Source organism: Cryptomeria japonica, chromosome 5 (assembly GCF_030272615.1).
Source record: "Cryptomeria japonica chromosome 5, Sugi_1.0, whole genome shotgun sequence".
Taxonomy (NCBI): Eukaryota; Viridiplantae; Streptophyta; class Pinopsida; order Cupressales; family Cupressaceae; genus Cryptomeria; species Cryptomeria japonica.
In genome coordinates, this window is record NC_081409.1 from 762,525,016 (window position 1) to 762,597,104 (window position 72,089).

The 72,089-nt window shown below is 36.3% G+C and overlaps 1 pseudogene; it reads right to left on the reverse strand.

Moving 5' to 3' along the window:
• Window positions 1-21,297: 21,297 nt before the first annotated feature.
• Window positions 21,298-37,896, reverse strand: LOC131036534 (auxin response factor 4-like; annotated as a pseudogene).
• Window positions 37,897-72,089: the final 34,193 nt, after the last annotated feature.

Below are 72,089 nucleotides of genomic sequence, written 5' to 3' on the forward strand. Positions count from 1 at the left end.
GCACCTGGCTCTTCCTACGGAGGAGGTGGACACATCCTCTGTGGCTCATCTTCCTCCACGTAAACCTTGCCCGACCATTCCCCTTGTTGTGAACTCATCCCATTCCTTCCAGTCTTGTCCTAATGTCTTTTCGGCCCCCCCACCCCCCGCCTTGGATCTCGGCACTCGTCCTAGGTCAGCTCCTATCCTTAACCCCATTAGTAATTGGGAGTCCAAACTTGTTGTCAACCTCTCTCCCGCCCCCATTGATCCTCTTGCTTTTAACTTCCTCAAGCAAGGTCTTAACTTTGCCTTGACTCCCCGCAACATTCCGCACATCGACTTCCTCATCGAGATCGAAAATGCAGTGCGTACCCTCACCCTTGATATTGCTGAAGAGGTTAGACAAGATTGTGCTGTAGCGCTTCGTTATGCTAAACCTCCTAAATTCAACATCCCTAAAGCTGAGCTGTTGGCCTTTAATAATCTAATGCATAATAATGACCTTATCATCTCAAGAGCTGACAAAGGTAATGCCACGGTCATTATGAGCAAACCAGATTACTTGGCCAAAATGGAAATCCTCCTCTCGGATTCCAGCAGTTACAAAATTTTGTCTCGTAACCCGTGCCCGAAGATTTTGAAGGCAGTTAGATCTGCTATTTCCAACTCCTCATTGGATGATTCTACCAAACTTCGTCTTCTTCCATCTAAGGAAGTGACCCCTCGTATATATGGGGTCCCAAAAATTCACAAAGCCAACATTCCTTTAAGACCCATTGTCGATACCATTGGGTCTCCGACTTACAAGTTAGCCGCTTTTCTTGCCAAATTAATCTCTCCGCTTGTTGGTAACTCCAACTCCTTCATCAAAGATTCCAACCAATTTGTCCAGTTTATCAAGGACACCAAGTTGGACCCTCAAGACACTCTTGTGAGCTTCGATGTGTTGTCCCTCTTCACCAAGGTCCCTATTCTAGACTCCATAGAGATTGTCAAGCATAAGGTCAATGAGGAAATCGCCTCTTTGGTGGAACTTTGCTTAAGGTAAACCTTCTTCGCCTTCCAAGGCGTTATCTATGAATAGGTTGACGGGGTAGCCATGGGCTCCCCTCTCTCGCCGGTCATTGCCAACATATTCATGGAACATTTTTAAGAGGTGGCCTTACATTCTTTCCCCCTCAAGCCAAAATGGTGGAAACGTGTGTAGGGGAAAAAGGGAGATTAGGTTAATCATGCCCTAATCCTACCTTTTGACACACATTACGGAATACGAAAGAGCCTAGAGATATCGCACAATTGGCTACTTCTTTTGTTGAAAGAGAGAGCCATGGGATATCTATTAGGATTTCTATTCCCTTGTTGAAATTGTAAGATCAAGTAATGCAAGTTCAAACCCTAATCTCAAAATACAAGTATGAACTAATAACAAGATTGCAGAATTGAGATTAAACACTGAACAGCTGTAAGTGTAAGGATTAAATAAGAATGCAGATATGTACCCGGAGTCGAAATCGGACTGAAAATGTTCGGGACGGGGGCGCGGGCGCCACTGTCCTGAAAACTACACCGGAAACCATTGTTCTGTACCCTGAAACACTATCGGAAAGTTGTCTGTCCGGAGGACCAGGGCGCCCAGCGCCTCTGTCCCAAGGACCAGGGTGCCCAGCGCCCCTGTCCTGGCAGGACCAGGGCGCCCAGTGCCCCTGTCCTAGTAGGACCAGGGCACCCAGCGCCCCTGTCCCGGTCTTTTGAGCTGCAATTTCACACAGGGTTCTACCTCAACCTTCTCTCTCCGGATCTGTGTCCCGCGGCATCGTCCGAATCCCGAAACCTGCAATAATATCTGAAAAGGGGGAGGGGCGGCTATATAGGGTTTTGCCTTAGTCAAACCCTCGCTTCGGTGATTTCCACCTCCACGAATAGCCAAGTTGTTTTGTAAAATGTATTGTGTGTGCAGACCTAGTGTGTGTGCAAGGTCCAAAATGCAAGAAAGCAAACTAGAGCAACCTAGGAAGTAAACCCTAATTGCTTGTAAATGATAATGTAAATGCTCTAAATCAAGATGCAATGTGATCTAAAGCATGAATAAATGATGTATCAAAGCTTATGCAAAGACATGAAAACAATACGAAATCATACCCAACCCTCAAGGGAGGAGTACAAGCCAATCTTCAGTCGGTAATCTCCTATTGTTCTTCAATGTCTTCCAAGCCCTAAGTGGACGAATGAATTTGATAGATGCTTGATAAAATGATGTTGAGTGTTGTTGAAGTCCTCAAAGATCTGCTCTTTCGCTGCATATGAAGTTCCTGAAAACAAAAATCTGATCCTTCCAAATGAAGAAAGAGAGCTCTTATGTATGAAACCCTAGGTCGTAAATTCGTATTTTGGCCGACCTAGAGATTGAATATCCCACCAATTTCTTGGGGTTAAGCTTTATTTTATGATTGGATCGTGCTCCCAAAATTTCGGGAAAAATGTCCGGGACCATGTTGCACGGGCGCCATGGTCCCGACAACTTTTCACCAAATTTTCAGGGCCGTCGGATATGATGATTTTAGAGAGAATCCCGAAGTTACAGGTGATTTCGAGATGTTTAGACCCCGAAACCAAGCCCCCAAGTTTGAAATAGGACTTAATTAGGGTTTTTGATTAAGTGGTGTATTGGAAGAATAAAATGCGAAGGGCACGCTTTAGTGAAAGGGCCCAACTTTATGATGTAGAAAATGATGAAATAGGGCCTTAGACCTAATTAATTTAATTAATTAAGTGCTTAAGGAGAAATGCAATGCAGAATGCAAAATGCACTAAGGTGGGTGCTAAACTAGGTGCGAAATTGTACCACCCTAGCGAGTGCATACAATTTATGATGCTACATTTAGCCCCCACTTTAGCGGTCATATGAGTACTACATGCATATGCAAGCTAAAGTACAGAAAAGTAAACATTATTTGAAAAAGGATATATCCATAAGTCATCGGACGAAGCCCCCAGCGGTATCTGCAGTACACAGTTAGGAACCGCACCCTACAAATCAAACGTTAGATCACAAAATCACCTAATGCTTACTAGGGAAAGTGATGAAATCTGTGAGTAGCTATATGCCCCCCCCTGTTTCGACTTGCTTATTTAGGGAGGTGAAACAGGGTAGCATGTTTACTTGTGACAAATTGTGTAATAGAGTATTGATGAGGAGTGTTCACTAAATAGGCTTCATCAGAGCACTTTTTTGGAACATCCCGAGAGTAGGAGAAGGAAAGTACGATTCCAATGCAACAAACAGCTCGAAAATCACATCTCCCAAACTCAAGTTATGATAAAATGAATGATAGAAGAAAAATTAGGGTTTCAAGAAGTAAGCATAAACAAACGAGAGTATATACTTCGAAAGTGACACTTGTATTCGTCACTTTGTCGATTTCAGGATACTATTCAGTACAGCGGAGCCCACCTAGCCATCACCATGCCTTCACGATGACCGGAGCGTCCCACGAGGATCAAGATCCTGCGCCAAGCCGTGATCGACGACGAGCCACTGGACGAGGTGAGTTGACTGAACGTTTGACTTTTGATTTTTCGCATGTTTGACTTTTCCGTGATTGAATGCGGACCTTGAATGCCGACCGGGGCCCACCTAGGGCGCCATGGTCCCTGAGGGGCGAGATTTTTCCAATAAGATCCAAACCCCATGCGGAGAAGGGCCAAGAAGCTACTTGAGAGCGGAGTTCTTAGGTAGGAGCATGAATCAGGTTATTGTGTTGTTGACATTGATGACATTTTTTAACAAATGAAAAGGAATCCTTCTGCATAGTTTGCCAATAGTATCCCATACGAAGCAGCCTATGAACCAAGGATTTACCCCCAAAGTGCCCCCCACAGGCACCCGAATGTGCCTCTTCAAGGGCAATAGGGATTTTCGACTTGTTAAGACAACGAAGGAGAAGACCATCATAACCCCTTCGATAAAGGACATTAGAAAGGATGATATATCTAGCAGACAACTTGCGGATTCTAGCCCTAGTGTTCCTATTAGCAGAATCAGGGAAGGTACCATCGGTCAAATATCTTACAATATGCGAGAACGATTCATCTGAGTCTACAAAGTCACAACATGTTACCAAGCTAGAATCATCTTCAATAGCTAGAGAAATAAGATTGTGAATAACGAAGTTAAGATCGACCATAGGGTCCTCTAAAGATACTAACGAAGCCACACATGCCATCGCATCCGCATATCGATTATCTTTTCGAGGAACAGGTTCCATGGTATAAGAATCAAAATTTTGTAATAAAGAGATAGCTAGGTCTTTATATTGTGATAATTTATCCTGTTTTGCTTGATATATTCCTGTTACTTGTCTTATAATCAATTGCGAATCTCCATAGATATGTATGTGTTTTATATTAAGAGCTAAGGCTGCTTTTATTCCTGCTATAAGAGCCTCATACTCAGCAATGTTATTAGTACATAGGAAATTTAGACGATATGACAAGGGAATAGGTTTCTTTGTAGGAGAAACCAGAACAACACCTGCCCCCGATCCCATACGACACTTAGAGCCATCAAAGTATAACTCCCAAGTTTCATCTTTCTCTATAGAAAGAATGAAGTCATCAGGAAAGGATTCAGGGTTAGGGAATGAAAAAGGTGAAGGGGCCTCAACTAAGTGATCGGTCAACGCTTGCCCTTTAATTGCTCTTTGTGAAACAAATTTAAGGTCAAATTCAGTTAACATCATAACCCACTTAGCGAGACGTCCTGATAAATCAGTTTTAGAGAAAAGATGCTTCAACGGATCAAACTTAACCATGACGTGGACTTCTGAATTTAAAAGATAATGTCTCAATTTCTGAGTCACAAACACCACGGCCAAGCATTGTCTTTCTATCGCAGAATATCGGGTCTCATAATCGAGTAAAGTATGACTTATGTAATACACCAGACACTCCTTACCATCTTTATCATGTTGTGCTAACAATGCTGCGAGAGCATGAGAAGAAGCAGCTGTATACAGGATAAAGGGTTTAGAAGGTTCAGCAGGTTGAAGAATAGGAGGACTAGCCAAATACACTTTTAAATCTTCAAATGCTTGCTGACAATCCTCATTCCACTGAAAAGTGATATCCTTTTTAAGAAGTTGAGTAAAAGGAAAGGTACGATCCGCAAGCTGAGACACAAACCTACGAATAGCTTGAATCTTTCCTTGTAAGCTTTTAAGTTGAGATACATTTCGAGGAGGTGGCATGTTAACAATAGCATCTATTTTCTTAGTATCCACCTCAATCCCATGATACGAAACTATAAATCCTAATAGTTTTCCACTATCCACACCAAAAACACATTTTTGGGGATTCAAGCGCATGTGATATTTACGAATTCTTTCAAAAATTTGTTGAAGAATTTTAACATGATCCATGCGAAGAAAAGATTTGGCCAGAATATCATCAACATAATCCTCTAAAATATTATGCATATAATCGTGAAAGATAAGGGTCATCGCTCGCTGATAAGTTGCATCGGCGTTTTTAAGTCCAAAAGGCATCATTATCCAACAAAATGTACCCCAAGGAGTGGTAAAAGCGGTTTTGAATTGATCTTGAGGGTTAATGAAAATTTGATTGTAGCCTGAAAAACCATCCATGAAGGATAAGAGGGCATGTCCTGCCGTAGAATCAACTATCATGTCAATGTTTGGAAGAGGGAAATCATCTTTTAAAGAAGCCTTATTTAGATCCTGAAAGTCTGTACACATTCTTATTTTGTTATCTGGTTTAGCCACAGCGACAATGTTTGAAATCCATGGGGAATAGTCAATAGGGCGGATAAATCCAGCCTCCAATAATTTTTCAATCTCAGCTTTAACAAGCAGAGCTATCTTAGGATTCATTTTTCAAATCTTTTGTTTCACGGGCTTAGCATCAGGAACTAAGACAATATTATGAGTAACGATCTTAGGATCTATACCAGGCATGTCAGAATATGCCCAAGAAAAGATCTCAGGGAATTCATGCAATAGTTCTTCATATTGTTTCTGTTCCTCTTCATCCAAACATTTTCCAATTTTAATGACTTTCTCTTTATTGCAAGGATCCATATTAATATCAGTGGTGTCACTTATGAGGAGATTACTTTGTTGAGGAGTATCCTTTAACTAAGGGAATTCTTTCACAATCTCGTCATTATCAATCTCTTTTCCAAAATAGGCTTCAGTGTTCAAACAATAAGGGAGTCCCCTATTGTGATGATAACGAGGAAGAGTGTCATAGGCTCCCAAGAACTCAGCTAAAGCATCGTCGGTAGGGAAGATATCTAGAGCACAATCACCCGAAGAATCCTCATCAATATACTCAGGGTGTTGTATTGATAAAGATGTAGAGATAGCATTAACACTAATGCATGGTCTTTTAGAGGCTTTAGTACGTCTGCAGGGATTATAACCAAGTCCAAAGGCATAATGTTGAAAATTAGTCTCTAGAGGAACTCTTATCCCTTGTTCATTAGCACCACAACCTTTTCCATGATACCCATGCTTAGCAAAAATGCGAAAACCACGACCATAACGATCAGCCATTTCAGGAAGAGAAGGTGGTTTTTCATAAGACAAAGAATCAAACTCTTCATAATTATAGATGTGAGGAGAAGAAGTTTGAGAAGCGGCCACAAAATTATTACTCATAGCTTCAGGCAGGGTTGATTGTTTTTTAGTTTCTTCTTTCTTTTCAATTTTGTGATTTTCAGCTTCTTCCTTCTTTTCAACTTTAAGTTCTCTAGAAGGAATCTTATACTCACCCACAAAGGTAGGATTAAAATCAAGAGATCCCCAATCATCTTCTGTGAGATCCTTCTCAGGATCAAAATCCTTTTTATGTGTAGTTTCAAGTCGAGAAGGATTTTCTTCAGGAGATCCGAATTCATCCAAAGGATTTTGATCATCGGAAAGCGAAGACTCATCGATAGGTTTCTTGTTTAAAGATTCATCACTAGACGAGGATGGCTTAGAAGAATCTCCTCTAGAATTAGATGTTTGTAGACAATCTTGAAAATTAGTATCTCCCATCAAAGTATATGTCTTATTGTTATAAATGAATTTAACTTGTCTATGCAATGTAGAGGGGACAGCTTGCATGCTGTGAATCCAAGGCCTCCCTAATAACAAGTTGCATGTTAAATTTCCTGGCATAACATGAATAGGAGTAGGCAAAGTAACAGGTCCTACTGTGAGAGGTAAGGTGATGATACCCAATGAAGTCTTAGCCACATTATCAAAGCCACGAATGGAACGAGAGTCAGGCTCCATAAGAGAAGTATCCACATTCATCTTATGCAATAGATTGATGCTACATACATTAAGGCCAGAGCCATTATCTACTAGTGTTCATCTTATAGCAGTGTCTTTCATGACAACCACAATCATCAAGGGATCATATTGTTGTTGGACTTCACCAGTAGGCAACTCATCTTGCGAAAACACAATTTGAGGTTTAGGATTCATCACTGAGTTAACAAAAGATGCTATATTACTAGATGTATTCAGTGGAGGAACATTCAAATCTTTCAAGGCATCTTGTAACATTCCATGATAAGCAGAAGAAGTTTGAATCAAATCGCAAAGGGATATCTTAGTAGGGGTAGCTTTGAGTTGTTCTATGAGATCATATTCCTTACCCATAACTTGCGAAATACGGGGAGCTTGAGGGAGAATTGGTTGAGGATTAGGAAGAGAGACTGGAATAACAGGAGGAGGATTAGGTTGCCTATTATTTCTGGTATGATAAGTATGGGCAACCGCATGATAACTCTCTCTAGTTATTTGCTTAGCATAATTGTAAGGACTTATAGGTTTTCTTCCTTGTACGGTGATGATTGGTTTATTCGGAGTACAAAAGGAATCATGATCATACCTTCCTTGGACAGTAAGGAGAGGAGTTTTAGGAATTTGAAAGGTGGGGGAAGGATAAGCACCTTGGACTTCAAAGAGAGGCTTGTTATATTCATTCAAATTTATCATGTTAACCAATTTAGAAGTCTTGTTTTTGTTTAAAGGTTTCGACAAAGCCACAAAGTCATCAAGAGCATCATCCAACAAAGCATGATCATATCGATTAAAAGGTTTGTCTTTTGATTCAAAAGGAGACATCTCCTCATAGAGGGGATTATTGAAAACAACCATGTTACTAGATTCAGGGGAAGAGTGGATAGGAATGTATCCTTGAGAGGAATCATTCGACTTATCTTTCTCATCACACCTAAATGGCGTAGTAACAAGGTTTATGAGCTTTTGGTAAAATGAAGGTTTAGCATCCTTAGGGTTTAAAAACTCATCTAAAGCTTCATCTAATTCATCTTGGCTATACTCATAATAATCATCAAATGCATGAACATTTTGCAAATAGAAATCTGACATTTTGAAAAGATTGCATAAAATTTAAACACACAATGCAAAGAAACACACTCTTTTTTTTTTTTCTTTTTCTCTTTTAATGAAATGAAATGAAAACACACTAAATCTAGATCTAGATCTAGCAAATGCAATACAAGAGGAAGCAATGATAGATTCATGACGGGTTCACCAAAATGTGTAGGGGAAAAAGCGAGATTAGGTTAATCATGCCCTAATCCTACCTTTTGACACACATTACGGAATACGAAAGAGCCTAGAGATATCGCACAATTGGCTACTTCTTTTGGTGAAAGAGAGAGCCACGGAATATCTATTAGGATTTCTATTCCCTTGTTGAAATTGTAAGATCAAGTAATGCAAGTTCAAACCCTAATCTCAAAATACAAGTATGAACTAATAACAAGATTGCAGAATTGAGATTAAACACTGAACAGCTGTAAGTGTAAGGATAAAATAAGAATGCAGATATGTATCTGAAGTCGAAATCGGACTGAAAATGTTCGGGACGGGGGCGCGAGCGCCACTATCCTGAAAACTGCACCAGAAACCACTGTTCTGTACCCTGAAACACTGTCGGAAAGTTGTCTATCCGGAGGACCAGGGCGCCCAGCGCCTCTGTCCCAGGGACCAGGGCACCCAGCGCCCCTGTCCTGGCAGGACCAGGGCGCCCAGCGCCCCTGTCCTGGTCTTCTGAGCTGCAATTTCACACAGGGTTCTGCCTCAACCTTCTCTCTCCAGATCTGTGTCCCGCGGCGTCGTCCGAATCCCGAAACCTGCAATAATATCTGAAAAGGGGGAGGGGCAGCTATATAGGGTTTTGCCTTAGTCAAACCCCCGCTTTGGTGATTTCCACCTCCACGAATAGCCAAGTTGTTTTGTAAAATGTATTGTGTGTGCAAACCTAGTGTGTGTGCAAGGTCCAAAATGCAAGAAAGAAAACTAGAGCAACCTAGGAAGTAAACCCTAATTGCTTGTAAATGATAATGTAAATGCTCTAAATCAAGATGCAATGTGATCTAAAGCATGAATAAATGATGTATCAAAGCTTATGCAAAGACATGAAAACAATACGAAATCATACCCAACCCTCAAGGGAGGAGTACAAGCCAATCTTCAGTCGGTAATCTCCTATTGTTCTTCAATGTCTTCCAAGCCCTAAGTGGATGAATGAATTTGATAGATGCTTGATAAAATGATGTTGAGTGTTGTTGAAGTCCTCAAAGATCTGCTCTTTCACTGCATATGAAGTTCCTGAAAACAAAAATCCGATCCTTCCAAATGAAGAAAGAGAGCTCTTATGTATGAAACCCTAGGTCATAAATTCGTATTTTGGCCGACCTAGAGATTGAATATCCCGCCAATTTCTTGGGGTTAAGCTTTATTTTATGATTGGATCGTGCTCCCAAAATTTCAGGAAAAATGTCTGGGACCATGTTGCACGGGCGCCATGGTCCTGACAACTTTTCACCAAATTTTTAGGGCCGTCGGATATGATGATTTTAGAGAGAATCCCGAAGTTACAGGTGATTTCGAGATGTTTAGACCCTGAAACCAAGCCCCCAAGTTCGAAATAGGACTTAATTAGGGTTTTTGATTAAGTGGTGTATTGGAAGAATAAAATGCGAAGGGCACGCTTTAGTGAAAGGGCCCAACTTTATGATGTAGAAAATGATGAAATAGGGCCTTAGACCTAATTAATTTAATTAATTAAGTGCTTAAGGAGAAATGCAATGCAGAATGCAAAATGCACTAAGGCGGGTGCTAAACTAGGTGTGAAATTGTACCACCCTAGCGAGTGCGTACAATTTACGACGCTACAAAACGATATATGGATGACACCAATGTATGTTGGCCCCACGGCTTGGACATGTTAGAGGAATTTCATACTCACCTCAACAACATTTCTCCGTCTATTACCTTCACCAAAGAACTTGAATCCAACAACCTTTTATCTTTTCTCGATGTCTTAATCTATAAAAAGCCTGATGGATCCCTTGGTCGTCAGGTGTTTCACAAAACTACCCACACTGACTTATATCTTCATTCGTCTTCTCATCACCACCAGAGCCAGAAAGTTGGGATCCTCAAAACCTTGGCTTTAAGAGCCCACCGGATTTGTGATAAGGATAACTTAGACCAAGAGCTCTCCCATCTTCGTCAAGTCTTCCTTTGGAATGGCTACTCGAACAAGCAGATCACTAGGGCCTTCCTCCAAGCCAAATCTCTTTTCCTTTCCATCTCAAATCCCGTACCCTATCCATCTCAAGCCACGTATGTCTCTCTCCCTTATGTTGAAGGCATTTCTCACAAAATCTCAAAAATCCTTGGGAAAAAAGGTCTCCGTTGTGGCTTCAAACCTGTTTCCACCATCAAGAGGCATGCCCCATCGCTTAAGGACACTAGGGATGCCTTTTCAGAGTCAGGTGTATACAAGATTGTATGCTCTTGTGGAACTCCATACATTGGAGAAACAGGTCATTCGTTCATTACTCGAATAAAAGAGCATAGTGCCGACATTAAGCATGAACGTGCCCTCAAATCAGCCTTAGCTGAGCATTCATCAACTACCAAGCATCATATCTATTTGGAGGACACTCAGGTATTGTGTAGGGAGAACAACTTTTTCAAGAGGAAAGTTAAAGAGGCCATTGCTATCATTCAGCACCCATCCAATCTTAATCGAGACGATGGGTTAAACCTTAGCATCTCGTGGCACCCTCTTCTTCTTGCCCTCCAGTGTCATCCCCGCCCCCCTCCTTGACTTCTCCCCCTCTTTCTTCTTCATTTGTGCGTCTCCCTCTCCCCCTTTGGTCTATTTACCTATTTGTTTATTTTCTAGTTTATATTTGCTTTTAGCCCTCAGCTTGTGTTTCTTTTTATATGCTCATATCTTTTGGAATTGTAAATATCTCTTTACTTTTTTGTTTCTGGGTTTTTGTCTTTTGGTTTATGCCTTTGCGTATATTCCGTTATGTATTTATAATCATTTATTTATTCTTTTAGTTTTTAATTTTTGTCCCTAATTCTTTTTTTCTTTTTTGTTTTTTAGTGGTTTTGAAGGTGGTTCTTGGCTTTCCTTTTTTCTTTTCTGTGGGTGGTTTATTCCTTGGAATTTTTTAGGTCTCCCATCCTTCAAGTGGTCCTTTCATTTTCTCTTTCCTCTATCCTTGTTTCGTGTGCCTTCCCCCACCCCTCTCCTCTTTATATTTTGCCTCAAATCTGCAACTCAACATCTTTCATGTCTTGGGAATTCTTTTCATCCTGATGATGAATCACGGAGTGTGATTCGAAACTTTGATGGAAAAATATACACACAATCGAATCCAGAAAAAAATACACTAGAAATGCAAAATGGATTGTGGAAATCTCATAGCTGAAATCAAGATACCAAGAATCTCCAATCCTATCCAAATTTTGACCAAGATACCATTGTCTTATAGTCTCATGATGATCCTAGGCCCCTTTCATTCTATCCAAGAATATCATCTTCCATCTCAAGAGAAAAGTATCCTTCCATGTCACATTCATAATTCACTTCCTGAGAATTATCATGATATCCCTTCCATCATATCCAATGATCCCATTACAAAAAAAAAAATGTACCCTTCTAATCCATACAATTCTCCATCCTCCAAATCCATTTGGGGTCCTTATATCCTAAAACCAAAGCCTTCATCCCTTCCATCCATATTAGGTGCTTATATAGGTCAATCTAATTCCAATATCACTCCTAGCTCACAATCCAGTTACCCTACCATAAATCAAGACGAGAAAATGTACACATCACTGAGAACCTTCCAACAATCCTTCTACATGAACCTATCCAAAACACCTTCTTATCATTCTGATCCATACATCAATCCAAGTTCTCTTGGAAGCAATCTGGATGCCAAGCATAAAATCTTTAAGTCCAAAATTCCACATAGATCTAAAGATCAAGATGTATCATCTAAAATAAATGTAAAAATAAGAAGAAAATGATCCAAAAGAAAAAAGAAAAATCCAAAAGGCTAGAAGGGCTCATTAAGAAAAAAAAACCAAGAAAAACCACATGGTTTCATAAGTTGCCCATAGAAGAAATGAATTCTTAAAAGCCACAATGGAAAGAAAAATTAAAAACCATATGAATTACCGAGCTTCTCATAGAAGCACCACATCCTAAAGAACAATCAAAATTGGCATCCAAAATTTATATCCCAATAGACTCCTTCATTCCTCCATGCAAACATTTCCCATCTTTCTAACCTCTTTTGGGTCACTATGACCTGAAATTCACTATCTTAGATGCCCCATAATATCTTCCATCCATTTTGGGTCATTATATTCCAAAATCTATATGAACTTCTCCATGAAAATCTCAAATCAAAATTGCACGTTTTACTCCATAACTCCACCACCCTTCAAGGTGTGTGAAAATGTTGATCTTTTGAACATTCCCACACACCCAAAAGTAATTGTTTTGATGCCCAATCCATTATCCTAAACCTATTTTCCATCATTTTATCCCTCCCATATAATGTTATAAGTTTGAGATGTGTTTCTTGTTTTCCATTGACATCAACATGCTTTGTGTTGTCATTGATGTTACTATGTGTGTTACTAAAGAGAAAGTTGTAGTTTTTTAGTTGTGTAGATATTGTAGATGGTCCAAAACTGAGTGTTTGTATGTTGTTATATTTTCTAGTGTTGATATTGAGTAAGTATGAGGTATTTTTAGAAGGCTATAGTATTGGAAGTTACAATATGCAAGAAAGAGTATTTACTGTCTTTATGGAAGAATGCTCTGCATTCCTCTAGTTCTTAATGATGACGACTTCCAATTTGGATATGTCTATGTTTTGTGAATGTTACAATATCATACTTTTAGATCTCGAGTTATTCATATGTTGAAGTTGATAGTAGTTGTTTGTAGACAATAAGTTTGTCTGTCAGGACTGGTCTGAAGAGTGCTCTACATTGCTCCACTATGGTGATTTAAGTGTTGTGGCTTAGTGGAAATTTTCATATGGTTTGTGTAGTGTTATAGTTCAGATATCTTGTTATGGTTTAATTAGCAATTGCTGATGTGTTGTTCTATGTTCAATGATGTCAGCTATGTTGGTCTTTGTCTGACTCGAGACATTTATCTTATTTGGACCATATCTTTTTGTCTAGATATGTATTGGAAGTTGATTTATAATATTTATATAGGTCTCACTATGGTGAGATCCACATTGAGTATTTTGTATTAGGTGATGTGTTTGGGCCAATTGGTTATTGTGCTTCATTGTCTCTCTACATGTTTAATTTAATATCAACTTTGGATGAAGTGTTAGTGTGTGTAGTTTGTTGGAACCAACTTAGGAAGATGTGTTGTGATATATTTGGGTCCTCTTTATCTCCTTGAGTGGACCACACTATGTGTTTTGGGTCCGAGTGGTCATTTTTTATGTAATTCATGTATATTTTGTCTATGGATGACCTAGTTGAGGGTTTCAATGTATAACCTTGTATAAATGGAAGCATGGATGTGTGAATTATTGTATGTAGATTGTTGTGAATTAGATGTGAATGATATGAAAGCACAAGTGAAGAACAAAAAATGTGAATTTCAGTTTGTGATAAGATTTGATGATCATATCTTCAATATGATTGTGTTTTGAGATAGAGAGTGATGTGAAATATGTTTTCCATGATATTATCCACTTGTAATAGTTGTTTAAGGACTATTTCATGATAAGGAGATCTTGTTCAGATTAATTCATTAATTCTTTACACCTACCGGAAGATAGTGGGTCCTTTAACAATTTGTCTAGTTCTTATGTCTTTCCCTAAGATTGTTCATCTTGGTAATAAATCTCATTTGCATCTTTCCTTAAGGATGTGCACCTTATTTTTACAAGTTCAATCAGGTGCAGTGAGCTCTTTGGCCTTCATCCTACAAATTTGTAATTAATTATTCATATTGTGAGTTTGAATCTCACTACGTTTTTTCCATTATTAGGTTTTCCATGTAAATCTACTGTTTTGGCGAGTGTTGTGCTTTGTGGTTTTATGCTTTATATTTGCAAAGTATAAATAATTAATAATAAGTTATTTTAAGGCTCTGATTCATTCAGTCCACCCTCTCAATCCTATGATGTGTTTAACATCTAATCATTTCAATAAATCCTTACCCTTAAATTCATCTTATCATCTATTTCATGCCCCTTTAGCATCACCCTGCCAACATATTTTAGCATACCTTCAATAGCCATGGTCCATTATAGCACATCTTATAGGGGTACCATCTAAGGAATGAGAGGCTTGATTCATTACTCCATTATCTATCATTCATCAATTATCTTCAAAAAAAGTTAAAAAATGATAAAAATAAAAAGAATAAAGTAGAGAGAAATAATCCACCCAATTTTTCAAAACCACTTCTTGTGGTGTCTTGGGAAAGTACCATGATGAAAACCTAGCAAATAGGTGTCATTCATAATCCATCATCCTTTTGCATACTATACTTGGGGGTAGGTTTCATCCACACTATCCTATCCATCATATCCTCCATCATGACTCATCTTCCACTATCCATCACCCTATCTATATCCATATTTCCTTTTCCACCCCTGACCTTAACAAGGATAAGGATATTTATAAGTATAATGTATCCCATTTGCTTCACCATATCCACACCTTAAATCCATATTCCTTATCCATTTATTATTCCAATCATCCATGATATTTCTTATCCTATTTACATCCAACCCCCATTCTATCAAAATTGTTGGTAAATAGGTTATTTACACCTTGCATAATATTTTTAATATTTTTTATTTTTATTATGTTTGTGTACAACCTATGTGGATGTGTATCATGTAGAAATTTCATTAGGAGTATTCTTAGGTCCACTTCATGAGTTGTATTGTAACATTGTAATATTAGATTGTAATTAATTAATATTGAGAAAGATATTTAATAAAGTGGAAACTTAGTACCCAATATTAAATGATGGGTCAATGGTATTGTGTTCACATGATTTTGCAGAGCGTGGTTTTACTTTACCTTTGTTGTATTTGTGTGAGATCAATTCTATAAAAGAAAGAACATGTTTAGTGGTTAAGGTTGGCTAGTTGGGTTTTAATTGTATTGAGTCCTTTGGTTTGTAGAAATAAATTGAGATGTCAATGATTGGTGAGTTGTCATTTTTACTTGGTCCTCAAGCAAGACAGTTAGAAGATATTATTTTCATTTCTTAGGCCAAGTATATCAAGAAGTTGTTGAAGAAATTTGGTATGGAGAATTGTAAGCTAGTTGGAACCCTTGTGGTTATTAGTTGTCATTTAACAAATGAATGATAAATCTTCAAAAGTGGATCAAAATATTGATAGATCTATGATTTGTGGATTGTTGCATCTGATTGCTTCAAGATGAGATATGATGCACATGATTTGTTTGGTTGTCATATATCAAGCTAATCCAAAGTAATCTCATGATCAAGTAGTGAAAATTCTATTCAGATATTTGAAAGGGACTTTGGATTTTGGTTTTTGGTATAAGAAGGATGATGATTTCTCTTTGAAAGATTACACATATGGTAATTAGGTCAGACGTAATGATGATAGAATAAGTACTAGTGTTGGTGCATTTTTCTTAGGAGACACAGTGATCTATTGGCTAAGCAAGAAGCAAAATCCACTGTAATTATTTATAGTAGAGATAAAATATTTTGTAGTAGCATTCTATTGCACTAAAGTCATGTTCATCAAGAAAACTCTAAGAGATATCAAGGTGATGTAGGATGAGGAAATTCTTCTTATGTGTGATAAGACAAGTGAAACTAACACTTCAAACATTCAAGGACTAAAAATATTTCTATCTGGTATCATTTCATAAGGGATAAGGTTGTAGTGAAGGGAGATGGATTGGAATATGTGCCTACAAAGGATCAAATTGTAGATGTTTCTACCAAGGTACAATCAAACAATACTATTAAGTATCTCTGACAAAAATTAGGGTTTATTTTGCCTCCAACTTCAAAATAGATGCATATAAATGGTGCATCTTTCTAAGGCAATTCAAGTCTATGTTTTTCCTTTTGGATTGATATGGTGGTTGCTTGCATGGGGAGAAATGAAGTTTGTGCTTTTCTGTTTGCAAAAAAATGTGTCCAATAGAGAGTTGTCCCTAACAAGGGGAGTGATGTAGATACCAAAGTTATACTCAAAAGGGGGAGAATTTTCTAAAGAGTTCTGGTGTGAAGTGTTGGGTCCTTTCTCGTTTATGTCAAAGATGGAGAGAGTTATACTTGCAGATTTTAGTTTTCATTGATTGTACATGTGTTGCCATCAATGACTAAAGGTGATATTGTTGGAAACATGAGTATGTGTTGTCATTGATGTCAAACTTGTTGCCATGGAGATTGTTTGAATTTTGCATGGTGTTGTCATTGATGTCACGCTTGTGTGTATTGATGGGAAAGGTGAAGATGATGTTGTAGTTGCTAAATTATGTTTTTTGTATAGTTGTCATCATTATTGTTAGTCTGGTTATTGTTCAGCATGTATGGTCTGAAAATGAGTGTTTAGATGTTGTTATGATGTTTGGTGATGATATTGAGTAAGTGTGTTGTGTTTCTAGAAAGTGACAATATTGGAAGATGAAATATGCAAGAAAGAGTATATTAAGTCTTAATGGGAGAATTATTTGTGTTCCTCTACCTTTTAAGATAACAAATTGCAATTTTGGATTTAATGTCTATATTCTATGGATGTTGCACTATTGTGTTTTTAGGTCCTCGATAGTTTAGGTGTTGAAGTTGGTTGTTGAAATTTGTTGACAGTGAAGTTGTCTAGATCAAGTCTAGTTTGGACAATGCTTTGCAATTTTAGTTCAAGTGTTACAACTTGGATATCATGTTCATATTGTTCATGTATTGTTCTAGTTAAAAACTCAAGTGTTGGTTTTCTCCACAAGTGAAGTTACATTGTTCTCATATTTAGCACTATCTTTTATGTAATCTCTAGCTAAATCAATTAGTTCATCTCATTTAAATCATACTCTTTTTGTCTAGATATGAGAGGTTGAGTTAAGATTTTTTTATGGATCTTACCATGATATGTGAAGAACTACATTAAGTTATTTGTATTGGATAATGTTTTTAGGTTTACTGGTTAATGCACTTTATTGTTTATCTACACGTTATGTTTGATGCCAAATTCGAGGGATGTGTTGGTGTGTTTGGTTCATTGGAATTGACTTAGGAAGACATTTTTTTATGTATTTATGTCTACTTATCTCTTACATTAGACCACATTTAGTGTAGTTGTTCATGGTGGCTAGCTTCTTGTAATTTATGTTTATCCTATCTGTGTATGACCTAGTTGAGTACTTTAGTAAATAAGTTGATATAAATAGATGTGTTGAAGTGTGATTTTTGGTGTGGGTTTAATGAGGATGATGTAGAAGTACATTTGTGGAAGCAAAAATTTGAATATCAATTTGTGGTGTGTTTATTATCAAGCGATCCTACTCAATTTAACTCTACGCCTACTAGAAGACATAGATTCCTTTTGGCAGCTTGTGCAAATCTACATCTTGCCTTGGGATCACATTTTTCAATAATCCAAGTCCATTGTATCTTTCTGAAAGGTTGTGTGACTTAGCCTACAAATCCAATTTAGGAGGAGTGAGCTTCCTTATTATGAGTGTGATTCTCATCATGGTTTTTCCCATATTGGATTTTTCACTTAAAAATCTAGTGTTCATGTGTTTGGTGTTTATTGTTTTATCTTTCATTGGTGCTTATTTGATTAAAGATAATAAGTGTTCATGATTGAAAAAATTTAAAGGATTTACTCAAGGCTAATTCAACCCCCTCTCAGTTTTGTGGTGTGTTCAATAAAGCTCTCTTATCTAAGTAGTGACAAAAAATCTTCTTTAAACATGCACCATTTATTGGAGTCCTCCAGATCTTCCTTCAAAAGTTATCTTTGCCTATCTCAATATTGAATTACAAAACCTCAACTTCATCTTCCAACTACTACAAGCATCTTACAAACCTCTCTTCTCCAAGATCATCTTTCAATCAAAATACCGGCGGCTCCGATAGTTGATGACTTTGGCTTTATTTGCTAACTCCCAATAAAACTTAAAATGTTGCTCAAGCACTTAATAATTTTTTTCTAAAAATATACTCCACAAATAATTAGAAAATCTTGTATGCAATCTCTTGTATTCAAGTAACACTAACCACCAACTCTTGATCCCACCTTTTATTTTTGTAGAAATCACACAATAAATCTATAAACTGGTGATCTTAGAGGCATGCAACACCAAATGTACTTTTTACAGGTTTTATCTGTGTAGAATCTGAAAAAACACAAACAATGCTGCTACAACACATATAAACAATATGAATTATAAAAACAGTGGACAAATAGAGGCAAATACATAAAATGGAGAATTGCTTAAACACATACAAAAAAATTTATTCAATCATTTAGAATTGATTGTATCTCAGAGGTCTATTTTAGACCTACTCTCAACTAAAGATATTGTTTTTTTATAGAACTCGTGCAACCCCTTACAATAAACTATAGCATGTAGCTAAAAATAGGAGAGAAAAGGACTCTCAACATGCATTATCATGAGTTATTCACACCTTTTAACTAACAGTTATAAAAATAAATAAATCCAAAATAAATCTAAACTAACTGTTAAACTATGCATGGCAATCAAAATGAAGTGCATGATAGCGAGGCTTGTGAATCACCTCTCAACATACTCCCCCTTGATGTTGAGACTCACAATCTAATCTCCAAGCTTTGAAAAATTAGATATTTGCAACTCGATGTGACCTTGTTAGTACAAGATAGCTCAATGTGGCAAATTCTAAACTCTTGCAACTCATTGTGCAACGTATTTCTTACATTTTTGAGAGATCACAATGTCTTCTCTTCCTTTCTCTATAGAAGGCCAATGACACTTCAATGTGTCAATCACAACAAGTAGTCATCAACTAGTTGACTAGAACATTCAAACTTTGATTCACAATTGCCTTTGTTCACATGCGAACACTTAGGCTTATACAACCTTTTGAACATGTTTGTAATTTTTTTCCAAATAGATCCATCTATCCATCGATAATCAAATTGCATACAACCTTTGTTAGATTGTCCATTCATCTCTTTGTTCGAACATGACTTTTCACAATTATTTTTCAACCTACAAATTGAACAAGGGTGAAGACCCCAATAATTCTATACTTTATATCCTTCTCTATGACAATGTGAACACTAGATTCTTTTGATTGATTTTTTCAAACTTGTAACACTTACAGAATTAGATCAATCTTTCTTAAAATATCCAAAACCTTAATACTATAGTCTCATAACTGGCTGAATGGGCTCTTCAATTCCTTGCCTATGTTTTCTAGTCCTCTTCATAACCCATTTTTCACATGATCTCCAAACCAAAATTATTTTCAGAACAACTTTAGTTTTTAACATCACAACTTGTGCTTGCAATATTTGAAGATTCACACATATCCTTAACTTCATCATGACCATGTTCACCTAAATAAGGTTTAGCTTCATTATCCATATAAACTGATTGCACAAGGGAATGCAACAAATCTTCTATATCACATGTTATATCACATGAGACATCACAAACTAATCGTTGTGATTTCAAAAGCTCATTTTCCTTTTCTAATAATTTTAACTTCTTTTCCAAATCTTCATTCGTCTTATTGGTCTTCTCCAATTCCTTTTCAAGAATATCATTGATCGACCTGAAAGGAAAGGATTTGGATAGGCATCGGGTATTTGCTGGAGTTGGCCTTGGTTACCTAAAATGGCGGTTTCTGGGAGAAAACTCAGAAGACTAGGGCAGAGAGGATGACCAAATTCAATTTGCAAGACTCAATGACATACTGCCTATGAAAGCAAAAGATGAGAACCCTTAAGTGGAGCAGGCATGCAAGGGTGGTGCTAGCAGGGGTTGTAGCGGGTCTAGACGTGGCCATGGCAGGGGCCGCCCTCCGAGAAGAGGTCGTGGGAGAGTGAGGAATGCGAACCTGCAATCTGAAACCAACAAGGAAATTGCAAGCTAGGTTCCCCTTGAGTTCTGTTTAAAGTTTAATGTTTTAAACTATTGAGCAAGTAATTTTGGTTTCAATTAGCATAATTTCTGTTAATAGGGCAGCAAAGCATCTTCCATTCAGACTTTTATAATTTTTAAAGGAAAAATCTTTAGACTTCATATGCTATATTCGGAAGGACACTATATGTCTTCCATGGTCTACTTGTTTGGTTGCATTCCTTCTTGACTTCTCAGAAGGCATACAGATGCTTCGAGTATGAATTTTGTTAAATATCTACTAGCTATATATAATCAATATAATTCTGACTCTGCCTTTAGGTACCAAAAAAAAAAAAGATATATTTTCTCAACTGCTTTATCTTTTCTTTGTTTTCATCGATTCTTTTTTCAATAGATCTTTCTCACTTTATTTTTTCACCTTTTTCCATGTCTTTCTCATTGAAACAAACAATGTGAATTTACCTGATACTCTTCTTCTCTGATATTTCAAATTTTCTTCCTTCTTTGTCTCTCCTTTTCAAAATTAACAGACATCAATCTCCTTCGACAGTTCTTCAATGTCTGTAAACTTTTTACAAACAGTGATACCTGTTACCTTTGCAACCTTCGTTTCAACCATTCTGCACTATTGATTGGGCTATTTTCTTTGCTTTCACAAAAAAACAGCGATATCCTCGTCTTTGGGCTCCCTTTGTGTGTATAATAACAACAATCTCTCTTTTCTATCAGACTGTGAAAACAATAATCTCAGTTTGTAATTGGTGGTAATTGCTACGCGATTCCACTAAATTGGGCACAATTTCTTTAAAACAAAAGAGGGGCATATTTACAACTGCGACATCTATTACGTAGCATATGGGCAGTGGCATTTTTTCTTCCTCTCATCTGCAGCTAAAAAAGCAACGATTAAAATCTTCTCGCACGCAGCGGTAGTCTCAATCCTCAATGATTTATCTTTTTTTGCAGCTGTCAAACCTGACATTCCTCGGATCAGCCTGCTCTGATACCGTGTGTTGAATCTGTAAAACACAGACAATGCTGCTACAGCACATATAAACTTAAAATGAATTCTGAAAACAGGGGATAAACAGAGGCCAATACATAAAATAGAACATTGCTTAAACACACACTAAAAAACCTGTATTCAATCATTCAGAATTGATTACATCTCAGAGGTCTTTCTCAAACTTGATCTCAAATAGCAATAATATTGTCTTTTTATAGAGCTTGCAGCTAAAATAGAAGAAAAAAAAGACTCTCTCAACATGCATTATCACTTTTAACTGACAGTTATTAAATAAATAAATCCAAACTAAATCTAAACTGACTGTTCAAATACTCATGGGAGTCAAAATTAAGTGCATGGCGGTGAGGCTCATGCATCACCTGTCAACAGTCTACAGCTTCACTTTCTTTGACAGGCATCTTCTTTGATAATCATAAAAGAAGCTAAACCGATTCCTTCTACAACCGTGCTTCGTGTCTTTCTACCTGTTTTCCTAACCCTCCCATACAAAGTCAACAATCTCCTTCTCGTGCCTCTCCTCTCCTCTCTGCAGCGGCTTTTGGTAACTAGACTTTTTTTTATCTGCATGTCTTTCTCATTCCCCTTTGATGAACACGACTTTCCTTAGAATGATGGTGTCAAACATGCTTTTCGGCAACAGTCTTACACTTGGGGCAGCTCTATATAACAAATAATCTTCAGAAACTTCTGTGTACCCTACACCTGTGACTTTAGTTGAGTGAACAACTTCACATGATTTGCTTCTTCCAAATAGCTTCAGCCTCAGAACTCCAGGACTCCCTGAACATTCGTGCTCTGATACCAGTTTGTTGGAGTGGATGGAGTGAAAATAAACACACATACTCAAAAAATAAACACAATATATATTTAAGATTTATCAAATTGTCCTCAGTGCTCCAGCACTCATCTTCATTAATCAATTGAAGACAAATCATTACATTGGCTGAGAATGCTACTGCATTCAGCATGTATGATCAGCTACACATCTGATGATCAAACCATTGCAAATGCCTCCGTATTCATAACCATAGCGAGGCGGTTAACATTCCTGTTTTGTATTACCCGGTAGTTGTGAAGATAAGACAATAATATATATCACAGAAATATCCAGAGTGGCGGCTGGGGAATAGATAAGATAAACACTGCAATAAATGATAGAAATCAGATTTGATAATGAAGAGTTAGTGGATTTTGTCTGTGCAGTGAATGTGGTACAACAATTCGATATGGGGGTAATTAATTCCAACAAAACCAGTGCTTAACAAAACTGAAATCAATATTCAATCGGATTCAAAAGGATGTTTATACAATGATGTATATAGTCATTATTTGCTATGGGAATAATTAACAGCGAATTAACATTTATTTATTAATCTAACTATGCTAGAACTAACCATTAATTTCATATTCTCCAACAGATTAAATTGTAACAAAAATCTCATAAGTACTCCACTAGCTGAGCATGTCTTCATAATGCATCAAACCTAAACTGAGTCATTTCCATCATGTGTTTACAATAAGAGAATGCTACCACATCCTAGGTATGGGCTTTTGAAGTTGGTTAACATAGAATATTAACCCTCATCCGGGCTAGTAAAGTCCTAAAAGGATTAACTTTGCACTGCATAGGGCACATATTCGAAGGTTATACCTATGGACACATGTCAACTTTATGCTATTCAAGAAAAATATCAAATTACAGTCACTATAATCTCTGTTTGGGAAATCAGTTCCGCCTGCTAATACGTCTAGATCTAATCCACAAAAGTCTGCTATCTAAATTACTTTAGAACTGTTAAACTAGAAACTCAGGTTCACGGGTCAATGACTCCCCAAGTAATTAAAATCAGAACAGAGCCACAAAAATTTAGATATTGCGTACAAAAGCACATTCTTACAATGTCATCCAAATTCTTTGCCAGTCTTGACAACACGCTGTAGAAGTATTCAGGAACCAATTAGAACCAACTCATATCAGAATTGACTAATTAAGTGACTCGAGCATCAGTGGCTGCAAGAGTAGAGAGTTCGCTAGTGATCGGTTCTTCTTCACACACTCTCCTGAGCTCCAAACTAGGGGCACGAGGGTTCACTTTCTCAACCTCCTCTCGGGTATATATAAAAATCTTGCGTACAACGCTGCAAAACTCTCTATTTTCAAATAACAATTCATAGAAAATAATTACAACATCGCCAGGTTATGACAGAATCACCTAGTGAGAAACGAGCTATTCTTTTTGGATGGAATATTGGACATTGATACTTACTGCCATGGATTATCTCCTAGAAGCATCATATCTCCCTTATTATCTGTGTAGACAACTTGCCAGCCTTTTCTTGGATCCTCCAGTTGTCCTTTAAAATTGAACATCAAATCGAGCTCTTTGTATCCTTCACATTTTTTAAGATCTAGAGCTCGCCCAAGAGCACTACTCTGCTTATGTACCTTCATTGCGATAAAAAATATGGTTCTGAACTGTCAGAATCTTTCCAACAATATATAAAATTTACAAAACTCTAATTTGTGTCCTATAGATATGTAGAATGATTACTACCTTGGTACAGCTCCTTGTAGTATTACTCTTAGCTCTGGACTGTGTTTCTTGTAATGGTCTCCAAGATGATGTTTCTTGCTCACAGCTCATAGCAGATGTATCAGACTTGATCAACCCTGTTGGCTCCAACTGTTGTCAAACTGTGGGAATTGTGAAAGAAATTCTTTTGGGGTATGAGCAGAAACTTGTAGGTCTTCCTCTATTTTTCAATGGAAATGGCTCAATGCCTGAGAAAATGTCAATCAATTCAAGACCGGATATTTTGCAATTATTGTCTGAAGGGAGTGAAATGACTTCAACTCCCTTATCTTTAGAAGTTTCCCTTGAAGCAAAACCAGGCTGATGCTTCTTCGTTACCTGTTTATTAGCTTGCATGTTTCTCAATAAATTTTTGCCCACACTATCATCTCCCCCTGAAACTTCTGAATGGCACGGCATCATATGCATTTTCCATTTTCCCAAAGCTTCCATTCCCATGTTTGATAAATTTGGGTTCCCATTGAAGCCATTCCACCTCATATTTCCACTGGGTTTGGGAGATGGTGCCATTGAGGTCAGATATTGTATCTGATAAGACCACTGAGTTCCTGAAGTGGGTTTCTGGGAAGCTTCATTCCTTGTGAATTTTCAAAAATACGATTAGTATATGGCACACACAGTTCTTGCATTTCACTAATGCCCTGAAAACTGGGAAACGATCCACTATATGCTGAGTCATGCCTTTGCAGTGAGATCCAACTTTCAGAAATCAATCTTCCCTGAGAGCATACGATTTTTGTTTTGACATCATCTAGTTTTGGCCCCCACGCAACTGTCCTTAGAGTATTGTCAACGTCATTTTCACCCAAAGATGCTCCCAAGGTTATAAGTTCTTGACCTTGCAAGACCCTTGTATTAGATCTTTGCAACTGAGTAAAATCAATTGATGCCTTATCTGAGACGAAAACCAGACAAAAGAAAAACTTTTGAGAATAAAAAGCAACAAAGTCACTTTAGTGACTCTTTGGTTAAGTGTGATAAAAAACATAATCCTTACCAAGAACTGACAAATCTTGATTTGAAGGCAGCATATTTGGCGGGGCCTTTTTTTTTTCTCTATTGGCAAAGGATTAATTTCTGACGGTGTCACAAGAGGTTCTATTTTCCATGGTGAGACCCTCTCTAGTGGTGGAATAGCTGATATCGTTACTGCATCCCGTTGCACCTGAAGTTCACAAAATTAGAAAAGTGAATTTAAGCAAGAAGCTGCACAGTTCTGTATAATTGCATATTGATGAAAATTAAAGCTAAAGAAAGACTTTCTTCTGTTCCATAAATACCTTAAGGCATCTTCACTTTGAACCCGGCCACCTCACCCGGCCACCTCACGGGATCAGAATCACCTATTTTAATGATAGTACCAGTAGATCTGTCCAACAGAAACACATATCAGGTATACATCATATTTGAAAAGTGTTGATATCTCTTCATGGGTTTAGTTTTATTTATTTGTATAAGAATTTTATATCTTGTTATATATGGTAAAGTTTGGCAAGAGATTTTGAGCAATCCTATAAATTTGCAAACTGTGCAAATTCTATATACATTTATTTTCAATTTACAATGCAGTCTATTGTTTCATTGATTGGGGAAATATTAACTGGAAAAGATACTTGGTTGGAATGGCATATAAAAGTGGAGATACCCAACCTAAAGAACCAACAGATGTTAAAGAAAAAGAAATTTGGAATTATAAAAATTCAAAAGCCTTGGCTTTGATAAGAGCTTCAGTTAATAGAGATGTATATCGTCATATACAAGGATGCAAATTTGCTTGGAAAGCCCTTGACAATTTAAAAAAATTATTTGATTCTCATTCAGAATTAGAATTTATTCAGTTACAATTAAAATTGTTCAATCTTGAATTAAAAAATGGTGATGTTATGAATTTGGCTTCTGAAATTAGAGCCATAAAACAAGATGTTAATGCTGTTGGTGGGAAAGTTGATATTTATCTCACTGCTTTTATTAAGGCACTCCTTCCAACACATTCTACTTATCTAGAGTCCCTTCAAGCAAGTAACCAATTGAAAACCATTACTTTTGATTTATTGGTTGAAAAGTTGGAAGAATGTGAAAAAGCTTTTAGAAGGAAAATAGATAATACTAATGAAAATGTTTGTTTTGCTCACCAAGAAAAACCTCTAAATAAGAGCTCTTCAAGAGGAGGTTATATCGATAGAGGCAAAGGTAGAGGTCAATGGAGAAAAAATGATAATCAAAATGATAGGCAACATTTATATTGTAAAAGTTGTGGTAGAAAAGGAAGTCATGAAGCATATGAATGCAAGTTGTCATGGGATAAGATCGAAAGTTTTAAAGAAAATACTTTTAAGCAAAAAGATAAAACAAAAGTTTATAATGATGATAAACATTCAGATGATAAAATTCCAAGAGCAACATAATTTGCTTGTGATAGTGATGGTGATCAATATGTGCTTTTTGTTTTTGACTTTGCATCTAATTCCTCTTGGTATGATTCTTCGATCTTAGATACTGGAGCCACACAACATATGACATTCCAGCATGATTACTTTGAGGAATTTCATGAAAGTGCATGTGGTCCAATTTATTTAGCTTCATGATGTATTGTTTATTCCTCAATTGCAATGTAATTTGTTATCACTAGTATTAATTTGACAACAAGGCTACTCTATTCTGTTAAAAGATGGGCAAGTTGTTGTTAGAAAACAATCAAATAATCAGGTTGTATTCACTGGATGTGAGGATGGGAGATTATTAAAACTAAATGGCACTTCTTTTTCTAAATTTTTTGCATATCTTACTGAAGAAGGTAGTCTATCTTCTGTTCTTTTATGACATGCAAGACTTGGGCATATTGGCTATGATAACATTCATATCTTGCAAAAGAATGGTGTTGATGGATTACCTGTTTTGCCTAAAACAATTGAAAAATGTGAAGCATGTATTCTTGCCAAGCAACATAGAAATTATTTTTCTCGCTCCACTTGGAGAGCACAAAGAAAATTGCAGCTTATTCATTCTGATTTATGTGGGCCTTTACCAGTAAATTCTATGGGAGGATCTAAGGATTTCATGTTGTTTATTGATGATTACAGTCGCATGACGGAGATTTATTTCTTGCAACAAAAATCAGAAGCTTTTGAAATTTTTAAAAGGTTTCGTGTTATGATTGAAAAACAAGCTCAATCTCAAATTGGTACTCTTCGAACAGATAATGGTGGAGAATTTACTTCTCTAATTTTTTAGGACTCTCTACATCAAAATGGGATCCAACATCATCTTACTGGTCCAGGTACTCCTCAACAAAATGGTGTTGTTGAACGAATGAATAGAACTATCATGAATATGGTTCGTGCAATGTTATATTTTAAAGGAATCAAATTACATTTTTGGGCTGAAACAACAAGAACTACAGTTTATCTTCGTAATAGATCTCCATCATCTGCATTACACCAATCTATTCCATATGAAGTGTGGTTTGGCTATCCTCCTTTTGTTCGACATCTTCATATTTTTGGTTCCCCTTGCTATGCTTTAATTCCCAAGGACAAAAGAAGTAAGTTACAACATCACAGTATTAAGTGTATTTTTCTTGGTTATTCAGAATCTTCCAAAGCATATTGGTTGTATGATGAAGTCAACAAAAAATTCTTTATTACATGTGATGTTGTATTTGTTGAAACCTCCAACATTGTTGAAAATGATGAATGTAAATTCAAACAGCTTGATACAATTACAAATTTTTCTCCTTTGATAGAAAACTTTTGTGTGATTCCACATATAGAATCTATATCTCCAAGTGATCTAATTCATGTTGCTCCATCAATAAATGACCAAGAAGAAGCCCATCATGATGAGCTTGAACTTTTTGAACTATTAACCACTAATACAACATCTAGTAATGAAATGGTCACATCTTTTGTGCAACCAAAGTCTTCTCATAAGTGGGCAAAACAAGTCCAACAAACATTGAAAGATTTACGACCTAATGAAATAGGTAAAACAAGTACAACAAGCTCTTACAAAGAAAGGCTCCAAGCTCAAACTAATAGTGCAGATAACTTGGAGACCATTGTTGAACTCAATCTCATAATTGACTCTGAACCATCATCCTATAATGAAGCCAAAAATATTACAGTATGGAGGTAAGCTATGCAAGATGAGTATGACGCTCTATTGAAAAATGGCACATGGCAGTTGGTTGATCCTCCACTTGGTTGTAAACCTATTTGCTGCAAGTGGATTTTCAAGAATAAATATAAAGCAAATGGCACACTTGACAAACACAAAGCCCGACTTGTTGCCAAAGGTTATGCTCAAAAGGAGGGCATAGATTATGATGAAACCTTTGCACCTATAGCAAAATGGACCACCATTTGTGCTTTGTTGGCCCTTGCAACTCAATATGGGTGGAAAATTCACCAAATGCATGTTAAAACAACATTCTTAAATGGTGATCTCAATGAATCAATTTATATGACTCAACCAGATGGGTATGCAGTCAATGGAAAAGAACATCAGGTATGCAAGCTTCTTAAATCATTATATGGTTTGAAACAAGCTCCTCGAGCCTGGTATGAAAAACTTACCGAGTATCTCTTAAAGTTGAATTTCCAGCATTTTGAATTTGATGATGCCACACTTTTTGTTAAAAAACTTGATAAGATTATTGTCTATCTTGTTGTTTATGTAGATGATTTATTTATCACTAGTCCTGATGAGAATAATATTCAAAATGTGAAAGAACAAATGAAGCAAGGTTTTGATATGATTGATTTGGGCCATCTTCATTACTATTTGGGTATTGAGGTAACTCAAACACCTCATTTTATTTTTATCACCCAACAAAAATATATTGGTGTACTTTTGCATAAGTTTTGCATGGCTGATTGTAAACCCCTTAGTACTCCTATGGAGAAAAGTCTTAAGCTCTCTTCAGATGGCCCTTCAGCATTGGTTGATGCAACTATCTATAGGAAACTTGTTGGTAGTTTGATTTATGCTACAACTACCCATCTGTATATTTATTTTGGTGTTGGAGTTCTTTCAAGGTTTATGCAACAACCTAGAGAAACTCATTGGTTAGCTGCCAAGCGCATTCTTTGCTATTTGCAAGGTACTCAACACTATGGGCTCAAATACTCCAAGACAAAACAATTTTCTTTGGTTGGCTATTCCGATTCCGATTATGCAGGTGATTCCATAAATGGAAAATCTACATCTAGGTATTTAATGTATCTTGGATCTGCTGTCATCTCTTAGAGATCTAAAAAGCAATCTGTTCTAGCTGCCTCTTCTTCCGAAGCTGAATATATGGCCGCCTTTGAAGCAACTCGGGAAATCTTATGGTTTCACTTGAAGACTTGCAGACACCACGGATTTCATCAACTCCACTCTTCATTGACAATCAATCTGCTATCAAAATAGCTAAAAACCCAGTATTTAGTGATTGCACCAAGCACATCAATACAAAGTTTCATTTGATTTAGCATTATGTGAAAGATGGCACAATATACCTTAAATATTGCCCCATTGCAGATCAACCAGCATATATTCTTACCAAGGCTTTGGGCAGAGAAAAGTTTGAGAATTTTAGAGAAATGCTCAGCCTAACCCCTTTGGTTTAAGGGGGGGATGTTAATATCTCTTCACGGGTTTAGTTTTATTTAGATTAATTTTTCATTAGTTTATTTATTAGGTTTTTCTATTCCAACAGTTTTGTATAATAGTTTACAACTATTTTTGCCTCCTCTTTATATCTGCTTGTTTATTTTATTTTGGATATACAGTTTTTTTATTTGAATACGAATTATATTCAGATTGCCATTCTTTCCATTCTTTTTTTATCTGCTGCTAACAGAGATTCTAGATTGTTATTTTCTGCCTGGGCTAACAAAAAGAAGTTCCTGTTACTATGCAGTTGCATTTATCTTCTAGCTATAGCCATCAAACAACTGCTAGTTACTGATCTCCTATATAATACAATGAACATCACATATCTATTTTACAAACTTACAACTCTAGGCACATTTCAAATTTCGCCATATCCTAATCCAAAATAGAACAAGTATTGAATGCTTTGTTATCTATTACATCATAATATATCTATCAATACTTGTCTTGCATATACTACACTAGATTTTAAAGTAAAAAGTGCTCAATAGAAAGATCGTTGCTCCAGGGCCGCTTCTCCCTCAAATCTCATCCTGAATCTCATGCCAACTAAGAAATTACTGCTCATGGCCTCCATGTATTGATCATAAGGAATTATGAATTCTGTCGGGATGGTTCTGCATAATATGTATAGATCCAGACATTAAAAAGGATAAAACAAGAATTTAGACAAAGCAATATAAGTAGATTGAAATAATATACTGTCCCCTTACCAATGTAATCTAGAAAATGCAAGAAGCTCCTTGGAAAATGAGGAGTGCAACTATCTCTAACACTTAAACATGGCTAAGAAAAACTACTCATAAAATGAAAATAAAAGACAAAAAGTGTTGCCCATTTATATATTTGTTGACAGTGCAAAGCAAAATTGCTTCGAAACTCCATAAAGCTATATACATTTGTTGAAACAACATCAATTATGTGAGAGGCTACACTAAGCTTTGATTTCTAAGTTTAAATGTATAAACATTCAGAATTGACTAACATTCTTTAGATTTAATATATTGCTTAATGTGTAATTTAAGATTGGCCACTTACAAATACCTCATACATACTGCTACCTTTTCTTGAATATAAAATACTAAAATGCATCCCATGCCCAATCATAAAATTATCAAAGGCTTTGTAAGCTTCTACAAATTGACAACCTACCTAAGTGTTTCTTTCACATTCCTCTGATTTTTATCAGTAAGGCGCATTAAATAGATTAATTTGAGTGGTAAGAGACTCGTAGGAAATTTCATGAGTTCACTTTGGCTTGTACAAGACACTAAACACAATCCTTGTTAAAATTGCATGTGACGCAGTAGCAAGAACACAAAGCTACATTCTGTGATGCATGCTATGACTAGACATAACTGAGGATGGAATGTTACTTTGCTGAAACATGGCACGTCTGACCCCTACACGCAGCTCACCACCATTTTCACCTCTAAAGCCAAAAACATTCTAAGAATACACCAAAAATAATATTTTTTTAGATGACAATGGCCAAGCCTACAAACCTCATAAAGATGAATGCATCTCCTGCTACAAGTCTTTTGGATCTAACAAAGACACTCCACCCTGTTGATAGCAAATGAATCCTTGCCCAACAACAGTTTACCCTAGAACAAGCACCTCAATCACAATCGTCCACACAAATATGCGTCTTATAAGAAAGTTAGCTTTTCTTCCTCGCTCTTCACTAGAGACTATTCGCAATATATATACAATTTTATTATAGAAAAGATAAATTGCTATTTGTTGTTTATCATAACAATGATTTAGATTAAAATAGCTCATTGTTTTTATTAGTTATATTTTCTGAAATAAAAATATTATTAAAATTCATATCTATATGCAAAAATATAATATTTAATTGCTAAGAAGTTAAGTTATTTGAAATTGAATATTAGGGAATGGAATATCTCGCATTTTAAGAACATTTTTCAGGAGAAACAAAGGATTAAAGATACGATTGAGTGTTTTAATACTCATGTGCTTCAACATGGTATGCTGTCACAAGTTTTTGATGAATTGAAGTCACTAAAATTACAGCTTGAGGAGGTGTTAGCTAGAAAGGAAATCTATTGGAGACAAAAATCTAGAGAGTTATGGCTTTTAGATGGTGACAGGAACACAAAATTTTTTCATTCTTCAACTAAGATTAAAAGATGTAAGAATAGGATATCTTGTATTCAATGTCAGAATGAGAATTTATTGACAGAGCCAGAGGACATTGCTTCAAAGGTAGTTAGGTTTTTTAAGTCATTATTATCTTCAGAAAATGGAATCTTAGTAGTGATATTATATCTAATATTCCTCCTTTAGTATCTTTGGAAGACAATAAGATGTTGATGTCTCCCTTTTTCCTTAGACAAAATTAAGAGTGTTGTCTTTGCCATGAATCCGGATAAAGTGCCAGGACCAGATGGTTTTACTCCTTTATTTTTTCAGAAATATTGGGATTTTGTGGGAAATGATGTTTTATTGGCTCTCGAGGAATCTAGGAGAAATAGGTCCATTTTAAAAGAACTTAATACTACAATGATTGCAATTATTCTTAAAAAAGAGGATACTAAGACTTTAGCTGACTTCTGCCCTATTGCTTTATGTAACACTTTGTATAAGATATTTATGAAGACAATTTCCCTTAGGTTGGCAAAAATTCTACCTAGGATCATTTCATTGGAGCAAGGTGGTTTTGTTCCCGAAAGGGAGACGACAGAGGGTGCAATTGTAGCACATGAGGTGCTACATTCTATTTCCACCCAAAGAACCCTGGCCATGATACTTAAACTAGACATGATGAAGGCTTATGATAGAGTAGAGTGGGGGGCTTTATGTGTTGTTCTTGAAAAGTTAGGATTTTCCAAGGCCTGGGTCAAATGGATTTGTGCATGTATTTCTTCTGCGAGATTCTCGGTTTTAATTAATGGTTCTCCTTGTGGTTTTTTCACTTCCTCTAGGGGTTTGAGACAGGGAGATCCCCTTTCTCCCTTTTTGTTTATTCTCCTAGCTGAAACCTTTAGTTGGGCTATTAGGGCTGCTAAAGTGCGGGGGCTTTGGAAAGGTATAAGGATTTAGAATATTCCTCAAAGTATTTCTCATTGTCTATTTGCAGATGATACTCTATTATTTGGACATGCTTCGTTAATTGAGGCAAAAGTGATTAAAGGAATAATACAAAATTATGCATCGTTTTCTGGTCAGAAAGTGAATGGTGATAAATCAAATATTTTTTTCCTTAATACATCACAACTGGTTTAGCATAGGTTGCAATGCTTTTGGGGATTTGAGATTGGAAACCTTCCATGTACTTACCTTGGGATTCCTTTCTTTGTTGAATAGGATAAGATTGGTTTTTGGGATAAGATTATTTTGATCATTTCTAAAAGAATTCTCTCATGGAATCATAGATGGTTAACTTTGGCAGGTAAAATTGTTCTCATCAAGTCTGTTTTGAATGCTGTTCCCATATATCTCATGTCTGTTTTGAGTCTCCAAAAGCAGCCATTGTTAGTTTACAAGATACTCTTAGAGATTTTCTTCGGAACAATAATAAAGATGGCAAGAAGAAATTTCCTTTAGTTGCATGGGATAAGGTATGTTTGCCTAAGGAACTTGGGGGAACATGAATTCGGAGTCTAGAGAATCAGAATTTAGCCTTAGGTGCTCAGTTGGTTTGGAAATTATATGACAAGCCTAGCTCCTTATGGGGACAGATTATGTTTGCCAAATATTTAAATAATGGACTGAGAGAGTACATTTTTAAAGTCTCAAATTTGCCTTTGGGTTCTACTATTTGGAATTTCCTTTGTAAATGTAGATCAGTTATTTTGCCTCATCTCTCATGGATTGTTCATAATGGTAGAAAGGTTAGATTCTGGGATGAAGTATGGAATGAACACACACCTTTGGTAAATATTAGGGATTGGTCTCCTTTGATCACTATTCTTTCCTCCCTTTGGGGCATTTTTGTAGCAGATTATTTTGAAATTGTGACTAGTGGACCACTTAAGCTAGCTAGATAGAAGTCGATTGATTTCTTAGATGTTGATCAAAGCATGAAATTAGATTTTGAAAAGATTTTGGGGGATAGAATTGTATTTCTTTTTGATTATGAGGATGAACTTATTTGGACAAAGAATATTTCTGGTAAGTACACTGTTAAAGATGGTTACAACTCTCTTATGGTTGCTAAAGATTTATCTTCTTGGCCTTATAAGTTGTTTTGGCATTTGGCTTGTCTTCCCAAAGCTAGAGCCTTTGCTTGGTTGGCAGTTCAGGATAGAGTCCTTACAGGTATGGGACTAGACAGGCTTGGTATTAGTGTTGTTTTCCCTTGTGTCCTTTGTAACAAAAATTTGGAATCTTCTTCACACCTATTTCTACATTGTGATTATGCTTATGAATGTTGGCAGTGGTTGTTTGAGAAGTTAAATATATCATTTGTTATTGGTAAGGATCTCATTTCCCATTTTAGATCTTGGCCCTTTATGTTTGCCTCATCTTTTTATGCATGCCTTTGGATCATATCTCCATCTATTGTGATTTAGAATGTTTGGCTAGAGAGAAACAACATGATATTTAAAACAACAAGGTCTCATGTGTTTGAGGTTCTATTAAAAATTGAGTCTTCAATCTCTGAGGTTGCTTTGTCATTTATTTATAAGAATTTGGAAAATCTTCTTTTTCGCACTGGGATAGTAGAGTTACTAGAGTTTGGAAGCTGGTGTCAATTTTACCCTTTCATGGTTCAATTTTAAAAAAGAATGATGCAATAGGTAAGAGATGCTCTACTAGATGGAAACCTCCTCTGCAGGGGCACTTTAAACTAAATTTTGATGGGGCCTCTCGTGGTAACCCTAGGCTAGCTGGGGTAGGAATGGCAATTTATGATCACAATGCAATTTTTATTCGAGGTAAGTGTCATGCTATTGGTTTTAAAACTAACAATTATGCAGAATTTCATGCTTTGTCATTTGGATTGGATATGGCAATCTCTTTGGGTATTAAGGACTTAAGAATTGAAGGTGATTCCATGGTGATTATTCAATGTGTTATGAAAAAGAAATCGAATTGTTGGAATTTGGAGTATATACTTGATCCCATTTTACAAAAATTAGAATTGTTTGAATCTTTCTTGGTATCCCATTATTACAAAGAATTTAATAAGATTGCAGATTATTTGGCAAATTTAGCCATTGATAGCAATGCTAATTAGCGAGAGGTGGGTTTTGAGGAAATTCCTTCTAGGGTATGGGAAGGTTTGCAACAATAGTCATATGATTTTCTTGAGTAACGTCGATGTAAAATTTTATGATGATAATTATTCACACTTTCCCCTTTCATTTCAAGTATTCATGTTCGTTGTCTGGAGAAGTGTTCGACGTCATGGTATTTAATATAATAGTGTTTTTCCAAAGGTTTTTTGATACTTTCTTTTTTGGCATGAAGGTTTTTGGTTCGTGGGATTTGGCACAGGGCTTTGGAAAATTTTGTCTTCTTCCATTGATAGCAGCTATTGAGTCTTTAATACACTATAAAAAATAATATACCCCATATTTTTAAGATTTTTGAATTCATTTTTTTAAACACTTTTTAACTTTACCACTCTAGCTGTTTATATATGATCTATGCATTATGATCTAGATCCGATGGGTTTTTTTGGCAAATTGTCATATGGGCTCTATGCAAAATTGATATTATATGTGTTGTGACCGCATTTTGTATGTGGTTTTGGGCGAGGTGTATAAATTGATCTGTTAGATACTATAGGCTTATTTTATGAGCTGTGACCGGAGGTTTTCTTCTCAGTGTTCTTTCCTTTAGTATGCTCTTTGAATCCTCTGTAAGAAATAAAAAATATTAATAAAAAAATTTAGTGGAATAATCCACTTTTATTGAAAAAAAAAATATATATAATATTTTAAAAAATTGAAAAAGATATATCTTTAAATAGATTTTTATTTTTTAAATATAACGAAATCCAAAAAGAACTAAACAATCTATCATTTTTATAATATAAATCTAGACATCAATTTAAAAAAAAAGAAAAATTAAATTTATAAAAAATAAAATATAAATTTATCTTGAAAAAAAAAAAAAATCACTTCAACACTGATGAAAAATAATTTATTAATTAAAATTCAGAATGCACCTAAATCTAATATAATTAATTAGATTAATGAAATTATAATTTTAATAAATTTTCTTAATTTAAAAATCAAAATCTAAAACCTCCTGAAACTCTACAATTATAATATTTTACAAGTTGAAACCTCACAGCACACAAGCCCTTTTCTTCTCTTCAACTAAAATACAGAGGGATGCAGAGGACAGGTAGTGCCCATACACAGACGAATCCATCTGTGTAAAGCAAGTGCAGCTCTCTGTTTATCCGAAAACAGATGCATCCATCTTTTTATAATACGGGCTAAATTGAATAATGTTTTGGACGGAAAAATTCAACATTTCTTCCTAAATTTGAAATATAGTTTAATACAAGCTAGTAGAGAATATGGCAAGCCACCCACCACGATAGATGTGCCGGAAACTCCAATCATTTCCATGTAGATCTCTGGCAACTATTTCTTGAGTGGGAGGTTGTTGACTCATGTCCTATTAAAAACAGAAAACTTCCATTAGATAAATGATTATAATATGGTTAATATATAAATTAAATATTAATGCTTGAAGAATTGTCCACTTGAGAAACTAACCAGAGGTGCAAGGCATTCCTAAGCATGTCTCTTGGGAAAAGTTAAAAATCCACCCGGACTTGTGTCAGAAGCAGTGAGAGTCCTGCTAAATGAATGCACAGAAGGCCTTGGAGGTGGTGGAGGAGTAGGATCCATATCAGTGGAACACTCATCCTGCTGTGAATGAAACAACTTATATCAGCACACCCACTTCCTGCTACATTTAGGTCTTCTATACATTACGAATGTCAAAGAATTTGGGTCTGAGATATAACTTCATATGGACCTATACATGCCAAACAGGCCTTAGCATAAGAAGGATTGAAGAACATACCTCTGCCTCAGGAAGCAAAGTAATATGAGCAAACACTTCATCTGTGATAGGTTCAGCCTGTAAGGAATGTCATAAGCTAAATAGCTCGGATACACAATTAGGAAATGGACCATGAGCTTCTTCTAGATACAAAGAATGGGAAGCTAAGCACCACAGTTCAGAACCATGCAAAATGAGGTCAAGCACAAAAGAATTAATATTAATTTACCAGCAGCAACACATTCTTCACCCGGCATAGAATTTTGGAAGGCAGGTCAAACAATGGCATCTGTTTTTCAGCTTCCTGGTTCGTGGATGCTTCAACCTGCAATACAACACCAAATTTATACAAACATTCATTTCGATTGATGTCTAGGTATGAGGAATTGAAGGAGCTAAAGAGGTATTCATTACAAAGAAATATCAAGAGGTACATTACTTATAAGGGTAGGTATTGATCTCCACAAAGTTTATTACTAATTTAGACAAAGGCCGAGCATGCAGTGACGATGATATGGTGGTCTTTGAAAGATGATTTAGGAAGACTTTCAATTCGTGGGATCATGCTTACATTCACATTGAAGTACAACCACTCTTTGGAAAACCAGCCAAATGATCATAAATATAAATATAAATATAAATATAAATATAAATATAAATATAAATATAAATATAAATATAAATATAAATATATAAATATATATATATATATATATATATATATATATATATATATATATATGACCGTGGGGAAGTAAAACACCCTTTCTCCAATACTTGGCACGGTAACACGTTGACCAGCACAGGCATGCCAGAGCTCTTCATAGACATCTGTAGCAAAATTAAAGGAACTAACACTACAAACATTATCAGAATATTATGTTCTAAATGCATTATGCAGAAACCCCATGTGTCCAAACAATAAAATACAAACATTATCAGAAGATCAAAAGATATGTTCCGAATGCATTATGCAGAAACTCCATGTGTCCAAAGGCCTGTTCTAGAAGAAACAATGATCTTGTAGCACCAGCACAACCTAGCATTCTAAATGAGGTTAGAAGAAGAATAAAGATTCTAACACACCCAAAAAACAACACAATGCAGAACACCACTCACCTGTGCAACAAGATGAATCAGATGGAGTCCTAGGTCCAGCGGCCATGCTCTTAAAGCAAGTTCAAATCAATAGGTACTGTCTATTATTGTTGTCTATTATTGTTGGTGTTTATCAAAATTTTATGTGGCAATTTCAAATCTCTCGATATTTGTGTACTAAATCATATGATTTGTTACTTTTTAGATCTGATAAATATATTTCATGCCTAATTTTCAATTCATTTTAGCGTAAATTTAAATTAAACCAATTACTACATGTCTACTACTTGGAAGCCCGCAAATTGCCCCTTGTTTTAACTGCATTCTCTAGAAAACACCTTGAAATAAATAAAATATAACTAATTGTTTGTTTTTCCAGAATTCTTAAGATTATTTCCTGTTTCCTCTTTCCCTCCCTTTGCCTCAAAATGGGGATTATCAGGTGAGGGATGTGTGCTTCTCCATACATGTTGAATGCACAAGCCTCTTGACTCCCCTCTCCCAATATTAATAGTTTAATCTTTCAATTCTTCCTTCATGCATGTGGTTTGTAGGCAGTTGCAATACATTCCTAGAGGGCTAGCTTTTTTCTGACCCCAATTTGATATTAAGTAAGCTCAAGATAAAGCTAAATCATAGGAATGCCTTTAGAGTTAAAAGAAAAGAAAAACTTCCAATTCTTCACATTTGAATTTGTTAAAAGAATTTTATTCTAAGTAGTTTGAAGATTAACAAGATTAATTTGTTTCTAAATTCTATAAACTTTTAAGATCATTAAAAATTTAAAATGATATGTGTTTGTCTTTTGATTTTTTTCATTTTAATAATTAATACAAGATGATGGAAGCATTTAGGGCTAAAGAAAACGCAGTGAAGTGTAGGAAAGTATGTATTATTTTGGGTGCTATGGTCATAATGCATTATATAAAGTTTGAGCATTCATGAGGGTCTCATGCTCAATACATTAGAGATTTTTCGTTCTAAGATTTGTGCAAGATGATGGAAGCATTTAGGGATGAATAAAATCCTAGAAGTAAAACTATTTAAATTTTGACGCAAAAATGACAATTTTCAGTGGTATGGTGGTAGTGTATGATACAAAGTTTGAGCATTCATGAGGGTCTTATAGTCAATGCATAACAACATGGATTGTGTGGTGATGCACACTATATGTCATTATGTACGTACTTTGGAGCAATGGGTTTAAGCATGACTTAGTCACACTATTTTAACATTGGATAATCAATGTGATAATTGCATGTAAATGATATGAACTGATTAGACAACAAGAGTATGTTATTAGTTGACATTTGATAAAGATAGTCTAATCTTTTTTAATTGAAAGATTTTCTTGAATTGGTAGAAGATTTGGTGTCATTAATGAAAGGGGGTTGGTGAATTAAAATGTGAGAGTTGATTGCATTAATGGAAAATGATTGAATTTTAGTCAATAAAATTTTATTATAATATGTGTATAAATAGAAATGTGTTTACAATTGAAAGTTCTCAAAAATGGGGTCAATAGAATCCATAAACATCAAAACTTGTCCACAACTACAATGAAATCTAAACTTGTCCACAACTACAATGAGATCTGTAGAATAAAAAATTGTCCACAACTAGTAAGAAACACATGAATCCTCTAATTCAAATAGCATGCATGATGATTACGCAAAACACTCCCTTGCTTCCAAAGGGGTTGGATGTGCCAATTTAAAGTAATGTTTCTATTTACCAAATTGTATCTTTGACTCAGTATGCAAGAGAAATTTAAACCAGTACAGAAATTGAATCAGTACAATATAGTGCTCAATTTGTATTTTATAAAGTATATATAAATTATCCACTGTAGGTATTCTAGACCAAAGAATAAAGTAGGTCTAAGATGACACAGAAAAGGACAAACAAAATGACATTTTGTAGATGTATATAAACAAAATGCCCAGGTTTTATAGATCTTTAATTTGTTGTGGCATATATCTGGATTTCATGTTGACTTCTATACACAAGTGAGAGAAATTGAAAGACAATCGGTCTCTGGGGGGATACACTCGTCAAATAAGCATAGGTCATTTTGTTTTTTTGAGATTGTAATCTCAACTATTCCAGTTAGATCTGTGCTATCCATATCAGCATTGAATACCAGTTTTGATGATTGATTTGGAGAAAGAGAAGATTTGAAAAGATATCGCATATACAGATTTCACATGTTTTGTGGGTAGTTTATAGAATAATATTTTATGTAATGCTTTATCTCCTCCATAGGTGATCAGTTTGCCGTATGCGTTTGTATTTGTTCTATTTGTTCTGCACTCTCTCAACAGAGTCCATCTTCGCAGAGATCTTTGTATGAGAAGTTATGAGATTGTAAGAAACAATCTGTATGAGAAGCCGTGTGTTTGTAGAAAGTTGTGAGTATGTCTGTTAGATGAACTTAGAGGTGATGTCAGAAGCTTGAGCGCTCACCTGAGGCTTTAAGCAAAGGGAGGAGAATATATCTTTGTAGATCACTTTAAAGGAGGGATTGAGGCTAGATGCCATGGAGGATATCACCATGGCCAACCTCTATTTCTTATTTATTTATTATCCTTTTGTATTGCTATTATTTATTAATGTTCTCAACTCTCACTGTTACTGCCAACCAATACATACCATTGCAAATTTTTATCTCTAATTCTAGTTAGAAATATGCAATCTATTTTGCAATGGGAAATTTGAAGACATAAATCATGATTTTGAAAAAAATAGTGATTTAATTTTTTTATATAAAATTATAATAATAATCAATTGTAAAATGTTTGTAATAAAATTGTTTAACTTTTTATTTCAATTGTATAAAATAATTTGAGAAAACTAATTTAACATGCTTTAATTTAACTTTTATTTCATTCTTATTTTTTTAAAGGGGGCAACAAATTTATTAATTGGTAAAGACTATTATAGAACCACCAAGGCTAATAGGAACAACAAAAGATTAAAGACCAAAAAGAACCCCAATTAAGTCCCTCCCACATGCTGACATATGTCATCCATAACTAAATCCTCAAGAACATAGGAATACTCAAATGATAGTTGCCCACAATCTTCAACATTCCATTGACCAATTTGCTCAAAAGCCAATTTTCTAAGAAATATGCCACCTTATTCCATTCTCGAGGCATGTAGCAAAAGGTGACTCAATCCAAACAGCTGCAAAGTCTGAGAATCTATCTTGCCACCCGAGCCAACTGCCAAATCACACCTTCTAATTGTTGACTATTCAACATTCCAACAATGATCTATGAATCCGATTCATAGACGGTCTTTCTCCAACCTGAGATACAAACTCTCACCAAACTATAAAGGATTGCCAGAGCCTCCATCATGTTATTAGAATTGTGTCCTTTATACAAGGAAAAGAAGAATTGAACCACTCTATCACTGTCTCTACCAACTCCCCCAATTCCAGCATGCCTAGGATTACCTCTAGATGAACCATTCATTTTGGAATTCAAAACATAAATGCCACTTTTATGTGGTCAAAGTTTTATTTTTTTATTTATGTTGACCATTTCTTTTATAAAAGCCTGGCACAAGTTTGTATATTCAAAACACCTGAGGGAGGAAGAACCCAACACACTTCACGTCACACCTTACCCTTAACCCATCTATCAATTCTAGAAGAGGGGGCATTCCCAAGACATCCATCCAACCCCAATCTCTAAATAATAGCCCGATCCCCAGCATCTTCATGATCAAACAAATCGCATTTTGCTAAAATGGTTTCATGCAATCCACTAATGATGTGCATCAAAAGTTGATGAATTAACATTATTTTACCTTGGAAGATCCTTCTATTTGTCTCTAGCCAAATCTACCAAAGAATAAAAGAAGGTCCTATGTCCTAGGCAATATTCATTTTGGAATTCAAAACATAAATGCCACTTTTATGTGGTCAAAGTTTAATTTTTTATTTATGTTGTCTATTTCTTTTATAAAAGTGTGACACAAGTTTGTATATTCAAAACACCTGAGGGAGGAAGAACCCAACACACTTCACGTCACACCTTACCCTTAACCCATCTATCAATTCTAGAAGAGGGGGCATTCCCAAGACATCCATCCAACCCCAATCTTTGAATAATAGCCTGATCCCCAACATCTTCATGATCAAACGAATCGCATTTTGCTAAAATAGTTTCATGCAATCCACTGATGATGTGTATCAAAAGTTGATGACTTAACATTTTTTCCCCTTGGAAGATCCTTCTATTTGTCTCCAGGAAAATCTACCAAAGAATAAAAGAAGGTCCTATGTCCCAGGCAATATGGAGAAAAGAAGACTTGGCAGGAGAGTTCCCAAGTCGGTCCCAGAACTTAACTAGAGAGGACACATGAATGAAAGACTTATTCCACACTACCCACCAACAATGTCAAATTTCCCTAGAGAAAGGACAGGGGAAGAAAATATGAGAAGATTTATCGTCACCATGGTTACACAAGAAACACATGGAAGGTCCCTGAAAACCTCTCTTTCTCAAATTATCCCAAGGTGAGGCATCTATTTTGAGCAACTAACCACATAAAATAATTACATTTATGCTAGGAAAATATGTTCCAAACCTTCTTCCACCAGGAGGACCCCACTCCCCCACGAGTCTACCTATCCAACTCCGAGTAACTCAAAGCAATAATGAATTTACCTTTTGGGTTAGGGCCCCAATTCTGGACATCTCTCTCTTCCAAAGACAAATAGATCCTACCAGACAAAATGTTGCTAAGCTCATGTCGATCCTGATTCAATCCTTCTGGGGGCCTCTCATGAGGTTCTTTCCATCTAAACTTAAAAACTAGATTAATCAACTCGAAGATTTTATAATCTTGCACTTTTCTCCACCTTACCTTGAGAAATATATTGCATAAGGGAATTAGGTGAGGAAAAAGGGAAATAATAGGAGGAAAACCATCCCAAGAATCTAAACATAAAAGTGCCTCAAAGCCTCTATTGCCAAAATAACCCTTTCTTGATTACCTTAGCCCCTCTTTTGAGAGTATTCAAAATCATAGACCCCTTACCTTCAACCATAACGAGGAATATCATTACTTTCAACATCATTCAAATACTTAAATTAAGTATCTTGACCCAATCCTAGTTCTGATGACAACACAACCTCTAGTAAAGTTTATCTGTGAGAGCCTATCCATTAAGGCTTGTCTATCTAAGGCCTAAAACCGCTTCTTGCTTTAGTCTACAAACTGAACTCCACTTAACCAAGCTCCATTTCCTCGACACAAGATTACTAGCCCATAAAAATTGGTGAGGGAGAGCATCAAATTCATGGAGGAAGCTGGAAGGGCCAACTTGTACAAAGCATCTATAGAGAGGGAGATCCTGAATAAAAAATTTGAGGAGAGTCACTCTCACAACTGAAGATAACCGTTTGTTTGTCCAATGATAAACTCTCCTACGAAGCTTATCTAGAATATATTGCCAAAATATTATTTATAAAGAACCAATGGCAATGGGAACACCAAGATAAATTAAACGAAGAGTACCTATCTAGAATCTTAAAATTCTAGCAATCGTATTTTGTATAGGCCTTGGAGTATTAAATAAAAATATTGTGGACTTGTCCTCATTGATCCTTTGGCTTGGGGCTTACAAGTAAGTGTCAAGAGATCTTCTAAAGTTAATTGCCTCATTAACTCTAGCAAGCCCCATCAAAGTTGTATCATCAACAAACTACAAATGAGAATGAGGATGAGACTTTGTAAATCTCCAAAGGCCCTCAACCATTAAAATGAAGAGGTAAGGGGAAAGAGGATTTCCGTGCCTAAGAACCCAAGAAGCACTAAATTTCTTCTACAACTCCCCATTAATAAACATCAAGAAAGAAATAGAGGTGACACACCATTCTCTGCCAAACCTAAATACCCCCATAAATTTGGACAAAAAGGTTGAGTTGACCTAGTCATAAGCCTTAGCCATATTTAGCTTGATAAACATAGCTTTCTCCTTGAAGGTAGCCATGGAATGAATATCCTTTGTTGCAATAATTAACCCATCTAGGATTTCTCTCCCCGCCACAAATCCACCTTGCTCCTCCAAAATAAGACAATTAAGCCAAGTCTTAAGTCTCTCAGCAATCAGTTTAGGGATAATTTTATAAACCACATTGCATAAAGGAATAAGCCTAAAAATATCCAAAGAATCTTCTCCATCTCTTTTAGGAATAAGAGAAAGAATCGTAACGTTCATGGCCCTTAGCATCTTCTTATTTTTTTGAGACTCTAACATCACCTCCAACAAGTCCATCTTAATAGTATCCCAATATTCTTCAGAAAACTTGAGTGGAAAGCCATCTAGGCCAAGGGATTTCCCCTTCTACATCCGAAATACAATATTCTCTAATTCCTTTATGGTGATGGGTTTGATTAATTCTTCATTCATCACATTGGAAACCAGTTGGGGGATTCAATCAAGAATGAGAGCCTCTGTATTCTCAGCAATAGGGGTATCCTCAGTAAATAAAGTAGAATAGTGTCATACTACCTCATTAGAAATTAGACTAGAAGAAGAAAATTTCCTCCCATCAAAGGACTTAAGAGAAGTAATAAGATTCCCTTGCCTCCTATCTTTGACAGAGTTGTGGAAGAAAGTAGTATTTTTGTCCCCGTCTTAGAGCCAAGCCACTAAAGATTTATGTTTCCAAAGTATTTCCTCCCTTAATTCCCACTCCTCTAAGTCTTTCATAGCTTTAGCTTCGAGGCAAATAAATTTTTTTATGAGGCCATGATCTTCAATTTGACGAGTAATATCATCTAGTTGAGATTGAGCAGCAAATTTATCTAAGAACACATTTCCAAAACTCTTCCTATTCCAATGTTTCAGCATATACCTCACAAATTGAAGTCATTTGGTAAAAGAAACCATAGCTATCCCAAACTCTGGCTTCCTTTTAACCCACCACTCAACTGTTGTGAAATAAGGCGTTGTACACCTTGCATAATAATGTTGTAATTGTAATATTTATTTATTATGTTTCCTATGAACATGTAATGTAATATTTATTCATTTGATGTTGCACATGGACGTGTTGTAGACACTTAAAAATAATTATTTTAATTATTTTGAATTCCTCACACAATTAATTAATTAATTATGTTAATTCAAATTCCTCTCAATATTAATCAAATATAATTAATATTGTCACTATAGCATATGATTGATTTATTTAATAAATCAATCCCTTTCTTTATTCTTCTAAAAAAATCAAATCCTCGCAAATCTTCCTCTTAGTTAATTAATTTCAATTAATTAGTTAACCTACATGATTCCTATAAATCATCTTCTTAATTAATTCTTCTAGAAAATCCCTAAACTCACTTAACGTTATTTTTCTAATTTTTTATTCCCTCCACTCATTCTCTCTCCTAGTCAAATTCTCCTACAAATATTAATCCCACCTAACATTTCCTCTAATCCCCCTCCTAATGAGTCATTAATGGTTAATCATCATGATTAGCCACAAAGTCAACTCTTTGTCCTTTTCATCCAACCACTAGCTTTAAATGCTCTTTTCCAAGGTGAATGTAAGATTTTCAAAATCACACATTCCTCTAGGCATCCCCTCTCCCAAGGAATTTTTAATTCTTTTTTATTCCTCCAATCCCCATGATATCCTTTTTGGAGAATTTTTAATTCCTCCAATGCATCTTGTGGAGTGTGGAGATACGAAATGCCTTTAAGGCATATTTCTTGGTCTCCACACCCTCTCTTGGACCTTGTGTGAGCTCACAAGTAAATCTTAGCCCTTCATCTCAAGTTCATCCTAGCGATCCGTTTTCCTCTCCTCTTCCTATAAAATAGGGCTCCATCCCTTCATTCTAAACATCTTGAAATCCAATAAATTTATGTTGCCCTTTTGAGCCCAAGAAATCATCTTGACAACTTGATCATCTTATCCTTATCATTTTTCAAATCTATTCCATTTGTGCACAACATTAGAGAGCCATCCACATCTAGCAATCAATGGAGCACATCAAGTGGAGCATTATCAAGGGGTGCCTTCACTTCATCAAGCTCAATCCGAAGGAGAAGGTAAAATAGCAAGGTGAAATGGTCTTTTAATGATATTTTAGCATTCTACATGTTTATTTCATTATGTTTTGATTATTTGACCTTCAAATATGTTTTCCCCTCTTCATTTTGGCGTGCCCAGTGGGACCCATGTCCCTAAGAACTAATTTTTTTTTAAAGGTTTTTGTGAGTTGTGAGATGCAAGTTCCAGAATAGCACAACTATAGAAAAAAAAAAAAAAATCTTTTTTGCAGGTTACAGAATAGCGGCTCTGTATTTCTGCACAACAGCTTCTTTTCTATTTTTGTTTCTATTCTGTTTCTGTTTCTGTTTCAGTTTCAGCATGATAGCTCTGTGATTAGCGCGATCATTTTTATGGGAATTTGAATTCCTGTTATCTAATCTATTATTTGCTCTGTTATCTACTCTGCTTAATTATAATTAGTGTGAAAGTAAGAGAGTATGCTCTTGTCTATATAGACAATTAGAAATTTAGACCTTTCACTTTTCTATTATGTTTAGCGTGACTGTATACTCTGACCGCAGGAAAGTGTGAAAATAGGAGAGTATGCTCTTGTCTATCTAGACAATCAGAAATCAGGACCTTTGACACTTTTCTATCTATTTAGTACTACTGTCTGCTTTGTTAATCTGTTTGAAATTTTTAGGCGCTAACTATAGTCTACATTTTTTTATTTTTTTTCATTTCCTATTATCTGCTTTGTTTAAATATAATCTATCTGACCGTAGGAAAGTGTGAAAGTAGGAGATTATGCTCATCTATCTAGACAATCAAAAATCCAGACCTTTGACATTTATTTTTTTCTGTTAAATTTAAGGTTTCTGCTCTGTTAAATCTAGCGTTTCTGTCTACTCTGTTAAATCTAGGGTGTCTGCTCTGTAAATTTTTTTAAATTTTTTCACCATATCTTCTTTATCTCGACTCCATTTCCCTCCAAACTTCACCAGATTCTCCGCATTGCCATTTTCCACATTTCCTTCCTTGGAGGCCTTATCCCAAAAATCCAGTTTTTGAAGCCCAAAATCCCATATTTCTCTATTTTTAGAGTTTGGCATAACTCCTTCCTTTTTTATCCAATCACCTCCAAATTTTTCTCATATTATCCATCTCCAACTTTTGCTTCTTTGTCCCTCTCGGACAAATTTTCCCATTCCTTCATCTCTCCTCCAAAATCCCCATTTTTCGCTTGCCTATCCCTTGGAAAGTGGCAAAAACCTAGTCAAACCTCATCTACCCATCAAAGCTTTCTTCAAATCCACATTTGTCATTAGTAAAAATGTTTTTATTCATGTTTTTCTATTCATTCCCAAAAAATAAAAAAAAATAATATTTTTGTCATTTTGTTGTTTTTTTGCAGGACGCTTATTGAAGACTATTTTTCCAAACTAATCAAGTTGTTTTGCTGGATGCTTTTTGAAGACTCCATTTTTCAAACTCCTAATCAAGTGGTTTTGCAAGTTACCTAGCTTATTCAACCAAATATTGTGCATTTATTTAAATTAGGCGCCTAGATATTAATTAAAATGGAATGAACCATTGTCTTATGTGTCTTTAAGAAAAGCGTAAAGGTAGGAAAGTATGCTCTCGTCTTACTAGACGATCAAAAATCCAGACCCTCCAACCTTTTCTTGTTTGATTGTGTGTTTACCTCTAGCAGGCCTACCCTCCCAACTTGCTCTTTGAGAAGGTAAGAGGGGAACGACCCAAGTGAGTACACCCAGACCTGGGGTTCCCAACTCACTATAATAAATAGGCCATTGACTATGAAAGGGTTAATGGTTGGGGCTATATAAGAGTTTACTCTTACATTGGGTGCTTAATAGGATCCTAGAGATCTCAATCACGCTTGTGTGACTACTAAGTTCTTGGTGCTTCATTGGGCTATAGGCCTCAATTGCGCTTGCACAACTTCGAAGGGTAGCTCCTAACAGGAAGACTTACTAAAAACCTTGTTCATAGTGGCCAAAAACTTTCTAGTCATTGGTACAAGAGGTTGAACCTCTGAAGTGGCCCATATTCTTACGGCCCTTAGTAGAGACACAAAGTTTGCCATGAGGAGTTTTCATGGGAATTGATGCTTGGCTGCCTCGAGAAGTGAGTGTCATGGAGGGGAGCTAGTGGGGTCAAGCATCTAAGTGTCCGCTCTGGGTAAGTGTAGATGGGAAACCAATTGCGATTCAATGACTATTGTCCTTACGCGCCTTAAGAATGTTGTATATGAGCACGAGTGTCTTTGATATAATATGCATTTGATCACTGTGTTTGCTTTGTTTGATACATACTTGCCAAGAGAAGACTAAAAACACATCACTATCCCCAAACACTTTGCAAAAACATTTGTTAAGACACAAATAATTTTCCAAGTCATTACCCACACCAAGTCCAAAAAAAAAAAAATTTGCGTCAAAGCTCTATCCATCCCATATTTCATAAGCCTAAGAGAGAAGCTAAGAGTCTGTCATCTCCATCAACATTCAAGTTTGTCCTTTTAAACACCAACTATCATCCAAATTAGGGTGGTCGTATCCCTTCATACAACTTGCCATTCAAATCAATCCTCCATTTAGTCGTATTCATGTCAAAGACAACCTAGTTATCAAGTTTCTTCTAAACCATCACTACCATACCTTCTTCATCAATCATCCTCAAATTTCTGAAATCCTTTCATCCTCAATATTTTTAAATCCTTTCATCACAAATTTCTTAAGTCCTTTCATCCTCAAATTTTTTAAATCCTTTCATCACAAATTTCTCAAGTCTTTTCATCCTGAAATTTCTTAAATTTTTTTTTTTCCATCACAACTTTCTCAAGTCTTTTCATCCTCAAATTTCTTAAATCCTTTCATCACAAATTTCTTAAGTCCTTTCATCCTCAAATTTCTTAAATCATTCCATCACAAATTTCTTAAATCCTTTTATCACATTTTTCCTAAGTCCTTTCATCACATTTTTCCTAAGTCTTTTCATCACAAATATCGTGTATGGTTGCAACTCGATCCCAAAAGAAAAAGATGGCTCAACAACAATATGGCATGCCAGACATTGGTGTCCTATATGAAGATCCCACACAAGATCATACACAAAGTGGGTAACCTAGCGATCAAGATCAAAGTCAAAATCTTGACATGGTTAACCAAGATGAACTTTGTCTGGAAGTACAAACTTTCCTAGTAGATTTTTATAACCAAGAGATGATGGAAAATTTTATTAAACACAATCCTACTGCACTTCTGAAAACTTTTCTTGAACATGGAGCTCAACTTCTCCCTGAATTTAATAGATCCGCTCTCACCCAACAACCACAAGGAGACCTCGCTCCCACACAAAGTGCTACACCTACTATTCAAACTCAATCAATTGTAGCCCCATCAATCATCTAGGCTCAATCAATGCCACCCGCGGTACCTCCCACCGTGGTCTCCATCCCACCTTCTTCCTCCTTACCATCCATACCACTATCAAATCTGATCTCATCCATTCCCCAACAAACTTCTATACCACCTCCTTCTATTCAACCACAAATTTCTATTCCACAAACTTCCCTTCCTCCCAACAATGTCACAAATTTTATCCAGGCCGTATTCAATCCCGTCACAACAGTTGGAGGACCGCAACCAACTGTCCCTCAAACCCCAGTGACATTGGTCATCACATCCCACGTTCCCACCTCCTCATCATATCAATATATTGGTGGTGGTGCACCTTCTTTGGTTCATCCAATTCTTGGGGCAAATACAATTCATCAAGTCCACAACAAGATCTCATCAAGGAAATTCAAGACATGGAAAATATCATCAAGGACATGAAACAAAGGACTAATAAAAGGAAAACTTACTTGTTCGAAGAGTTTTGCCCTTGTCCTTACAACCCATCTATATCAGTTGCACCATATCCCCGAGATTTGAGATCACTAAATTCACCAAGTATGAAGGCAAAGGAGATCGACGTGACCATGTCCGAGAATTCCACATCTTATGCCAAGAAGTCTCCTATAGTGACCTTTATCTTCGTAGACTCTTTCCCAGGAGTCTCACGGGAGACGCCTTGGCATGGTTCTCATCTTTACCACAAGGTTCCATTGTCTCTTTTCTAGACTTGGCAGAAAAATTTGTGGCCCACTATGCATACAACATGGGTAATGATGTTTCTATGATGGACCTATGTAATACAAAACAAAGGCCTAGAGAAACCTTCACCAATTTCCTACAAAGATGACGACATCTTATCAAGAAATTCTAGTGGGACATGCCAGAACAACATCAAATTGAACTATTCCAAAAGAACTTGGTGCCTGAACTTTCAAGAGCTTTAATATCTTAATGTATCAAATCCTTCCAAAAATTGACAGATAAGGGCCTTTCCCTCGAACGTGCCTTGTTCAAGGAAGGAACCTTGAAACATTACCAGAAATCAACACAAATTTCTTCCTCTTATTATAACGACAAGCCAAAATTCTGGTCCAAAAACAAAAATGTGGTCAATGATGGTATAACTGATGTAGAGCGGGTCCAAACCGTGGCTGCTCCCCCAAAATCCACCACCAATAATCATCAATTCAATAACCAAAATCAATCTCAAAAACCTCACAACAATGTCTCAATCTAGGGATGACCACCCCGATCGAATAAAAGGACTCCAAGAGATTTCACTCCTCTAGCTGAGCCTATTGAAGTGGTGTTTCAAAAACTTGTCCAAGCAAGTTTAGTGGTTTTTCCAATTACTCGCCCATTCGACCCCAATCAACCTAAACCAAGATGGTATAATGAAAATGAGTATTGTGAATACCATCGTATCAAGGGACATGATACACGAAAGTGTTTGAAACTGAAGATCTACATACAAGATCTCATTGATAGACAATGACAAAACTGAAGATCTGTATACAAGATCTACATACAAGATCTCATTGATAGAAACTAAAGTAGCAAATGCAAAACTTGATAATAATAATGACAAACTCAAAATGTACCAGGAACCCTTCCCGAATCATGATAAAGGAAAAGGCTCATCATCTAACGCAATGGGTTATGACTACACTAATCACATAATCAGTTTTGATTTTTTAGTAGGTTGCATTGAACCTACAGACAATCATGTCAATGTCATAACCATCCAAGGAGTCAATTCTCCTTCTTCCCAAAGCAGACCAAATCCTGCTAGGATAGTCATTCAAGGTGCCACACCTTCCACCTCCCATTTTCAGAATGACTACAATGCAACTACACACCAAGGAAGAGTCACCATCCAAGGAGTCCCTCCCCCACCAAACCCCCCACCCATGTCTTCCACCCGTCGATATGATCTCCTTGATCAAATTGGGAAGACACCTGCATAGATCTCCATTTTGGAACTTCTCAAGACCTTCCTGGTCCATAAAGAAATTTTGGAACAAGCCCTTCTCCAATCACGCGTTCCAGATAACATCAATGCCACCCAATTCCAAGCCCTCATTAGAAACCTTGCTGCCCAACAGAACATTGTATTTAACTCCAAAGATACTCCCGTAGATGAAGACCATAACAAACCTTTGCACATCGAAGCTCTCATCCACAAGCACAAGGTCAAACGTATCCTGATAGATGATGGATCCGGTCTTTATTTGTGTACATACAAATTAATTAAACAATTGGGACTTTCTAAGGATCTGATAGACACATTGGGAAGGATCACAATAAAGGCATATGATGATGTAGAAATAATTTCAAAGGGCGTGATCACCTTACCTCTTCAAGTGGGCCCCATTACAATTGAAAACCCTTACCAAGTACTAGATCTTGGCCTCCCCTACAACATTCTCCTTAGGAGGCCATGGATTCATTCCTTGCAGGCTGTACCCTCCACCTATCACCAATGCATCAAATACCCCTATGACGAAAGAGAGATCACTATCAAAGGTGATCCCCAACCTTTTCAATATTGCAAACTATTAGAGGGGAAGCATCTGTATCATTGCCCACTAAATAGACCCTCGCCAACACCTCCATCTGACACATCAAATGTTGCCTCCACATCATCCCAACCAGATAATCAAATCAAGATCTTGGACAATGGTTGTGGAGAATACAAATTGGAGGATGTCTTATTAATAGGCAACCTCCCTCTCTCTCCTAAGTCATTTGGCAAACCAAAAGAGATAAAAAAGGACCCAAAACTAGTCATGCAATGCCAAAACACTACCTTCCAGCAATGGGGCCCACTTGATAATGAGAGCCTCAAAGTAGATATCTCTTCATGACTATATCGGGAAGAAGATGAATTTCCAATAAGAATATCCAAAGAAATGTACCCAAAAGCATCTACCATAGTTGAAAAAATGGGTTACAAAGGACACGGCCTGGTACTAGAGGAGAAAGGAAGAAAAACACCCATAAATCCTATCTCCTATAGATACAACAGAAGCTTCGGGTACACCCTGGTGCCTAAGATTACTATCATTGGTGCCCCTTCTAGTCCTTCTTCGGATATCGAAAGCGTTGACGAAGAGGAATTCCATGAAATGCCTTATGAATATGAGAAAGATATCTTCTTGGATGCTTACATCAATACCATCACCCCCGTAACCCCTCCCACTTCACATGAGCTACATCTTGTCCATCCTAAACTCATTGACTGGGGCCAATGAAACAAACCCACTTTAGATATCTGCACTGATGATAATGCTCTCATTACTCTCCTAATAGCACAAAATATGGAAGATTGTAGTAGAATCGAGGGTATTCAACTACATAAAAAGGGATACTTTGGTAGTCAAGTCAATGCCCTTAGCCACAAAAAAAATAATAAAAGAAAAAGATACGATTCCCTAGGTGAAAACCTCTCTGAGGCGCCTTTCGATGAACAAGAAATAAAAACAAAGGGCGTATCTAAAAGTGAAAACCTGGAAAAGGCACTTGACGATGAGGGATTTGACCACCCTACCATTGGTTACCTTCCACAGGACAAATCAAATTTGTTGATAGAAGAAATAGACAGCATCAAAATGGGCATCGAGGTCATTTCGAAAAATGTGCTCATTGCCAAATCCCTCACAAAAATAGAGAAACAAGACTTCATCAACTTCCTTACAGAGGTAAAAATCAATTTTGCATGGTCCTATTCCGATATGCTAGGGTTGGACCCTGCCTTGGTGGTTCACAATCTCACCATCCGCCCAGATGCAAAACCTGTAAAAAAAAAATTGCACAAAATGCACCCACATATTGCACTCCTGGTCAAGGGGGAAATCCAAAAGTTGTTAGACGCAGACTTTATCAAACCAATAGATTATGCTGAATGAGTCTCCAACATTGTACCTATCAGCAAACCTGCTAGTGGCATCCGCATCTGCACAGATTTCCGAGATCTAAATATAGCTTGTCCTAAAGATGATTTCCCACTCCCCAATATAGACATGATTGTGGACCTTACAGCAGGACATGAAATGTTATCGCTAATGGATGGGTTTTCTGGATACAACCAAATCACGATAGCAGATGAGGATCAGCATAAAACTGTATTCACAACACCATGGGGTACCTTCTATTACTGGGTCATGCCTTTTGGCCTTAAAAATGCTGGAGCTACGTATCAACGAGAAATGACAACAATTTTTCATGACCTCTTGCACAAAATTATGGAGGACTACGTGGATGATCTGCTAGGAAAATCCAAGACAAGACAAGAACACATCCCCATTCTAAAACAAATATTTGAAAGATTAGAAAAATACAAGCTACGCCTAAATCCCCAAAACTGTGTGTTTGGCATCACATCGGGAAAACTACTGGGATTCATTGTTTCCCACAGAGGCATAGAGGTTGATCCCGCAAAGGTAAAAGTTATTATGGGAATGCCTCTACCAAAAAATCTCTGACAACTACGCAGTCTCCAGGGAAAACTCTAGTCTGTCAGGCATTTCATTCCACAGCTAGCAGACAAGTGCCATCCATTTTCACACCTATTGCATAAAGACACAATAGTTAAATGGGATTGCCTATGTCAAAAGGCCTTTGAGAAATTAAAAGAATATCTAGAATCACCTCTCGTATTGATGCCTCCTTCTCCTGGAAAACCCCTTATTTTGTATATATGTGCTACTGCAGTGGCATTGGGGGCATTATTGGCACAAACAGATGATAAAGGGAAGGAACATGCCATTTACTACATCAGTCGGACGTTGGTAGGATATGAACTCAATTACACCCCCATTGAAAGAGCATGTTTGGCATTAGTGTTCAGCACACAGAAACTATGACACTATATGCTAAATAATAAGACAAAATTAATTTCTAAAATTGATCCACTTAAATATCTCTTGTCCAAAGCTACTTTCACTGGCAGAACTGCCAAATGGGTCATGCTCTTAAGCAAGTTTGACATTGAATATGTGGATAGAAAGGCAATCAAAGGACAAGTCATTGCAGATCAGTTGGCTGAAGCTCCACTTCTAGGAGACCATCCTCTTCTCACAGAATTACCAGATGAGTTCATTATGACTGTTACCACATCCTCCACATGGAAATTGTATTTTGATGGCTCCTACACTCAAAATGGATTGGGGGCAGGAATATTATTAGTCACAGCTCAAGGAGATGGCATCCCCAAATCATACAAGATAGCCTTGCATGTACCAATAACATAGCAGAATATGAGACTCTCATCATAGGTTTACGCTTGGCTATCCACTAGAAAATAAAGGAATTACAAGTCTATGGCGATTCCCAATTCATCATAAAACAAGTCAATGATGAATACTAGACAAAAGATGATAAACTCCTTCCCTATCGTACCATGGTTGAAGATCTTAAGCAACATTTCATGGCAATCAAGTTTGACCAAATCCCATGAACAAACAATAGGGCTGCAGATGCAATGGCCACCATTGACTCCCTCCTTCAAATGCCAACACACAATCAGAAGTGCGAGTTCTTGGTCGAGCAATTGTTTATACCAGCATACAACCAACTAGAGTCTGAAATGGTGTGTGTTCTCGTTGGTCCCGAGTCCCCTTGGTACCAAGAAACCTTCACTTTCCTTAAAGACAACACCATTCCCCCACACCTCACCAAAACCCAATAGAAAACCTTCATCCGTCAATGTGCCCGTTACACCATCCTTGCATACACCTTGTTCAGAAGGCATTTTGATGGTTCCCTCCTAAGGTGTTTAGATAAACGAGAAGCAAAATGGGCATTACGTGAAGTACCTGAGGGTATCTGTGGGGCACACTCAAGTGGACTCACATTGGCTAAAAAACTTTTGAGAACAGGATACTATTGGCCTAAAATGGAAGAAGATGCATACAATTATGTGAAGAAATGCATCCCTTACCAAGAGCATGGCGACAAGATTCATGCACCATCACAAGAATTGCTGCCATTCATTACACCATGGCCCTTCTCACAGTGGGGGCTCAATCTCATTGGGAAAACCCACCCTTCATCTTCCAATGGACATAAATTCATTATCACTACCATTGAATACTTCACCAAGTGGGTAGAGGCTATCCCTCTTACTTTCACCACTGGCAAGTAAATATCCAAATTCATCCTGAACTACCTAATCTGCCGATATGGCATCCCAAAAGTTATCATCACAGATAATGGTAAACAAAACCACCTAGGCCAAACCATTCTGAACTTAAGCAGAGATGTCAAAAACCCCTACCCCACCCCACTATTGAAAAAGGTTTCAATACATCATGCCTCAATGGCATAAACAATTTATTAGAAAAAAAACATTAAATAGAAACTTCAGCAAAACACAAAATGTACCAAGAGGTACCATTTATCAACAATTGTTTAACCTTTTGTAGTAGTTCGAGAGCTTGAAGCATTCGCCACCCGACCAAAGCCAGCAACTACACCACCTTGTTCAACCTGTCTTGCCAGCTCCATCGAGAGCTATCTAGTGATCGGCCTCTTGCTTCTCGCCTCATCTACCAGCCTTGCCTCCACACCCACCTGTCAGATAATTTCTTCAATCTCTATAATCTAGACATAAATCACTAGGCCTTTCCAGCCTCGTCTCGCATCATCCCTGAACCAAGATTTGACCTCCTCTTGGCAATGAAGAAAAAGAATTTAGGATTGCCTCACCCATAACTCAACATTATTCTCTAGAATTACTTCAGAAAGGTTGAATCCCCAACTCGAAATGTTCCACTCCAACAACGACTCCAAATTTAACAGATAGGCATGTAGAATGATCATCCTCAATACCATCCTAACTTCCCTGCATTCATATCACAATTCTAGTCCCCAAGCCATAATTAGGGAATAAATATCATCTCTACATCAATACCTATGACCTATAACCACCACCTCCTCACCTAACACCAACTGAACCACTTTGAAGAACAACAAGTCATTTGCTAGAAACATTTTCTCCAACTTCCTCACTAGGATGGGACCCCAAAAGGTCTGCATCAACTTTGAAGTCTTCAAAGTAAAATTGGCTTCCATTCTGGATGTCCATAGGAAAAAGACTCTGTAAAAAAACTGTCAAACTCTGCAAAAAACCTGTAGCCTTCACCACCAACTCATAGACAAGCCTTATTGAATGCGCAATGATACCAAAAAAATAAATTAAGTAGGTATGCTCTAGAACCGCCACCATTTCAGAGAGCATTCCATAGTAAATGCTCATTAACTCGAACCAGACTACAAATTTGGATAAAAATCCATTCAAAAGATGCACATTTTGAATTTGCAGGAGTACAATCCTGGTAGGGTGTCTTAACTCCATCGCACGATGCAATCATGACAATCTCACACACCATGCTAGAAAGCCCGTCAACAATGACATTCTTGCCTCTTGTCATGTGGGAAATAAAAAAATCTTGGAAGGATTTTAACTTTTCACAAATTATATGTATAAATTTATTTAGCTTCCAACACGAGATATCACCTTTAATCAAGGCATTGATCAAAACCTAGGAATCCCCTTCCAAGTGGACCTTTGATGCCTTCATGTTCACTGCCAAGTCGACCGTTAATAAAGCCACTTGAGCCTCTGCCTCATTATTGTTTCCATCTTGTAATATTCTTTCTCCTGTGAAAAGGATCTTCCCCTCATTATCATAGGCTACACACCTCGCACCTGAAGTGCTTAGATTCCCTTTTGAGGCCCCATCAAAATGAATTTTCACCCAACTCCTCTTCAGCTTTGACCATGTCACAATATTTGCTTCAAAAGAACTGCTCACAATATTAGCCCTGGGGAACCCATGAACGGGTTAAAATTTATGGTTTGAACCAAGGATGTAAGCACTATAGGCAAGAAGCCCCACTATTTCTCCAAGGTTCTCCCCAAGGTAAGGGTACTTCATTTTTAACATGGTAGAGACAAACCCTTGGGGGTTTGAAATTATATTGTAGGCACTACAAGAAAGAAGCCTTGCCATTTCACCAAAGGGTAATCCCAAAAACTTATGGTTTGAACCAAGGATGTAAGCACTACAGGCAAGAAGTCCCATTATTTCTCCAAGGTTCTCCCCAAGGTAAGGGTACTCCATTTTTAACATGGTAGAGATGAACCCATGGGGGTTTGAACCTAGGTTGTAGGCACTACAAGAAAGAAGCCCCACCATTTCACCAAAGGTCATCCCAAAAATTTATGGTTTGAACCAAGGATGTAAGAACTATAGGCAAGAAGCCCCACTATTTCTCTAAGGTTCTCCCCAAAGTAAGGGTACTCCATTTTTAACATGGTAGAGACGAACCCATCTGGGTTTGAACCTAGGTTTTAGGCACTACAAGCAAGAAGCCCCACTATTTCACCAAAGGGTCATCCCCTCCTAGGGAATATTATTGGGACCACTTGCTGATTTTGTATTGTAACATTTGGATATTATATTATAATTATTTAATATTGGGGAAAGATATTTAAAAAAGAGAAAAATTAGTACCCAATATTAAATGTGGGGTCAAGGGTAGTTAGCACATGTTTAGTGGTTAAAGTTGATTGGTGGTTCTGGGTTGTCATTGTATTGAGTCCTTTAAAGGATTGCATTTGTGAAGCATGGCATGGGATGTGGAGATTCATGCTTGGGCATATGGGAATGCATTGGAGGGCTTGATGATTCAAAACTATTATTGTAACTCTATGTTTCTTTATGGTTGATTAATACAATAGAGTATGGATGATTTTGGTGACTGGGTTTTCCCTCATGATGGTTTCCCCAAGATACATCTTATGTTATCTTGTCGCTTGTCTATTTGATCTTTGCATTATGGTGATTTCATACGATTATATGCATTCCTTTCTCTCATGGGCTATGTAGTAAATGGATTAAATGAATGTGAGTTTAAAGAATTATTTCCTAACAAGTGGTATCAAAGCTTTCATCGTTAATTTAGAGTTATAACTATAGCTTGAGTGGAAGAGGTGGAAAGTGGAAGACATTTATATGCATGAAAGGATTGAGAAATTACAAGGTATGGAACACACTTGTAGGTTGTTTTATTGTAGGTTTGAGGGCTTTAGTTTTGTTGGTGTTATGGGTTGTTTTTAGATTTAGGGTTTAGAAAATATTGGGTCAAATGGGTTTCCTTTGGAAGTGCATTTAAATGAGAGTATTGAGGGGAGTTTGTAGAAATGATCACGTGGGATAAAATGTACTTGACCATTAATTCCAAGTTGGCTGAGAAACAAAAATTGATATAAAATCTGCGCTATTTTTGAAAAATTGAAAAATATGTTTGGTGGATTGCTGTGATGGCCATCAAGTTTGATCAGTTGTTTGCAGATAATAAAAAAATATATATTAATGTCCCATTAGAAAATTGTACGTGTGAAAATTAAAAAGCAAAAAAATTTCACAAAGCATCTAGGGCCTTTTTTTTGTTTATGAAGGGCAAATAATTTTTTTTTAAATGATGATTTGATGGAGGGTAGGTCACCACCCCCCACCCCCATCACCGCTTTGACTTTAGTTGTACCCAGAGATTGCGGGTACCCCGTAGTACTGTGGAAGTACTCTACAATAGGATGGGACCCCACCCTCTTGGATTGCCACTGACTCTTGATCAGGTGGGCCCCCTCCCCAACACCAACACAAAATAGAATCCCACCATATTATTTATTAAAAATAAATAAATTATTAAATGTTTTCTATTAAATATTTTGCAATGAAAAAAGTAAAATTTCCACATAAATTAGATAAATTGCCACATAATTTATTTTTGTTAGGAGATGTGTGGGGTCCGACGAGCAGGCACTACTTGGAGATATATTTTAAAAACTTTGGAAAATAAAATTAAGTCCAGTTGAAGTTTTTGAAATTCATAAATGTTGCTCATATAGCGAAATTGGATGTTTTCTTCCAACTAGTATAACTTTCACCTAGGATGTCAGATTTTGGACCTCTTATACTCATTGGATAGATGAATTTGATTAATACAATTTGATATAGGTTTGGTTCCCTGATTTTTATGTTTTGACATTTTTTGGAGCCTATAAGCTATATGTTATCCATTACATGGTTTTGGCCATAACTCTGGCATGCAGAATTAGATTTTTTATTTTGAAAGGCATTGGAGAGCATGTTCATTCTACTACAATGTGGTGCTATTATCTTATCAATTTTATGAGTATGGAGAGGTGTAATTGTTTGATCACTTGTTGGTGCTTGAGATTTGGGGTGTAAGTGTGAGTGTATCAAGATGAGTCGAGAGGTGAAACTTTGAGGGAGTACATGTTTTTATGATATATTTATAATGTTATAGCTGATTCTTAGATTTGATGCTCCTTGTTATAGGTTTATAGGTGTTTTTCAGAGTTGGACTTTGATGGTGATAGGTACACAGGTTGTCTTTGATTTGTGGACATGGTTGGACATGGTTTAAGACTTGGAGTTTCATGTGGGTGATAGTTGGGTATAGGTACAACATTGTTGATGGTTATGGTGTCATGGGTATGCAAGTACATGTTTTACATTGATACAACATAGTCATGTTTTTGGTGATTTGGTTTGATGTTAGGACATTGTTCTTATCTCCTTAATTGTTTTTTAGATCCTTGACTATGGTACTTGAGTGTGGAAATGTTTGGTAAATCATATCAGATGTTGATATGGTGTTTGAGTCATTATGGTCTATAGGATTATTATCTTTGATATCCCAGTTTGCAATACTAATGTGATGATGAGTTTTCATGTTCAATTTTTGACCTACAAGCTATGCAGTTGTGTGGGCTAATCACCTATTCAGTTGTAGTGGGTTGGCTTGGATTTGGATTGTCTATATCTACTAGGTTTGATTCTCTGTGGTGTATACTTGTTAGTTGACCTTGTATATGCTCATTAGTGCATTGGTATGTTTGTTTTGAGATGAGAGGATGGATGATGTTTATAGTACTTGGATAGTTGGTGTTGGGACTTGTATCATGTGATTTATCACAATTTCATGATAGCTTGGTTATTCATTGGTTACTTTTTCAGTGGGAGCACTTGAAAGTGATGTACTGGTGGTATAGGATTAATTCCCGATTGGTGGTTTTATTGGAAATTGTATGTATCTTCCTGGATTGGAGTTCATAGTTACACTTGATGTTATTGACTTTTTAGTTGTATGTGTGTAGACCTAGATGTTCTTCATTTAGGAGATAGTTGTCATGATTCCATGTGTGACTTGATATCACAGTTTAGTGGGAGTTGTTGGTAATAATGTGTATTCACCATTGGATGGTGGATGATATTGTTAGTGTGCAAATGTTGGAGGAGATCTTGATCCCATTTTTATAGATGGTCTTTCAAATTTGTAGTTGCACTAGTAGGAGATGGTTATCTTCATGTTGATTAGAGATGGTTATAGATGATATTTGGTTTAGAGTATATTTGTTATTATGTCATGGTTTACTCTTGATTATCCGTTTGGAGTTTGGCATGATACCTTTCTCTTGAGACCAAGTTATATTCACTTGGATCATGTGATCTTCATGATATTTGAGAATGTGGACATCTTGGAGGACTCATGGATCCCTTGTTTGAGATGTCATTTATGCTTTCATTTGACATGTTATCCTTGCTTGATGGGATGTTTGATATTATGTCATGATACATTTTTTATTCTAGATTAAAGGGTTTGGTATGATATGGGTATTTGATATGTTCATATTGATTATGTTATCTCTTACGAGGATATGGTTAGATCATGTTGTCATGTTCATGTTCCTAATTCAGTTGTTGGAGCTTTGACATTGATCTTTCTTGGTTCTCTTTGTATTGACTATATTATCATATATTTGATACTTCATGATGGTGCTATGTTGCATTTGGATTTTTGCATGGATTGATAAATTATAGGTACTCATGGATACATTGAAATGTAGGCGATGCTAGTATTCTCTTGTGATTAGAGACATGTGTTGGGATAGTTGGTTGTTTTAGCAAGAAGTGCAAGGAGCATTCACCTAGTATAGACTTGAGAGGAGATTTTTTTTAGTTTGAGTCATGATGATTTGGATAGCTTGATGATCATTATCATTCCCCACTCTTGGTTTACTCAAGAGTTTACTACTTGAGAGGTATTTCCCATTATTCCTTTTGGGTGCATTATGTTCATAGATATGGATCTTGAGCTATGGAGATGTTTAGTTCTGGAGGGTTATTTTGAAAGTTTTATAGCATTTCTTATCTCTTTGTACAAATGGTTTGATATTATGAAATTATTTTGAGGATGTTATGAGATGGTTTAGTGGGCCGATTTCCCTCATTGGGAATGGTTATTATAAGTTTGATCTTCTTGGTTATGAGAGGCTTACATCCATGTTGGCATTACATGGTACTTAAGTTGGTTTGATCTACGAGATTGAACAAGGATTTTTGGGTGTTATGGCTTTTCATTTGGGGTTTTATGGAGGAGATCATACTTGACATCTAGAGTTTCTCAATTGAGGTGTTGGTAGAAGGATAGGTTATGGTTTATAGGTTGTCTCTCTTCATTCTATGTTTTCTCTCATGTTTTGGGAGGATGGTGACGTATTGTGGGAGAGTATGCAATAGTTGGGTTGTATGTGTGGATCATTGTGATTGTTCTTAATCCTACATATTTTGATTTACTTATCACACCTTGATATGAGTGGTTATTGGTAGACTTGGTATGCTTTGAGCTTCCTTTCATATTTGGTATTACCCATGTAGTGAGGGTTCCTAGATATGTATGTACTTTATTTATGGGTTTTGTTATAGGGATCTTGATTGCTGATTATGGGTTGATATGATATTGGCACGAGTTTATTGATGTTATTTATACCTAGGAGGTATGGATGGTTTGATTTATTGGCATGTATTGTGGATGTTATTTCCAACCATGTGGGTTTTTATTTATGGAAGTAGATTTGAGCCTTTGTTATCACATTGGGTTTTATGATTACGTTTATGGATTGGTGCATCTTCACCTTGGTTTGTTCCTTTTATTCCTTGGCATGGTGGAAGATGAGAGGAGTCCTTTCTTGAGATGATGATCACTTAGTTTTATTACAGGTATCCTTTTGGAGCACAAGAGCATATTGGAGATTCGCGATGCTACATGTATGGATATGATGATGTATTTCATTGATTGAACCTTATGAAATGTATACAACAAGTGGGAGAATTTTGGGAAATAAGGTATTGTACACCTTGCATAATAGTGTTGTAAACATAATATTTATTTATTATGTTTCCCACAAACATGTAATATAATATTTATTCATTTGATGTTGCACATGGATGTGTAACATGTAGAGATTCCTTGGTAATATTGTTGGGACCACTCCATGTGTTGTATTGTAACTTTGGGATATTATATTGTAATTATTTAATATTGGGGAAAGATATTTAAATAAATAGAAAAATTACAACTGAATATTAAATGTGGAGTGAAGGGTAGTTAGCAGATGGTTTTGTCACATGGTTTTGGTGAAAATGGTTTTACTTTACCACTAGTTGTTTTTGTGTGAGCTTGGGTCTATATAAGAAAGCACATGTTTAGTGGTTAAGGTTTGTTGGTGACTTCAAGCTATATCATGATATATTGAGTCCTTTGGAAGACTTAATTTGTGAAGCATGGCATGGGATGTGTGTATTCATGCTTGGAGACATGGGAATACATTGGAGGGCTTGATGATTCGAAGGTATTCATTGTAAATCTATGTTTCTTTATGGATAATTAATACAATGAAGTATGAATGATTTTGGAGGTTAAGTTTTTCCCTCATGAGGATTTTCCTAGGGTGCATCTTGTGTTATCTTGTGGCTTGTCTATTTGCTCTTTTCATTATGGTTATTTTGTAAGCTTGTATGCATGCTTTTCTTTCATGGGTTGTGTAGGAAATGAATTAAATAAATGTGGGTTTAAAGCATTATTTCCTAACAATAACAACCAACACTTGAAGAGAAGTGTCCCAAATCCACATTAATTAGAACTTAAAAGGGGGGCGGGGGGGGGGGGGGTGGTTGGTGACAATAAAGAACCTAGTAGAAAGTTTTATTGGCCAATGATACAAGACTCTCTAATCAATAACCTTTGAGCTAGTAGTCCATCTATCTCCAACCCAAAAATAGGAAACAAGAAACCTATCAAGCTTCTCAGAGATAACCTCTTCTACCAATCTTCTATTACTTCAGGTAAATATTCCATTAGAAGGCTTAATGTCCACCAAGTTCAAGTGATCAACATTACCTCTCAAGATTCTTAAGGAATGCTCTAGCCTACCAAGACCCCCTCTCTTATCCTACATACTTAGAACACCATTAAATTATCCTACTAGGATCTAGAGGAGATAGGGAGAAATGGATCTAACCATCCTTATATCGGACCAAAGAAATAATTTTCTAGATATTTCAAAAGGAGCATACACATTGGTGAGAAGATTAGCCTTTCTAGATTCAAGGATTGTAGCAACCAAAGAAAGAGAAGATCTACTCGAGATCCACCACAAAGGCACAATCTTGTGTGGATCCCAAAAACAAGCCACACCACTAGAGTTTCCAACTGTCCCAATACATTGACATTGTCCTCTAGCCCAAACTTTAGGGGCCAAAATAAGCATACCTTCCACTAACATCTTAGTTTCCTCGATGAAAACAATGTTAGCAGAATGAGTCCTAATGAAGTCTCGAATAGCCTTTCATCGAGGGATTCTATTCATACCCCTAACATTCCATGACAACACAATCCATTTTGAGATGGGGTAAAAATAACTTCACAGGGACACTTATCTTGAGAGCCTTTTCACAAACCTATAAAGCGAGCATATTTCCTTTCCCTCTTCCAACCTCCTGGGAATCTTGTTCAGTTTTATTTATTGGGGTGGGATTATTAGGAGCAACATTAAATTTTGTGTCACCAAATGATCCCACTTCTCCTCAAATCAGTAGAGGAAAGTCTGTATCCATTTGAGAACCAGTGCCACTATCCTAGTGATCGATCTTCAATTGTATGTTCCAAGGTTAGAGGCTCCTATCCTATGGGCATCCCAAAAAGTGCTTCATCAAACTGATACATCTCTTCCGAAACATCAAATTTTTTAAACATTTCATCATTTTTTCTCTCCTTCTAGGTTTCCTTTTTCCCTCTACCCTTATTTTTAGCCTTTACCTGGATGAAACCCTCTTTATCTTATATCACATGAGATTTCCCTTTATCTTGTTTGGGAGGTTTTTTATCTTGTTCTTGAATAGAAGATGTTATAGGATCAAATCTAGGACACATTTTTTGTAGATGTCCATACTTATGACAAATACGACATCTAAAAGGAAGAGTTTTGTAATCAATTTGTTGAATCTAGGAGGAACCCAACTAGATTTACAGAGAATTTGATAAAATTTTTCTCAAATAAATTTCAAAATAGATACGAGCATAATTAATTACCTTTTTCTCTATAGTTTGTGTTGATGGGCTTATTGGATTTCCAAGAAGTAATGCAATAGAATGGAAAATATAATCTCGCCAAAATTCAAAAGGGAACCATGGGAGGCGAACCTATATAGGAACTCTAGAGGGGAATCCCTCTGTAGGGTTGAAACCTACATACAATGGCTTGATGAAAAGCCCAACCTGGTTGTAGAAATAGGCCCCGCCTATGAAAACCTTGTTTATGTCAAATAAATTCAAGAAAGACACAAAAATATAACTATTTGCTGCTAGCATATCCTCCATTTCACCTTCTAGATTTCATGTTGAATGGGCCCAAGACTCTAAATATGGGAGACAAACCTATATGTCAATGAAATTACAAATCAAAAAATGATGGGATAGGTAATCTGTTGGAAAATGCACACTCCAATGAGAAATTGTAGGTGATTTAAGCTATTGTCATTGATGGTAACCTTACAATCATATGGCACCAGCACTGACAGACTCTACACCAGCACATAGAACACCGGCACCAAAAAGGAAGAATACCGGCACCCTGGCCGACAGGAATTTTGTGTATATATATTTTGTAATTAATTGTAAAATATTTTTGTAAGCCAACTTGGCAGATTGTAAAATGACTCATATATGTATGATATCATTGTAGATCATTTAGTGTGAGAGATAGGCGAAGTATGGAAAGATAATAAGTAGACCTAATATGTGAATTATTGGATAAGGGTTTATGTATGTAGCAGAGCTTAAACCGGTACTGAATCTGGCATAATAGATGCTAATCTGAAGCAGTACAAGACATTGGATTTGTATAATCCATTTTTATAAGTCAACATGACTTCCTTTGTAATTGAGCAGTAAGCTCTAGGCAGTTGGCCTTCCTGCATGTGCAGGCTCCTATTGTAAGTAGTAATATTCTCTTATTGGCCAGTAAGCAAATATTATGGGTCACAAATCCCATTGAGGTTTTTCCCACACCGGGTTTCCTTGTTAAAATATTGTGTTATGGTGTGCTTTTCATGTTGTGGTTGTTCTTTTCATGTTATTCATGTTATAAGTTAAGAAAATTCTATAACCAGTCAAATACTAATTCACCCCCCCCTGCCCCCCCCCCCCCCCTCTCAGTATCTTTGGGAATCCTAACAATTGGTATCAAAGCTTGGTCCTCTATTTTCAAAAGCCTAATAGCTTGAGGAAGATCTTGACACTAGTAGAGATGAAAAATTTGAGAAAGCAATTGGAAACAACTCTTTCAGACTATGATGCAGAAAAAGTAAAGAATATAAAACTTGAGGATGATCTAAAGGTTGTACAGGATATCATTTGAGGACTTCAAGAAAATTACACTATAGCAAGAAATAAAAGAAGAGAACTTTGTGAAAAGATCCAGAATGATGAAGATGAAAAGAAACTCTTAATTTACTGGTGCACAAGCTAAGACAAGAAAACACTACAATGAAGAATGAGATGCAAGATATGATTGTGATATTTTGTATAGAAAATGAAAATCAGAAGAAGAATGAAGAATAATTGGCAGAAGATTGAATGATACTGGAAATAAAAACATAAGACTCAGTCATGAAAATGATATGTTGAAGACAAATCTGATGCATACACAAAATGACAGAACTAAACTCATGAGATAGAAAGGAATCTTGGATAATGAACTAACTACTGCAAATCAACACAAAGAAAATTTCAAGAAAAGTTTAGAAGAACTTGTTGACATGCTGAAGAATCAAAAACCTAATGGTGATACAAATGGCCTTGGCTTTGAAATTGGTGAAAGCTCTGGTACTTCAAACAATCATGATCATAGTAAACTAGTAAGACAACCTAATTCTTACAAGTTCAATGGGGAATTCTTTAACTATAACAAGTATGGTCATAGAGAAAATCAGTGTAGATCTAGAAATTATCAGAACACTAATACACCCACTGGTCAATGCTCTAAATACAACAAAGTTGGTCATAACTCAGAAAACCGCAGAATGAATGTAAGATGTTATGTTTGTGGAAGATTTGGAAACCTATCTAATCAATGCAGAACACAAACCGACATAGGATATGGGAAAGCTATTCAGAAAAACAATGTGACTTGTTATGCTTGTAACAAAATTGGACATATTGCAAAATTTTGTAGAAGCAAGACTTCACCAACAAATAACAAAGGTCCTAGCTTGAAAGGTAAAGAAAAGGTTGAAGAGGTAAAGCAAGAATTCTCAAAACAATGGATCAGAAATTCAGATTAGAATGTTGATGGGAATAATCCTCCACTGGTAGGAGACTCTTCATCTAACTGAAGGAAAAACCTTTGGGGGTTTAGCAACAAATTGAAAAACATGCTATTATACCCTCAGTTTATGGTAAGAAGTCAAATTACTTCTATACCGACAGATGAGTTCAGTTGCGACTTAAACCAGCAAGCATTAATTGTAGTAGTTGGAGAAAATAACATTATAAAGCAAGTGTTCTGGCTCCTCTTTTATTCATCGAGCTTTCAAATCTTTGAGAGCGCGAAAATTTCTGAGCGAAGACATCCCTAGCAAAAAAGTGAAGTAGTTCATCAAAGCATTCATCCCTAAGGCAGATTGAGGTATTTATAACTATGGCTTCTTCATCGACTCCTAAATTTATTGCAAACCCTACTGTGATTGAGGTTATTAAGAACCCTAGACTTGTATTCAAATCGGTTCCCGAAATAGAAAAGAACGATGATAGCATAGGTGCATTTTCTCCAATTCCTAAGGGAGTAGTATATGTTGAAGACCCTAGGATATACATACATTTTCATATAGAGGAATTAGGTGATGATGAGATCAAAAATATGTATAGGACTATGATTTGTGATGTAGATGGTAATGTCAAGCCAGAACATAAGATAATAGAAACCCTAGGCTTTGTGGATATTCTTAGTATTCTTGATTTTCCTGAAGATGTAATAAGAATAGTAATAAGAAGAGTTCATGGAGAATTATTTTGGTTGGATTCCATCCATAAGATCACCAAAGAAGCAGTAAAAGCAGTAACAGGGTTACCTTCCACCAGTAGCAGGCCTGACAGAACAAAGAAGGTCCCAAATGACACAGTGATGAAACTAACTAGTGCAACTTTTAACAAAAGGTCTCTAAGGGTAAATGATGTAAAGGAAATCAATGCCAGATTTGTTAGTATGATTTTAGGCTACAAGGCTACACATGCAAATAGGTTGAACTCAATTTCTAGCCTATGTATCAAAATTGCATATGACATGGTAAATGATAATGCTAGAATAGAAGTGTGTGAATGGCTCAAAGATGAATTAATAGACAATCTAAAGAAGATTAAAGGAGATAAGAAAGTAACCTTTAGATTTGGAAATTTGCTTGTTTGCTTAATTTTGTGCATTACTAAGCAAGTACTCGATATTGGTAGAAAATAATTTTGGCTTTGATATACTGGTAGGAAAGCAACTATTGGATTTATTAATCAACATGGGAGAAGACAAAGAGAAAAACATAAATGAACATTTTCAAGCATTGAAGGATCAAATGAAAACAAGAATAAGACTGTCACAGGAAATTGTAGATAAATATCAGAAGGAAATATCCTTTGTAATCAAGAAAGATGAAATCTGGATGGAGGCAGTTATCCCTAGAACTATCTGGGTAACTGAAATAGGATATGAAACAGATGATAATATCATAGAAACTTATGCAAAAGCCCTCCTTGAAGCACCAAAGGAACCCACTGAGAAAGTATTTGGAAATGTAGAAACAATTGAAAATGGAATTCAGTCAAGGAAAAGAGTTAAGAAGGTTGAAGAAACAATAAGGAAATGAACTCTACAGGCAAAGGCAATTAAGGAAGATGTTTTCAAACAAACTGGTATAAAATAAAGTGAGTTGGAAGGACTTCAACTGGAAGCTCATCTTTCACTGGTTGGAACTTCCTCTGAGAGTGATATACTGGCCACATTTAAAAGGGTAGAAAGGAAAATAAAACCCTCACTGGCACCCTCACCTACACCCAAGAAAACCAGACAAAAGCAACAAGCAGTTAGGCCTCTTGTTAAGAAAATGATCCCAAAAAAGAAGAAGATGAAACAAGATATTGCTCCACTAGATAAACTTCTTAGTGAAAGAACAAAGGATGGTAAGTTGAAAAACATTAGCAAACTATATAACACACTCTATGTAGATGACAAAGAAAGCATAGAAAACAATGTTTTTATAGTGAGATATTTAAAAGAAATTTTTGTTAGAAATTGTTGATGAGATACCAAATGATTTGTACAGAAGATTAGAAGCCAGAAGGGCAGCCATTGTTGAGCTGGATAAGAAAATAAAAATTGAAAAATTACTTGCAATGCATCCAATTAACTCACCTGAGGAAATAGAAAAATTAATTAGTGAAGCTGACCAGACAATGTTTTTAACTGCTCACCATCATGTAACACTGATGGCAGGTAGAATGAATGAAGTCTCTAAGGAAACAATAGATGCATGGGATATATTCTTTGTAGAAAAAGAGAAACATGAAAAAATCAGAAGACCCAGGACCATCAGAGTATATCAAAAGGACATGGATAAGGGAAAAGGTAAGGTAGGTGGACCTCTAGGCCTTAAAATAACTGATAATGTACTCCCACCTCATCCTAATACTCCACCAGCACATACTACTGATAGTCAACTAGCCATTGAGAGCATGGAGACTCCACTAGAGGATACAAATCCTAAGTCTGATATTTTGTATACTATGAATATAGACACTCAAGAGGTAAATATTATGGTAGACAAAGAAACCACTTTGGAAAAAAAGAAAGATGTGACTACTGAGTTACTAGCTACAGATGCTGAGGTTGAGGTCAATGATACTGTAAATATAAACATAGAGAAACCTACTCAAACAGAGCAACTGACAATGGATACCACTAGTAAACCATTAGAAGAACTGGTAGACAAAATTGAAAAACAATCAGGAGAACTAGCAATGGACAATACAGAGGCACAAACTAAGAAATCAAAAGTACATACAGAGATTACATCAGAGAAACCGACTGTTGAGAGATCAGAGAAACCCTCTGAGACACAGATGGAGAAACCAAAATAGAAATAGGTTAAGGCACAGGGTTAGACCGAAACAATGCCACTGGGAAAAATTGATAAGCCTAAACCTTTGCAAATAGAAATGTAAACACAAACTGACCTAGCAGAGGTCAAAACAAGCAAGGCTATCAGTACAACCGGTATCATGGAAATTGTGAAAACAGTTGGGCAGACATCTCATACTTCAATGTCAGAATTTCGGCCTACAAATGTGACGGAGGTTTTACTGGACTCCATAAAGAAGATCACAGAGTGCAATGCACAAGCCTATAAGGCTATTGATGACACAATTCCCATTCTTAAATTGATAGAATCCAAGTGCATTGTAGATAACAAATATTCTATAGTTCAACTAGACACGTTGTCTAAACTCATCATCGACAACATTTTGATAGTTGATCAAATAAATGAGGACACATTCAAAGAAAGGATGATTAAGGAGAAAGAGAAATTCTTTGAGGAAATAGTGAAAAAGAACAAGGAGAGAATGGACACCCTATTACCAGAACTAGGAGAGATAATTTTGGATTTCAAGAAACTATATAGAGATACTTGTAAAATAGATATTTTGACAGAAGACCTAGACAATGAAATCAGCAAAGTACAAGATGAGAATAACAATATTGCTGACAATCTGATAGGAACATTAGATTCATTTTTGGAGATAGAAAAGAAAATTGCAGATGTTGAAGAGAAAATTGAGAAGTTCAAAAAAGATAAAGAGAAAGTAAAGGATAAGGCAAAGAGCTTAAAATGTATATTTGGTCCTAAACTAGATTACCTCATTTCTTTGAGAAAAGAAATTTCTAAGGCTCTGGTTCCCGGACTCATGACACCGGAAGAGAAAATTCACATACTCACCAGTATAGTTCAGAGAACACAAGAGGCATTAAAGGATAGCAAAAGATTCACCAACAATTTAAATTTGGTTTTGATAGATATTTTCCAGAATGTAACCCACCGGTTACAAGAATCCAGGCAGGAAACACACTCCACTGATAGTGAATGGAAACCTTTGTCATTGATATCAAATGGGGAGTAGTGAGATGAGAAAAATGATTAGAATAGGACATCATCAGCTCAGGGGGAGCAGCACACATTTTTGGGCACACAGTTTTGGTAAGACAATTTTGGCAAACCATTTTTGGATTTTTCTCATGAGTATTGCCATCAATGCCAAAGGGGGAGATTGTTGGGAAATACACACTCCAATGAGAAATTGTAGGTGATTGAAGGTATTTTCATTGATGGAAACCTTACAATCATATGGCACTAGCACCGACACACAGAACACTGGCACCAAAAAGGAAGAATATCGGCACCCTGGCCGACAAGAATTTTGTGTATATATATTTTGTAATTAATTGTAAAATCATTTTGTAAGATGACTTGGTGGATTGTAAAATGACTCATATATGTATGAGATCATTATAGATCATTTAGTGTGAGAGATAGGCGAAGTATGGAAAGATAATAAGCAGACCTAATATGTGAATTATTGGATAAGGGTTTATGTATGTAGCAGAGCTTAAACTCGTATTGAATCTGGCATAGTAGATGCTAATTTGAAGTAGTACAAGACATTGGATTTGTATAATTGATTTTTGTAAGGCAGTGTGACTTCCTTTGTAATTGAGCAGTGAGCTCTAGGCACTTGGCCTTCCTCCATGTGTAGGCCCCTATTGTAAGTAGTAATATTCTCTTATTGGCCAGTAAGCGAATATTTTGGGTCACAAATCCCACTGAGGTTTTTGCCACACTGAGTTTCCTCATTAAAACATTGTGTTATGGTGTGTTTTTCATGTTGTGATTGTTATTCTTATTTGTTGCATTATTTCTGTTTTACCGGTACACAGTTTTAATATGTTATTCATGTTATAAGTTAAGAAAATTCTATAACCGGTCAGATACTGATTCACCCTCCCCCCTCTTAGTATCTTTGGGAATCCTAACATAATCAACATGCTTTGTAACTGACTCTGGCTGAATAACAAGAACTAGTATGCATTCATTTCTAGCTAAGCAGTCATTAACCTTTGAGGATCAAACCTCGCCATTCAAATAAACATCTTCTCTATAGCTACCAATGTTCAAGATAGCATTAAAATTCTCTTGCATCTTAGAGGAAGAAACACTCCCTAATAGTGTGTCTTTAAAGAGAAGGATATGGTTTGAAAGAGGCCCTACATGCAAAGCCATGCAAACCAAAAAACATCAACCTCAAAACCAAAACCCAAAAGAAAGAAAATCCCAAACAAG